This window comes from Coturnix japonica, chromosome 11 (assembly GCF_001577835.2).
Source record: "Coturnix japonica isolate 7356 chromosome 11, Coturnix japonica 2.1, whole genome shotgun sequence".
NCBI lineage: Eukaryota > Metazoa > Chordata > Aves > Galliformes > Phasianidae > Coturnix > Coturnix japonica.
Window position 1 is genome coordinate 3226533 of NC_029526.1, and position 70748 is coordinate 3297280.

Here is a 70748-nt window from a genome sequence, read left to right on the forward strand (position 1 = left end):
TTCCTTCCCTGCCATTCCTGCTCACAGTTTCTGCAGCTGTTTGGGAGCTGCTGAGCAGCAGCATAGAAGTGAACACATTTTAATGGTGCTCCAAGCAGTTCCTGTCTAGGTAAAGTTCATTTAAAAAGAAATTGCCTGGGCTAAGAAGAGATGGGTGGACACAAGAAACTTTATTTTACTGGGCATCTGATTCATATCTCACTTGCACAGTTTTCTCACTGGATTGACCTTACTGCCCTCATTGCAGTTTACACAGATCCAAATCAGTCCATATAATTATAGATCACAATTATCAGCTGCTTTAAATTGGTGTTGGTCCACTGAAGTCTAATTACACCACCTAAAGAGCTGACTCATTTGTTGACACTGTTATACAATAGGCTGTGGCTAATTACCCTGTATGTAGATGCGTGTGCTGGTGTGTGTTTTTCACCTCTCTTTATCCTCTCGCATTCCCCATTGCTTCTCCAGTGTTTCCAATTACAGCAGTTATTTTGCTCCCCGTGGAAACAGTTTCCAAGAGACACTTTGGGGAGCCTGGAATTAACCGACATTCTGGAGGCTCCATTTTGTGGCCTCGCGTTTGCTGTGATCCAGAGGTGTCAAATTGCTTACATTTTTACAAATCTAACCTTTCAACACATGTCAGAGTCAAATTTATGGCTGGATATGTGCTTACCGTTGATTCACTCTCACATCCCAAGTCAAGATTCTTTCTCCCCTCCTGTTGGAAAATGAGCCTTTGCTGAAAAAAACAAACAAGGAAGCTCTATTTTTATTAGAGCTGATGCAGCGGTGAGAAGTGGAAGCTTGGGGTAACACTTTTTGCAGTGGGCAGTCAGCCATGGGCCATGGCTCCTTGTGTCTCTGGAGGCAATATGGTGTGAGGGACATGGACAAGGCCCTGCAGGCTTAGGCGGTGCTGTGATGTTCTTTGTGTGCTGCCATGCGATTCAGACCCACTCGTCTGGTGAATGGTAGCAAGTTTCAACTGTTACTAAATCAATTGGGGAAAGCTTCCAGGGATGGTGTTGGGTATATGAGATGGAAGCACCCAGATAAAAAGTGCGTGCCGTGGGTACATCCAGAGCTGTCAGAAGTTTCCAGGAAACAGCTGGCACAGGACTTGCTTGAGTTTCCAGAGCATGGGAAATTGAAGCAGAACATATTTAAATGTAACTAACATTCGTCTTTCACTCAAGTGTGCTGCGATCAGATTGCCATTTTCTTCAGCTTGCTCTGCCTTTATGCTAGGCAGTCGTTTCATTCCCTGATTTGTTCTGTGTTAATTGCAGTGGTGTGGCTTGCTGAGCAACTGGTCCATGGCACTCTCATTGCTCTGGGGCTGAGCTGACCCGATAGCTTGGCAGAAACAGCAGCTCAGTTCAGCATCCTTACCAGGTGAGACAGCAGCATGACCGCAGCGCAGGCTGGAGCACGCTGTGCTGCTCACGTGTGTGCTGATGTTTGCTCTGCCAAAGGAGGTGGCCAGGCGGCAGGAGCAGTCAGTGGGAGTGTGATGGAGGGCTGGCCAGGAGCAGGGCATGGGTTAGTGAGGCTGCAGGGGGTGCAACCTCTGCCTGCCTTGGGAGGTGCGAGCAGAATAAGAGGTAACCTTGTGCTTAATGGGGCTCTGTATGGCACTTTGTGTTTATAGTGTTCGAAGCTGTGGTCATCCCTTTTGCCATTCCAGTCCAGGCAGGTGTCAGACAACAGCTATTAAGGCCTGGAGGAGTAGGCGTTAGGAGTGCCAACTTAACTCGCTTACTGTGTCTGACGGCTGTAGGACAGGGCATGCTTTGAGCACTGCTCTCACACTGGCTACCTGCAGGACAGGGCAGAAAAGATCCCTTGCCACTTGCCATAGCTGCTCCTCATTTCCAATTTCCAGAAGCTTTGTGAGCTCCAAGGTGGGGAGAAAACCTCAAGTCCCTGAGAAGAAAAGCTAACTTCATAACTCTCTTTTCTCGGTCTGTGCTACGCCTTTCTAGTAAGTCACTGTGCTTGGGATCAGAACATCTCTGTTTCCTCCAGGAAAGTTTCTCTGTGACTTACTGTGTTCAAGCTCCAGCTCCACGCTGTGCAATTATGGTATTAAAAGGAGGGATCTTCTGTCATACACTTCTATTTAGGTGAGCAACTGATAAACAGATTAAAGGCGAAACTGTAGACTAGCAATTAAGCCATCAAAGGGAGCCTGCAGCAGATTTTGTTAAAGGCCAGATCCCATGGTTCTTACCCAGGTTAAACCAATCAGTTCAACAGAGCCAGTGCGGCTGTGGTTTTATCAGTGCAGCAACTGCAAGATGTTGTTCTCTGTGCAGCTTGCTTACACTCATTATCTCTGGTTCGTCTCCAGTTTCAGCTGCTTATACTGTGTGAATTTATTAGTCACTTGTAATTTCTTCATTGATTTTTGTTAAACTGTTTCCTGGCTCACGGTCTTGGCAACCTATTTCTGTTGTTTAAACAAGCCTGCTTGTCAAGCAGGTTTTCCCGATGTCACAGTTCTAGTATTAACTCCCTTTATTGAGTAATGCTGCTTCTTATCCAGGATGAGATCAGACTTCGTAACAAGTGGATCAAAGCCATGAAGCTTAGATCCAGAATCAGAGCTGAATCTGAGCACTCCTGAAATTCGAGGATGTTCAAATTGAGCTCTGGTTTGACTCTGCCATGGAGAAAGGTTGAGGCAGCGAAGTTCAGAGATGTATTCGTATTCTCTCATTAATGAAAACAGGTTTTAATCCTATGTTTTGATGCTGGGTCCATCTTTGATAACTAATGGCCAAACATGATGAGCTTCTAAACTGCTCGACAAAGAGGCTTAACACCTGTTGGGATGTGGCTGGAGATTTCCCCAGAAATGCTCTGCTGTGTTTAAGGAACGTAACTAGTGCTGGCAGCTGCAGAAACCTGGTCAGTTAATAGATGGAAACCTAAGAAGCAGCAAAGGGCCAAATTTTTATCAGAGCACTTTGATTCATATTAAATGCTACACATTTCTGAACACTCTACTCAGATTTCCACTCAAATACCAAAGGTCTGTTCTGGCTGTATCCATAACAAAGGCAGGATGACTGAAACCTCATGTGAGAAATGCTGTTGAGCTTTGCAAATGAAGTAATGCTGATTTGTTCAGATACAGCCCAAATGGTCACGTTAATTCTGTAGGGTGTACACTCTGCCATCTGAACCGTGGCAAAGGTTTGACCCATCGCCCCCTGACACCTCGACCAATATGTTATGGTGTGCAGAGATGCGGATCGTGTTGCATTTCCCAGAAGCTTTTAACTCTGCAGCACGATGAGGACACATCTTGATGCATGAGTTTCAAATCCAGTCTCTAAAGTATGTCATCTCCATATCAGTATTTCTAAAGGAACTCCTCAGAATGCATTTTAATAAATTGCACCTTATATTTAGTTACATGCGAGGAATTATACCATTATAAGTAAGTCATTAGTTTCTTTTTTTCCCCCTTTTAATAACAGGAACAACTGTTTTCCTGTAGAAACACACTTCTGCTGTATTTGATTTTGGCCAAACCCAAACACAAATATAATAACTGTGTAACTGGAATCATTCTGGAAAGAGCCCCGAGTTGTGCAGTTGTGCCTTGGTAGTTTACATAACCTAGGAGAACTGACTTAAACCTTTGAAACTCTGTGCAGTTTGTGTCACGCCAGTTGAAATGAACTCTCTTTAGAAGTAATTATAGATGTTAATCCCTCCCTAGTATAGAGTTACTGTAGGATGTTATGATCCTGTTTAGGCCCATACTGTGATAACCTCCTGCAGACATCACCTCCTCTTCTTAAGTGTTCTTAATTATGAAGTATTTCATATTGAAAAACTTTGGCAGTGCTGACTGAACAGACAGGGATTTTTAAGGAGGTAAATATGGATTTCTAATGATGCAGACAATATTGGCAGAGGTCTCTGGCTTTCACAGTGACTCACATGGTGGTCGTAGTTTGACTTCTATATTTGTGAGGTCATGACCAGCAGAAGAAAAGAGTTTATGCTTATGCATTTACCAGTTATCTCTGTAACCTGGCACTGCACTGTACCTCTGCTGTGTACCTTGTCCATGTCACTCAAACTTTTTCTCGTCTCTAACTTGATTTCGTGACACTTATGTATTGCAAAGAGACCTCATGAAGATCTATTTCATGTTGTAAAGGTGCTCTGTTGAAAGATAATTTCCAGGGCACAACACCATCAATACCTCCTATTGATTTCAGTGGGTTTGCAGTGAAAGTAACACTGCCACCAAGAATAAAGTGAGGAGCAAAAATCGTATTTAGATGAAATTTGACTTTTTTTTTTTCCAACTTAAATGGGTTAGTTTCTCCTTCATCAGCCTGTAAGGATTGGTTATTTGACTTTACTCACAGCTATGCCAAATGCACTTGAGCCTCCATGTGACATACCTGGCACTCTTCTGTGCTGATGGGAGTACCTGCCTCTGTTCTCCCAGTGCACTGTGACAGCTTCCCCTTCTGCCTACTCACATCTAGGCCACATCACCTTGCTAACTGTAGTACAGTGTCTTAAACAAAATCTTTAAATAAAATGTGTGTTTATGGGCAGTGCTAGACTTCAAGTACAGGAGAGAATCCCAGTGCCAAATCACTCCTAATTGTCCCTCCTGGCTGTATCTGCCAGCTTCTTGGAAGAGCCAGTCCCACAGATCACTGTAAATACTAATCTTCTTATACTTAAGGTATCAGGTTTTCTTTGATGTTACCAAACCTGTTGACTCTTATCTTAGTTGAATGCACAATCCAGACACAGTTATCGTTAATAATGTTGTGTCTGCTGCTTCTTTATGGGAGAAGTAGCAAGATCTTTCCTTTCGAAACTGCAGCTTCTCTGCATTTTCATAATGATCAAACCTATTTGATTTACACCATTTTTAAGTTTCAAAATGACACATTTACTTTCTTGAACCTAGAAAGCGAGCAAAGGCAGTGATCGCAATAATGTGTATGTATGTGCCTACCTTGACACTCATGAGCCTCTTCCAGCAAGTAATGTATATAATATGTGATGTAATGAACACGTGCAGGACTGAGCCCCCACGCTCCCTTTGCTTGCGCTGCTGTCCTGAAGGCAACAATTTTTCTAGCAACTATAGTAAGCTTTCAACTCACAAAGGATCTGAGTCTTTAGCTTTAACTGGCACGGACAGATCCACTTAATTTGAAAGCTCTATTCATGTGATATTTTGCCAAGTCATTAGCTTTAGTAGAGCAATTCATGCAAGGTTTTTAGGCAGAATCCAAAGAGTTTAAAAAAAAAGAAAAAAAACAAAAACAAAAAAGCACGTACTAAATTTCATTACGTAGAAGACTGAAAGTCATTCAGTAAATTCCATACTCTTGTAAACATTAGGCCTGATCCTCATCTGAAGTAAACTGGCACAGAGCTACTGACTGCACTGGTGCCACAGCAATTACTCTCAGCTGAGCAGAAGTCCATTTTCTATACAGTGGCATTTTAGTCTCTTCATGACTCATTAACTTGACCACATACTCTGTGTGAACCCGATCTGAAACCTGTATCTCAATTACTTGATCATCCTGAAGAATTGCTAATTAACAGCTGAACGCTTAAAAAGAGACAGAAGAAGAGATATATTTTGCTATTTTCCATTTGGCAGAGTATTGTCTTATGAATAACATAATATGCATTTCAAGATCTTGTTAATTTTGATGTGATAATGAATGGGAATTCCTAGTGGAATTCTTTCTGTCCAGAAATATGAATGGTATTAGCTCAACAGTTATATGATTAAGCAATAAGACCTGCTGAGGCAGGCACTACTCGGGGATGATTGACTGCTTTAATTGATTGACATCCAGAGGTAAAGCCAAGGGCACCAATTTACAGATCAGGTCAATTATCTCCTGGTAATGCCCACTTGGTATGTCTTACTGCTATGCTAATATTAACTGTTATTGAAACATTTAATGAGTTTTTAATTTAAAAGTGGTAAATTTAAAAAGGGTGAACATTAAATTATTCAACTTGAAATAATGGGAACAGAAATATTCTGCTTTGCTAATGACGTTGTATAAGTTTTGTTTTGCATACCAATATTCCTAGAAATCGTTTTTGTGCACCTTTGAGGGATGGAAAATACCTCCTGGCATTGAATAGGAACTCACAGTGGAGCAGCACCAAATAGTGGTGCTCAGAGCCTGGGAAACTCTGTTTGTATAGGGGATGGAAAAGAACAATTACACGGGTTGTGTCCAGTGGGCAGGAGCTGCTCTTCACTCATACTAACCTCAGAGTTTTAGGAAGGATTTTAGGAATGCAAATGCCAACGTGTTCAGTCTGTAAGCCTTCTCCAAGGAAAGTGCTGTTAGATCTAGTGGGTGCTTCAAGAAAGAATGTGAAGAGCATAGCTGCAAAGTGTTCCTTAAAAGAAAAGAGAGAAGGGATAACAAGAAACTAGTTTGGTTAAATCACAGTGTCTTCACTTCATGTCCTGGGGAGACTATGCCAGCAGGGGAGAGTAACCTTTGTCTCATGGACTCCTGACTATGGTGGGATGCAGTTAGAAAGACCAGTGTACAAAATGCTGCGTAACTGGGAGACTGGTGGCATGCTGAATTTCCTTGTGGTTTCTGAAAGAAATACAGCAATGACAGGGCTTCTGGGCATGAAGGCAGTGTCACAGGGCTTGGCAAATACAGGGTCTGTCTGAGAAGAAAATGAGGAGGTTGAGGAACGGCAACTTAGGAAATTAGACTGTAGTTGGTGTGCATTTTCACATTACTAACTGTAGGTACCAAATCAAAGTTGAGAAATGTATTGCAGACAATGTGCGTGTGTCGAGAAGGGCTGGTTCCAATGCAGCCTGATGGCCATCTGAGACAAACCTGTGGTCAGGGGGGGAGGAGCAGGTAAGACAGTGTGTTAGTAAGGCTTTTAACTTCATCCCACATAATATTTGCATATGGAATCTGGGAAATGGGTTGGAAAACCATAGATAGTTACTAGTAAGAGGAAGAGGGGGCTAAAACTGATGTAGGGTTTCATGGGAGTCTGCCGCAGGCCCTGTACTCTGCTGTATTTTCACTTGCCCCTTGGATCTCGTAGGCGGTGGTATCTCCAGCACCGGGGTGTTGAGGAGATGTCAGACAAGCACTGTCAGGTGTGACACAGAGCAGCCCAGCCAGCCTGCAGGCAGGAGCACGAACCGGGTGACCTCCATCGTCCTTCCAGCCCCGCTGTTCTGTGCCTCACATCAAAATATTGAAGCTAATATGCCTGAATTTAAACCGGAATGGCCGAGACACGGGAAAATATTCTTTTCTGCCAGTTGTGTTGTGAGGGCTGTAACCTCTAGCAGCAGGGTGGGGGAGAGAGGATGCAGGAACATCTTAAATCACCACTGTAAGACTCAGCAGAGCTCGTCTGTCAGCAAGTCTTGACAGGAGAGTTCTAAAAAAAAAAAGGCAAAACAGGACTAGCAGGTCTGCAAACTGGAGTGGTTTTTTTCTTGTACTTTTTCTCCCTCTTTTCCCTCCATTTACTCTCCTTATCAGCCCTTATTCAAACGAAGACAAACTCAGTTGTGCTTGAGTTCAAATGAAACTTTCCAACTTGGGAAGTTTCATTGAGTACCAAATGATGCCAAGCCATTGCCTGTCCCTAGCTGACACAACACCACACGACTGCCATCCCTGAGCCCTGTGCAAACACAGCTATTGGTCTCAGATGGAAGGGCAAGTTAAATGAAGGATGGGAGGAAATGGGCATGATGACAAGGCAGCTCTGCACAACTCTGATCAGTGGTGCAGGCTGCTCACTGGTACTAAAGGTGTAACTATAGCGTGAGATGGAAATAGCTGTACATTAGTGGGGTTTGGGGTCAGCACCTCACGCTGTCTGTAAGAAAGGACTGGCTGATGTGGTATGGGAGCTGGGAGACCTGGCCTCCTAATGGCCTTCCTGCTCTTGGCTTCCTCTTGCTGCAAGTGGTGTGGTGAGCACCGAGCTGCTGATGGAACAACTGCTGAGAGCTGGAGATTTACTCCTGCTACAAGGGTTACAGAACTGACCGAGCCTCTTATCCAGAGCTTGAAATACGTGTCAGTACCATGTACAGTAAGGACCCAGGGTCACAGAAGAGCTAAATTATGCTTCTAGTACTATGCTGAGTGTGAACTGCATAAGTAAAAGCTCTACATAGTTTCAATTCCTTATGTATGTTTTCAAAATACCTTTTGTTAATGCTCTTGAGTTTGGAATAACTTTTATGGGCAAGGAATCAACACTGATGTGAGGATGAATTTCACGCCCCTCTTAATCCATGCCATGAAGTTATTCAAAAGTCAGTGAAAGATCAGTTCCAGTTCAACCCACACTGATGCCCTAATCTGCGTGCTGTCATCAGGCAATAGTGAGTTTGGAACATGCCATATGGGAGCCTGGCAGATGTTGCACAAACTGCCTTTTCCTTCCTACTTTCTAGGCTTTCGTCAGCTGTATGCTCTGTAATAGTAGGGTGTAGGAATGGGATCAGATCAACAGCTCAACCAGCCACTGCTTTAGGGTTGCTTCACTTTGCCTATTGCATACTCATGGGCCTCTGCAGTGCTTTGTTATTTTCCATACATCAGCCACATCTCAAACATGATATTGCAGTTGTGTTTGTAACAGCAGGACTTCACAAGCTACAACTGGCCATAGGGATAGGTAATTTTCCAGAGACTACAAGACCCCAGCTAATGTTGCTGCTTCCTTTGGGGGGGGGTGGTTATGACAGGACCCATCAAACCATACAGCATTTACCTTTTCTGGCTGCTGATCGGCTGGGAATTGCTATGCTGGGGCTTGCAGGACAGCACTGGGTGCACAGCTTACCCCTGCCAGGTGCACCCAGTGCTGTGCAGAAAGCACGGTCAGCACAGAGCTGGCCTTGAGCTGTTAAGCCCTCCTAAGATTATTCCGCATTAACATGACTGTGCCGCTTTGCACTGGACGTGGTAGCATGAGGAGGAGAAGAGACCCACAAATCAGTCTTTTCTTCTTGTTTCTAGCTGTCAAGGCTTACTAGAGGTAACAGTTATTTCCTCAGTGAATATTTAACACAGTAAGTTACAGGTCTGAACAGAAATAGACTTTCCATTCTGCAGTGCCTCTGCATAAAAGTGTCATCCTTGTGGTTGCTTTTTGTTTATATATAAAGAGCTCCAAATAGCTAAATATTCTTATGCATGCAGCTGCAAAGCAAGGCTGCCTCTAAATGTACACTGCTGCTCTGGTCTGTAATGGGTTCCCAAAATACAGCATATTCTGAGAGCCAGCAAAGAGCCAGCAGGTTGTTAAATGAGGCGTCAGTGCCCACAGTCACTACACTCAGTTTTGCAAATAGACAACTCATTAGTAGGTGCAAATCTGTACTGAAACACATTTCAATATTGTAGATACCAGGCTGGGCATCTCTTGTCTTACTAGAAAAAATAAATCTAACAGTTAAACAGTGCTTTTGATAAACCTTGTGAGGTTCTCAGATGTGAGTATTTGGGGCTGTCTGGGGCCTTGACCCTGCTGGCTGGTCCAAGAGAGCTGCTTCCATGATGTCAGGCAAAGTTCTTTCAGGATGGGGTTCAGCATCAATATAACTGACACACGTGTAAAAAGGAGTACAATGAATCCCTGTAAGGAACAGAAGGTAATGTCGCTTGCTTTTAAAGGTGGAAGGACAGTGTGTCCTACAAAAGCCCAGGCAGCGCTGCTTTGTGCCAAATCTCATAGCGTTGTAATAGCCTGATTTATTTATTTTATTTAGCTCAATCACAGAGGCGTTTACCTTTCAAATCACTCGAGCTGTAAGAAAAGGAGAATATACACATCACGCACGTATAGGCAATTTGTGCCAAACTATTCCAAAGCAATATGGGTTGTCAGCAAACAGGGCTATTTGCTGTGTGCCGGTATCTGCTGTATGTCGCATATTATCTGTAACAACTCTGCAATTCGTTCCTTCACTCTTGTTCTCTCTCTTTCATCACATTAGATTATGTAGAGGCACTTCAAGGTAAATTTTTAAAACTGTGTGGGAGATGCATGTTGGAGAAAAACTAAGAAGCAAATACCTTGAATGTTTTTTAGCACAACTCCATCTGTCACCTATTTTGACAACTTACCTGCTCAAGTCACCTCTGTCTCACGCTGCTGTGTTGAGTCATATTGTGTTATCTCAGAATAACATATTTTGGAGCCGGGGCTGCCTTAATAATGCCACATACTTGGTGATTACAAGATAGGCTTCTCCACATCAGGAATACATGGGCTGGGTTATTTCTGTGCAGCCACCTCCCTGCCCTCCTGCCTGCACTGTAATGACTCCACTGGCTGACACCGCACACTGGGGAAGCTCAAGGTCAAGAGGCTCATTTGCATTGGATGCAACACCTCGTATGGAAGCATTGCTCCCTGTTCCCTTCACTGGTATTTCTTATTACCACACTGCTCCTTCCAGGTCGTGCAGGATAACAAGTCAGCAAGGAAGGCTCAGAGATGACAGTGAGATAAAATATTTATGTGGCCTTATGGGAAGTGATCTATGGGCTCTTATGGCAGCTGTGATTTTGTTTTGTAGTTTACTGTATTAAAAAGAAACGTCCAACCTGCAATCCAGCCCATTTCAAATGAGTGCTACCCGTGGGCTTCCTGATAATTCACAGTCTCAAATTATTATTTCTTTATACCATTTCTGTCTTTCCTGTCACTGTGTGTAAGAGGAGAGTGGGGAGAGAGAAGTGCTGAGAACGGAGCAAAGCTGCCGAGTGCACAGAATAAACCTATGGGAGGAAATGAAAGGAAACCTTCCCTTCCAACTCTGTTTTCCTAATGGCTTCTACTTAGCATCTGTGCCTGCACCTAGAGGTACTTAACTCATGACAAAGTGTGGGGCAGAGTGTGGCCTTCCGGGAACCCCACAGAGGAGGGACAGCACAAGGGCTGGCTGTGCCCTTAGCTCTGGCCTCTTTAGGTACACACATAGTGGCATTTTTCAGACTTGATCATTAGTGACTGAGGGGATGTGGAGTGATTCAGGTAGAGGTGATAAAGGCAATGTGAAGTCTCTGGTTCTGTGTCTTGACCCAACCAACAAAGTGGTCTCAGTGCCTCCATTCAGCTGTCCATCACACCGTGCCTGTGTCCAAATGCCAGAGCTGGCTGGCCAACTTGCCCACTCACATTCTTGAGGGAAGTGTGATGCATGCAGTTCCTCATGGAGTTTGGAGCCAGATACCCACTCAGTATCACAGTGCTGGTCCCACTGCCCACCTTCATGTTCAGGGCATCAAGTACTCCCACATCAGGATGTTCTGAAGCTGTGCAGGGAGAAAACTCGTATCTTATGTAACGTGACAATAGGAAAAGTTTTGCCTAGCAATCATCCCTGTTTTAAAATGCATCAGGGCTACTCCCAGAGGCAATAAACAGAGCTGCTCTGAGTAGGTGCACAGTATAGATGGCAAGGAGAAGGGAGTGCACAAAGCCTTAGCTTTCCTGACAGCTTGTCCAGGGGCTGCTGCAGAGCAAGGCAGCCTGCATTGCCCTGGCACACAGCTGGGGCTGGGTGGTGTCCACAGTCCTTTTGCAAAACAAGGTGTCAGAGCGCACCGCTGCTGCCAGCAGCACCTGTCCTGCCTGGCTCCTGGGAGCAGCACTCTCTGCCAATAGGTTTGGGGACACCAAGTGGCAATGGAAATGTATTGACTTATTATTCATTGATGATCTGTGCAGAGACGAAGCAGGCTTGTCTCAAGCCAGTTCTGGATGTCAGGAAGATCATGTTAGAAGGTGAATGTAGACATGTTTCTGGGATGGTTCCTACCATGTTACACTTACAGAGGATTTTCCCAGACTGAGTCTTGTGTAAAGCAGTAGGAGACTGCAGCTCCTGAGCTGAAGAGCAGCTGGGAGTGCTGCAGCGTGCAGGCCTTGAGCAGTGAGCCGGGGAAGTGAGTGATGCATCTGCTGTGTGCAGGAGGGAACGGAGGTTGCAGTGCAGGAGTTGCAAGGGCAGCAAATGGGGGCTTCCCTCCAGCTTCTCTAGCATTTCTCAATGTGCTTAAAGGGGTAGTGACAACACTGCATGGTGGGACTGGGGTTGCCAGTAAGGACATACACCCACCTGAGGATCTGAGCTGTGTAGCACAGCAGCCACACGAACACCAGTCTAGCTCCAGTACCCAGGGGCAAACACTGGGTGGCACCTGGGTTTTAGGCCCCCCCCCAAAGGCTCACTAGCCTTTCTGTGCACCTAAAGATCTTGTTTCCATGCCTCGCTTGGTGGACCGTGTAAAATGTGGTCTTTAAAGTGGAATTGCGTGAAATATGACAGCTTCAGGCAAGAATGAAACACAGCCATTTCCTTCCTGGCACTCAGACTGTGCCAGGTCACGCACCGCTGAATGCACAGCGCAGCCCCACCAGCCCCAGCTCGCACAGCCCAGCAGCAGCTTGCTGAGCTGGAGCAGGGCAGCTCTGATCCTCCTGGCACACTGGGACTGCCTGGCATCCCCAGAGAAACCCTCCCAGCCACACCCGCCTCCTGGCAGCGCTCACAGGCTGCAGGATGGATGCTGTTGGAAGTTTGTCTTGGGATCAAGCACCAGGTGTTATAAAGGTCACTCATGTTTTCCAAGTAATGTTCTGTTTGCTTCTCAAAGCCCCTGCCAAGTTTCTCTGAGGTGTGTACCTCAGATGCTCTGGGTATCTTGGGCAGCAAAGGACGGAGCTGGTTTCTAAACCAATTTGTGCTACTTGAGCAGCATCTCAGCAGATGTTCTTATTACTTGGAGCTGCTCAGGTTGGCTTCCTCACCAGCTGTAGTCTTACACTCGGAGTGAAACAATCACATTGTTTATGTTGTAGGAGTTTTGCACATTTGGGAGTGTTAGATTAACTGAAACATGTCTCAGATGTTCATTTGGTTTCACGGTTTATCCCCACTGAATGTCATTTTTATGACATTGAGCTCATGATGTGCATCACTCCTGGCTTTTATTCAAGAGATCAGTTCAAGTACTTCAGGTGCCCAGAGTGGGAAGCAGGGTTACTTGCAGAGCAAACATGTCAGAAGGTCTTGTTTGAATAACTGGCTTTAACTAAAACAGGTCAGTTAGGAGTGGGGAAGGTAGTGATTTGTTCCATCCTAAGGAGCATACCTTGGGTCTATCCATGTTCCAAATTATCCTATATAGCATTTGGTGAAATGTATATTCACTCTTCTTCATTTCTGGCAGGCCAAGGCCAATGGGTGCCAACCTACGTGCCCCCTCCTCAGAGTGCCCATCCCCTGTAACTTTCAGTCCCTGTGACTTTCTGTCCCTGCCCTGATCCCTTCCAATTAGAACAAGGCAAGTTTCTTCAGCAGTACCAATACTGCATCCCGTCAGTTCCTTATTGATGAATGGTTCGTTGTGGCTGAAATGAGTCAGGGAGGAGTTATACAAGTGACCAAGCAAAACAGATAAGAGGGGATAACCCTTTGCAGGAGAGGGAAGTGGTGAGGAGATGGAGAGGCACCTTTTGACTATGGCAGCTGGAACCAGGCAAGGTTTGTCATGGAATCATAGATTGTCCTGAGCTGGAAGGGATGCAAAAGGATCATTGAGTCTCACAGTCTTGCTTGTTACTTCATACCAACCAAGGGCAGAGGGCTGTGAGTTAGGTGTTCATAGCATGTCATCTGTCATCTACATGCAAGATGTGGAGGTGAATACTAAACCTCTGAGGAAAGTCCCTGCCAGTGGACAGGGAGGACTTGGGTGTGCTCAGCACACTGACATGGTTTTCTTCAAATAGGGTTCCGGGTTATACTAGGCTTCCATCATCCCATATTTGGTTGCAATCTGTTCTAATTTATAAGTCACTACCATATTATCTGAAATATATTCTACCTACTAATTTCCAGGCACTAGTTATCTCTTCCTTCATGCTTTGTAAGGAGACGAGGCCCTGTTCTACAGCAGCAGCCTTAGAGACCTTATGTGTCCATTTCAGTCATCTTGGTAAAATTTCTGAGTCAGAGGGTCTGTCTTCAGAGTAAGTGGTAGGATCCCAGCCTTGATAATCAAGACCAGAGCATTAGCTAGTGCGAACAGGAGTATTGAAATAGAGGGATACATTGCAGATGTTACCAGCTCAACATCAGCTTTTTTCTGTTACAGCTATGATAAAAACACTGGCTTTGTGTTAATGAGTGACAGTCAGACTTCGCATGCTGTTGTTGTTTTACTCTTTTTGCCTCTTTCTTTGTCTTTCCTTTTCTTTTTCTCATTTTCTCTTCTCCTCATCTCTCTCACTCTCTCCTTTTCTCCTCTCTGTTGAGTGATTCGATTTGAGCACAAGATCTGGACAAGTCAGGCATTCCTGATAAACCTGTGTTACCAGCAGAGCATTTAAGCATAAACTTCAGAAGAAAGGGTTTGAAAAGCATATTTCACAATATTTATTTCCTGCAGATCTTGGAATAGATCAGTATCCTTCCTAAACTTCTTTGCAAACATCCAGTTGTAATTTGGCTAAGTGCAGAGATAGGAGGGCCAGTTTCAAATGCACAAAAGAGGTAGATACTGTCATCGAGACTGTCATTTTAGAGTGGAGAATAGTGTGTGCATGAAAATATGTCTTGCAATTTAATGAGCAATGCTAAAGGCTCCTGTTGCTGGGCTGCTCCAAGCATTGGCTGGCAGAGAAGAAGGGAGGTGCCTTCAGCAAACACCATCTGTCTTACATGATATTTAAAACGAAATATAATAGGCACCTTTCAGTACATTGTAAGTCTCTCAGATTAAATGCCTGCTCCATTTCTGTTCAACATCTCAGGCCAGTCAAGGAAAAGGAAGGTTTGAATAGTTAAGGTGCCTTAGCCTTGACTTAGAAGTTTTGTCCTGAGGTGGGAGGCTGCATGTAGAGTGGGGCTGGAGAGGTCAGTGGGCTGCCAGAGCACAGCTGGGGTTCACCCATAGCTGCCAATGGCCGTTCACCAGGGGATGGCACACCCTGCCAGCATGGTCCCCATTCACATTGGACCTGCTGCAGAGCACAGCCTCTGGACAGGGCGATTTCAGTATGCAGAGGGAAAGAGGAACGACAGATAAAGGGGAACCTGCCAATCTAGATGAGAGATGAGATTGAACTGGAGCAGTGAAAGAAAAAAGCCACTTTTTCAGACACTGGAATGAACAGTTAAAGTTTAAGATTGGACTCTGCAGTTGGCTTGAGCTCAGTAAGGAAAACAGATTTAGTAAGTTAATGAGGAATAGAGCCACTGGATGCTCAGAAGAAATAGATCAAGTTTTCTGACATGAGGCCTATTTACTATTCAGTTCCCTCCGCACAGAGGTGAGCTTGCCCTTGCTCATGATGGAGCTGCCTGAGCAGTTTAGTTACTCTGCAGGGGCAAAGATGTGAGAGAAAGCAGCAAACGTCAGCTAGGGCAAGTCAGTCTTCTGCTGCAGCTCTGAGAGGTACTCTGGTTACCCTGTAGGAAAAGAGACTGGCTCAGAATGGCAGGATGCTGTGTGTGCATTTTGAGCCTGAAGTCGAAGTTCTTTGCTCTGACTGTCAGTGGCACAGCTTGGGGGATGCTGCAGCAGATATGAGGTGACCATTCTGAAGTGTGTAGACCTGTTTTACCAGCATTGCGTGGCCATATTTGCAGAGACTATGGGAGGAACTGTGCAGTGCCCTAACCCACGTTATCCAGCTGAAAGCAACACAGCTGCAAGTGCCCTCTGAGCACTTGGGTTCTCCCTTATGAACCTAAAACTGGAAGCCTTGCTGCATAATCTCTGCTGGGTTTTGTTTGCATTCATGGAGATCTACCATTTAAATATGTATATGTGCACAGAAGTTTGTGTGTGATTAAGAAGTACCGCTAATTGTATCACACAGATTGTGTCTGTTTCCTACCTGACGCAGCCAGAAAATAAACCAGCTCTACAATCAGCCATGCAGATTCTCTGAAATCCTGCGCTTAGTTGGCTACATGTGGGCGCTGGAAGTTACAGTATTTCATTAAGGGTAATTTCCTTAATGCACAGTTAGAATCGGCTGCTTTTATAGTCTGTCTTCATCTGTGTGAATCTGACTTGGCACAATTAGTTGTGAAGTCGTAAGAGCCATAGAATAGCTGCCTATGAGCTACAGATTCTTTTCCCCTAACTCATAACAGTGGGGGCTGTGGGAGGCCTCGTGTGCCACTGCCACTTGGCAGCTGCCACTCAGTGGGAGTTTAAAGTGAATTCATCAGCTTCATCAATACTCTCTAACAAGGAAAACAGATAAAAGAATAAATCTTTGCTTGGCAACCAACATTCATTGTCCTTAGGTCTTATTGACCTAAGGATGGCATCTTTACTGAAGCTCGGGGATGTCAGAGAGAACCTCTCTGCTTCAGCTGGTCCTTCAGCTGCAGAACTAGCTGCTTTTCCCTCTGCAAGCACCAAGAGGTGCAGGCATCATTCTGTTCCCATTGATGCATCCCTGAGAGATGCTCTGTTTTCAGCTGGGGAGCCCTGCCGCACTGCACACTGTGCTGGAGATACCAGGGCCTCGGAGCCTCTGGTCCCCATCCCATTCATTCATCCAATTTCATAACTGTGTGTTGGCTGGGAGGCTGGGATCACACCCAGCTTGGCAAAATTATCAGCTTCTAAAGGAGAAAAAAAGTTGAAAATGATGCTGCGTCACACGCACATAACCCGGAGGTAGTGCTCCTGAGAGGTATCATTGTACAGTAGCATCCTAGCAACCATGTCAGATAGACGAGAAACCACGAGAACAAAGAGCACGTGTTAGAACTGCCCTGGAGCATGTCTGAATTAATTATGCCTCTTAATTTTTTGGATAAAAATCAGGTGCTTATTTCATTATTTATAACTCCAAATCAAAACATTACTCTTTTATTTATGATGATGCTGTTTCTGCCCAGAGTGTGTTGGTTTTCTGGCTCTCAGATGCAGCGCCGAACAACTTGACATCTTTCCATGCCTTCAGAGAACCCAGGAGCAAATGGCTTTTCCCTAAACTGAAAGCAGAGTTTCGAAATTGTTTCAAAGTTTGTATTATAGGGCAAAGGAGTATTTAAAACTTGTACCGACTGCGAAATAAATCATGATTACTATGTGGGCTGCACATGTAAAGCAGTACACACTACTCACCAATGAATTCTGAAAGCCCATTGGTAGGCAGGCAGGTTGGCTGCTGAGCTAACCAAGTTATGAGTTCGTATCCCACAACCAAAGGAGACAAAAAGTACGGTCAGACCTCCTGAGATGGTAAATACGGGTTTAAAGACAGGGTTTGCTAAACAAGAATTGTCTGCAGAATATGTTTGGTGGAGGAAGGTGGTGTATTCTCCAAGTATTTCAACAGGAGCCTGTGCACATCATTAACTTAAAAAATAGCTCATTTATTTCCACAGTTCAGCTCCCCTTAGCAAATAAAACACATTTTGGCCAACAGCGTAGCATAAAACGTGTTGTAATCTGTATGTTACATGCAACCAACAAATGTAAGAAGCGGACAGTCTGGCCCACAGCTCTGTCCCTCAGGCTTTGCTATCAGCAGAGCGTCCTGCAATCAAAGCTGTGCTGCTTTACAACTGTAGAAATGTGGTGATGGATGAGTCAGGCCCACAGAGGGGTGATATGCGCCAGTCGGAGCTGTGAGGAGTTGGTCCTTTCCACATTCGGCTCAGCGTTGCACAGCGTTTAATCAGAATGTTTGCATTTATTATTATTTTCCCCTTTCTCCTGTCCCCGTGACGATTAATCCCTGTCCCTGCACCAACGAGAGCTGTAGGAACTGCAGCAGTGGCACTGCACAGTAATTGTGTTTATAACTGTAAGCACAATTGATTGCCATTTCACCGTATGAGCATGAGCCTACACATATAGAATATATTACATTGAGAAGAAATGTTTTAAGTGAATTCCAGTGTCAGCTAAATTGATAGTTAAAGGTATGAAATGCAGCATTGACAAATGGAAAAGCTTTTTTACGCAACACAGGATTTAAGCAGGGCCTGTCTGCCACAGCAAACTGCTCCAACCGAGATGTAGGAGGATTCCCATTTACATGCTTATGTGGAAATCAGAAACACACAATGCTTTAATTAATACAACAAATAACGCAAAGGGTTTTGATCCACATATTCCAGGATGTAAGTCAGCCTCTGACTACCACGGAGCAGGATAGGATGCAGGTTGTCCACATCTGGCCCATACGGTGCTTCTGCATTTCTCCTGTCCCCTCGTACTGCTCGGTGTCAGACAGAGGTGAGCTGACAGAACCTGGTTCTGACACAGCACTGGTCACCTCCAAGGGTGTTCACTTGTCTCCTCCTAAAGGGAAGGCATTGCTCCCATGTGATAGCACCCACTTCTTTGCTCCAGGCTCAGAACAGTAAAGCAGGATTTATATTGAGATAATTAGAAATGTAATTATCTTGACGTTCTTCCACTTACCATTATCCAAATGCTCTGTATCTCTGGGGCCGCCAGTGGCCCCAGTGTGATGGTGAGATGTTACCTCTTTGTTTTGTGCAAGCCACAGAGCAAATAATTATAGCTGCTTTTCTTGTTCTTCTGCTAAGGACTAGCTGTAAGAATGCCACACGAGGAGGATCAGGGACAGGTCTATGCTGATCCCACTGGTTCCAGCTGTTCTCATTCACATCCCACTAAGATAGATAGATTTCTAAAGGGTGGCTGAGCCTCAGTCTTACCGCAGCCTCTGCTGAAGGGAGGGCACTGCCTTTACCCTGCAGGCACAATGCAGTGTGAAGCTTTACAGCCCTGGCATTGTCAAAATCACTGTCATCCCCATGTCACAGTACCTTGAGGAGCACAGATGCTGCAGGTCCCAGAGGACAGGCATCCTGAGCAGCTGGTGCAGTTGGAAGGAGCTATACAAAGTGCAGAGAGTGCATTCCAAAGCTGGGATGCTGCAGCAATTTGCAAAGCATTATCAGCACAGCAATATCCAGCAGTGGAGGGATAGAAGCCGAACAGTCAGAAAGCCCAGCTATATCCTCTAATAACAAATACAGAGCTAAAGGAAAAGGGAAGGAGCAATATGGTTACTATCTGATAATATGTCTACCCTTTAGCCACTGCTGAAAGACATTCTAGCCCACAGTAGATTTAAGATGGATGAGAAGTTTGCTGTCAAACAGGCAAGGCTTAAAAGAGGAGAGGAACTGAAGGTTTGATCTTTAACACCAGATGGAAAAGAGAAAGATGAAAGAAAAGTTAATCAGAGACTTTTCTTAAGCTCTACTGATTACTGGAAAGCTTTTGACATGGTCTGTAGTATGCAGAAGTGAGTGGTGAGCCTTGATATTAACCAGCTCACCTAACAGGTTTTTTTCCCCCCAGAGTTTAACAACTCAGTCAATAGCCTGCTGGTGAGTTATTACATTTTCCATTGCAAAACTGACAAGGTATTTCTTCCTCACAACCCTCCCAAGTGGCCCTAGCAAGCATTTCCTTTAAAAGTCAGTCTCATCCCCAGTGACACCAGCAGTGGAAGAAGGTGGAGAGAAGCGGTGATGGTCTTCTCTTGGACTGCCCAGGGAGCAGGTGCTGCAGGCCAGTTATTTCAGGAATGGGTTCTTCAAATTGGACTTGAGGACTCCAGTTGGCTGTGGCTGGGACAAAATATCCCTGTGAAGACTCATCAGTATCAGCTCCTTATGAGCAACTCCTGCTCCTGTCTCTTCACGCCAGGTGGCACACTGTCTTTGTTTACCGGAGTGGAGCAGCCCTCAGAAATGGGTTTGTCCTTTTTCCTCTTCACCTTGAGCAGCCAGGAAGGCTGTTGTCAGGTCTTTCAGTAGGAACTGTCAGCAGAGCTTCAGTTTTTGGTGTGGCGGAGTCTCCAAATCACCTTTGGAGCCAGCTGCCCAAAAGCTGCAGGCAGGGATGTTCACACCCACCAGCTCAGCAGCTTGCATCACTGCCTTTATGAGATTTCAGCTGGTAGCCCCCAGCTCATCTCTTCATCCGTATGGCTTAGAGTATCGTGGAGCTGCTGCTCATCTTTGCAGGGAGGTGATGGGAACAGCATTATCAGCAGTCTGCATACAGGCAGCGGATACATGGAAGGCTGGGATGGGCTTCAAGGTCACACTGTCTGTGGCTTACAGTTGAACCCCCTTAAGCACAGACCTTTCTACCTCATTCCGATATCCAACATGTATGAATGTATTTTTCCCTTATGGATTTAGCTGTTCTGTTGGTTCCCAACTTTGAAGCAGTTTCCTGCATGAATTTTTAACTCGTCCATTGAAAGCATATGGGCCTTTCCTAGTGAGCAAGTGAATCGACAGGCTTGGAAAGGGATGTGAACCAGAGCTTGAATCTCAGCCAAACAATTTGTTCTGGCTTTAATCAAGATGTCTTCTTTTAACTTCAAATATCATTTTTTAAAATCCCATATCAAAACTTTTAGTGTCACACTATGAAATCAATAAATGCTACCAGTCACTCTGCTCAGAGATACTTCAAAGCAGCCTGACTGACTGATAGCCATTATTTTATTTTTAAAAATACTCATCAAAGTGGTGCAGTTAATAAAAAGGCAAAACAAAATTAACAGCAACAAAGCAATGTGTCTGTTACATTTCCAACTTGCAGAACCACACAAATCCTCCTACCGGTTTTGCATGCAAAGTGCCTCTTTTCCTATTCCTATATTGACACCTTATCCTATTTTGTTGGGTTTTTTTTGTCCTCACCATAACCAGGAACTCAGTTTTGCAGATGCTGGTTTCCATGTAGTCACTCCATTACATCTGTGGGCTGGATTCTGCCATGAGCAGCCCCACATGAGGAACATGTCCTATCCCACGTTACTGAAGTTTCATCAACTTCCATGGCTCCATGTTTAAAGCCAGGCAGGTGGTTATGGACTCTCCTCAGTGGGGGTCATGGAGTTTTGTGTTATTCCATGAGTGTTTCAGTAGAAAGCCAATGGCAGTTTGTGAGTGTAGTTCCAGCATAAATAAGAGCTTTGACCACTTGTCCATTTATACAACAACTGCTATCCCATTCTCTTGGGTACTGCCGTGATACTTTGGCTGAGGTATTAGAGCTACTGGGGCTGTTCAGATTTTGACAAACCTTTATTTCTAAATACTCCTTAACACCATTTCTCGAATCAGTAAAAAGAAGTCATTTGATACAGATTTTACAGTGGGTGGGTCTGTTTTTTGCGTGAGATTGCTGAGGTTATTATGGTAACTCTAAAAGCAGGCACCTTGCAGGGAGGGGCCATCTGCCTGCAGTGGAACCATCTCCCCTGGCTCCAGATGCCCGCACAGCAGACACCCGGTGTGTAGTCCCTGCAGGCTCTCCCCATAGTCAGCAGAGCACATGCAGTGTGTCTGTCCTCAGCCCTGGTTTAGGCATTGGTTTTAGGATGGGCTGGTTCATGCTGCATTGTGCCTTTCCTTGCTGTTGGCTGTTGCAGTGCTTAGGGCTGTTGTTCATTGCCCTGCCTTGGGTGTTCCTGCTATCAGAGGAGCCCTGCAGTATTTCCCTAGCCTCCACCTTCTGCCCAGTGTGGGGCTCTCAAAGGCCCATGGTCACATCCAGGTGCCCTGGGGCTCTCAGATGCCATTGGAGACCTCTCTGAGGTGACTGCATCCCTTTCAGAGGCCAGCTCAGGGAGCCTGAGTGCATGTCCCAGGAGAACATGGGGTGTTCACAGAGCCTGGGAGCTGGGGCTGAGCAGGACCTGGGGATGTGCCCTCCTGGAAGAAGATTCAGAGAAAATAGTGGCAGCAGCTCTTATCTTTGAAATTGAAAAGCTTGCCATCAGATCTCGGCAGCTGGAGAGCTTAAGCAAAGGATATCCAACAGCTCGATTCCCAGTTCAAGGTCAGGACTCGTATTGCTGAGTGTATTAAGAAAAAAAGAAATTTGGTGAGAGCTGTGCTACTAACACAGATGATGTTCAGATCTGCCAGGGAGGTGAGATGACTTAACTGACCTCCTGATGGCTCCCTGTGCAGGGCAGTGCCAACACATGAACATTTCCCCATCCAGCTCTCAGCCCTGCACTCCCAGCAGCAGGGGTTTGGTGGCAGGGACTGAGCTCTCCCTGGCTGAGCCACCAGGTTCAGAACTGCTTTCCCCTGCTGTGTGCCCATGTGCCTGCAGTGAGTGGGAGCTGCTGCAGATGTGTGCAGCGGTGCAAGCTGCTGGTGGGTGGGGGCACCAAGGGCCTGGCCAGAGCCCCCTTGTAAGCACTGCACCTCCATTTGATCCCCTTTGCTACCTGCCTGCTCAGGCACTCCTACCAGGTGGAAGCGTCTCACCAGAACAAAGTCGCTGCTCGCCAGCTCACACGGTTTCATGGACTCTTTGTTGTTTTCCTTTTCATACCTGCTAATGTGATACAGCGAGGGCTATTCTGCGCCATGTGCGCAGCAAGGCGCAGGCTGGCAGGCAGCCCGGGAAGCCCTGCCACGTGTCCCAGCTCTCGCACGGTGCTCCGCTTCCCCTGCTCTGCTGCTGCCCCAGCAGCTTGTAAACAGCACAGACCTTGTGGTCAGAGCTTCCTGGTGGTTTGGCATCAAGGTGTAAACAGATCGAGTTCATTCAGGAGACTTTCTTGCAGAGATGGGCTGAGCGTGCAGTCCGGTCTTTTCCCCCATTAATTTCCAGGAGGGATGTGCCAGGCTCCTCCCTGCACAGGTGAAGTCAGCAAGTGGGCAGGGACATTGCGGAGACCTTCAGGGGAAGGGGAGGAAAGTTTCTTTTCTCTTTCTTTCTTCTTTTTTCTTTCTTCCTTCTTATTATGTTTTTTTAATCCTGAGCACCCATTACCCCTCACCTCTGAACCAAGAAAGACTTTACGTGGTGTCATAATTTAGCAAATTACTTCCTCAAAGGAAGGTCAAACATTTTACCATTGGATCAATAGGAAGCGACTTACAAATCATGTGTATTGATCATTGTAATCATTCAGAGGAATGTAGGGCAGACACTAAAATCACATGCACTTAGTCTTAATTGCCCACATTAAAGCAATTATGCCCCAAAACTGTCATTGTCTAATGCTACGCACACTACCCAGCATGGCAACTTTTAGCCATACATATTTAATCATAAATCAGCCTCTTAGGTCCGTTGCACTAACGACCTACAATATTGCTGTAATTATGCAAATATAACTATGTCTTTTTTCATCGACGTGTAAGATCATGTTGCTTTTGGGAGCCAAGTGGAGGAAAATAAGCCCCTGTATTAATGCAGCTGGTACTTAATACGTGTATTTTACAGCTGTGCTATGCACTCATGACACAAGTACTCAAAGTGACCTGAAATTGCTAATGAACAGAGAGCCTTTGTAAAAGCAGTCACAGGTCAAGGACTTGCAGATAAAACTTGCTGAGCAGCGCCTTGGTGGTAGGCTGGTGTCAGGAGAGGGCTGTTTGCTTGGGGATGTTTATAAACATTGTTTTCCAGGGGATCATTTTGCCCAGAAGGGTCCCGGACAAACACCCATTCGCTAACGTTAACATAAATGTTTTCTGCTTGTCTGGACGTGAGGTGGGTGCTGCATTCCTGTAGTCACAGAAGGCAACATGTAGGCTCAGGATGGCTTTGTGATTTGTTCACACAGCCTCCGCAATGGGAAGATGGGTCAGGAATTTCCTCCTCCAATAATTTCTTAACAGATCTGGAAAATTAACCATTCTGATTCATTATACACCTTACGTTTTGCGAGCAAGAGCATTTGAAAGGACAGCGTTACCTAGCGTGGGACAGCCAGATTTGCTCTTCACAGAGAATATGTGTTCTTGAAGTAGATTATTTTCTTCTTGTGCTGGGACTGAGTGGGAGAAGCTGCCTCCTTGGCAGCAGGTCCTGCCGAGACACACACACACCTTCACTGGAGATGTGAAGCTGCAGCCCTCCCAGGCCCAGCCCTCATGTCAGAGCAGCAAGGGAGGGGTCCGTGAAGCTGAGAGCTAAATTGGTTCCGTCCCGGGAAGATCTCTGTCTCCAAACCTCAGGCAAATGCATTTTAACAAGATTTTGAGAATGTCTGCAATGTTTTTGATCTTCTGGGGGTCTTACCCTGCTCAGAGCAGCAATGTGCAGAGCATAAGGTATCGTGTCGGTCCTGTGTGTACAGGTGGGCACTGCGGCACACGTGATTTAGAAAGGGCTTTTAAAGGGGGAAAAGAAGTTGTTTGTCTCCAAGCCGCAGCCCCAGAATTGCGATTTGAATGTTAACCACTGCTCAGAGAAGGATCCAAGCTGTTCCAGCAGAGGAGAAAGGACATTCATGGGCTCACGGTGCCCGACATGAGCTGGGCTGGGCACGATGGCTCAGAGCCACAGCACTGCCCACACTTCTGCTCCACCTTGGGAGCAGCAAAGTTGTCGGCTGGCTCCTTTCTGAAAGTTCAGATTGGTTTGTCATTTTCTTTTCTCTTCTCGCACCTTATCTAGTTTCTGCATTCTTCCCACTTCAGTAGTCAAAGTGATTGAAAGCCGAAAACTGAGCGGATCTGTCCCCGCAGCCACTTTCCTCGCGTTTCTCATTTGCCGTCGTATCAAACGGGCTCTTTGTCTGTGTGCTCCCCTGATGCTGCCTCTGTTACATGGAGATATTCTTCAGGTCACGGGGGTTAAAAGGGGGCTAAAAAGGAGATCATATTGGACTTGCTTTACACAGCCATGTAGCATTAGCCCCAACGCCCAATAGAGGAAAGATATACTACTCCTATTTGATGAGCAGCAGGCCAATAAATTCATTAATCATCATTTTATGCCTCATCAAACACTTCCCAAGTTCCTCCATGGGAGTTATACAAATTAGCCACTGAAAAGGCAGTAATTTTAGTTTAGCTAGGTAAGTGCTTTTTGATTGCCTTCCTGAACAATGCTTCCCTTGACAAGCTAATAAATCAGCCCTTTCTGAATCAGAAGTGCAGCAAGTGCGAACAATAACTCCACATAGTTTCTCCGCTGATTTCAGCTGGAAGGCCTAAGAGGATGATCTGGGATCAAAGTCTCTCACTTTATTGCGGAGCAAAAGCTTTCTTTATGAAGAAGAGCTGCAGAGAAATGAGGGAAAGGTTTTGTGTTTTTTTTTTAATCAATTAATGAGCAGGAAAAAAAAGTCTCAAAACAAAAAGGCAGCCTAAGGCTGCAGTGCAGGGCTGCAGGTGATGCCGTGGGCAGGCAGTGAAGGGACAGGGCCAGGCTGTGCTCTGTGCGGTGCGGCCCGCTGGGGCCCAGAGGGCTGCAGGTGCTCATGGCGTGGGGTGGGCTGGGCTGCGCTGCGGTGGAAGCCCTGAAGGCTGAGCTGCCTTCTCTCTCTCTCTTATTTTATTTATTTTTATTTTTTTTCTTGTCAAATTGCAGCCTTTGACAGTATCAATTTTTTTGTAACTTGGCCGTAAATCATTGCACTAATCAGCTGTCACCGGCCGACACGCACGCGTTGGCATTCAGCCGGAGAATTTGTTTTGGAAGGCCTTTAGCGACAAACCCCATGTTGGTATCAATACCGGCTGAGTTGCTCCCGCACGCGGGGTCGGACGGGGCGAGGGGAGCGGGGCTCCGCAGGGCGAGGCCGGCCCCGAGGGCCCCCCCGCGGCCGGAGGGAGCCGTTTCGACGCGGGGCGGCCGCTCCTCTTCATTAACTTTCCCTCTGCGCGGCTCCGCGTGCCTCTGAAAATAACTTGGCAAACCGGGAGCCGTTTATCTCTTTTATCTTGGGACCCGATCCAATTAAATAAGTGCACATTTACATTTGCATCCATCAGGCGTGAGCGAGGAGAGGGCCGTGGTTTGCTTTAAGCAAATAGAAGCCGATGGCGGCGGCAAGGAGAGGTGCGGGGACGGACCCCCGCAGGGACGGGACGCGGCGCCTCGCTGGGGCAGCGCAGCGCCGGGCTGTGAGCTGCGGGCCCGCACCGCCGACGGCCGCGGAGCCCGTCGGTCTGGGGCCTGAACCCGCCGGCTCACGGGGCTCCGGGCGGCGCCGGCCGCGGGCACCGCGGGGTTCTGCCGCTCCTTCCGACGGCGAACGGGAGCCGCTCCCGCGGCCGCGCCGTCGGACAGGGCCGGGCCGGGCCGTCGCTCCCGCACCGCCGCGGTGCGGTGGAGGAATGCGGGCGGCGCGGGGCCGAGGCGCCATCTGTCCCCGCGGGCCGGGAGCGCTGATTTATGCGGAGCGCCTCGGAGGAGCTCGCCGCAGACTTTGTCTTTCTCTGTCAGAGGCGAGTAAAAAGAAGCAGCTGGCCTGAATTTTTAGCACCCATAATTAATTAAGAGCTTCGTTCCTGGGATTTGATGATTCAATAAAGCGAGACCCTTATTCCCCTACGTGCTTGCAGTGAATGTCTCCTCCGCTCCGATCCTCGGGCCCCGAGATGGGGCAGATTAACGCTCTTTTTCTGTGGAAGAGAGGGGAAAAAATGCCTTAAGATTGCATCTGAGGCGCACACAAAAGGTAAATTCAGAACTGCCACTTGTTCTCCGCCAAAGCTCCTTCTTCGGGGCCATTGATGTGTTTGTGTCAGATCTTAAAGGAACCGGCGGGGGGACGGGGAATTAGTACCGTAGCTCTCGGTTGGAAGGCGGCAGGTTCTGGGTTCGGGACACTCATTCCCGGCCGGCCTCGGTGCCCCCGCTAATAACCGTGCGGGGACGGGGGAGCTCCCAGGGCTCGGGCCCCGCACCGGGCTCTGCCTGCGGCCAAACCGGCGCTCGGGCAGCTCTGCACTGCACGCAGCGCTCCATCGCACCTTCCCTGGGCAGCCCCCCGCTACCCCGCCGCCCCTTCCCTCGTGCCGCGGCTCCGGGCCTGCCCAGGCACTGCCTCTCTCCGGCCCGAGGGGAGGCCCGTGGAGCAGATAAACGGGAAAGGCCGCAGCCGGGGTGAGGGAGGCTGAGAACACGGTCTGAGGTGTGGGTGTCCGAATTCGGATTTGTTTTGGTTTCAAGAGTGAAAGAGGAAGCAGCGGGGCTGCGCCGGGCTCCCCTCCTCGTCTCCCTGCGCCACCGAGAAAGGGCCCGGGGACAAGGGGGGGCTCCTCTGCCCCAGGCTGGCCCCGGTCCCTCGACCTGGGGAGTGCTTCTGGGGAACCTGCGGGGCTCCCCCGGGGCAGCCCCTACTCCAGTGCTGGAGGCTCTCGGAGCGGCCGCAGGTGGGAACTCCGCTCGTTCTGCGAGGGGCCCCGAGCGGCTCCGCGGCCCCTCGGCCCCACGCGAGGATGTCGGGGGCCCGGAGGGAGCGGGCGGCCCTGCGGGGCTGCGCCTCCGCCGCCTGCGGCCGGGCCGGGCACCTGCTGCTGCTCTTAGTGCTGCTGCTCTTAGTGCTGCTGTTCCTGCTGCTGCCGGCCCGGCCCCACTCGCGGCCCGGCGGACGCTGCTCCCGGGAACCCTCACTGGCTCCCGTCAGTTGTATTTTAAGTGTCCTCAAAGTGTTTTGTTTTGTATTCGAACGACAAATTGACAGAGCAGAGCAGAAAGGGCGGGCTGCCCCCTCCCCCCCTTGCTGTTAAAAAGGAGAAAGCGGCAACGGCAGCGCCGGCCCCCCCACCCCGCCTCCCTTTTGCAGAGGGACGGGGAAAAGGCAAAACTGGGGGGAACACAGCGGTGGGGCCGCAGAAATGGTTATGGTTTAAATGGGCGACGGGCCGCGACCTGAGGGAAACGGGAAATTCCCGGCGGAATTTATGTATCAAACGAAAATCGTACTGGTACCGCGTATAGAGCAGCCGAAAGCAGCCAAGGTTTTAGGGAACGAGGCTACCGAACGAGCGGGGCTCCGGAGCTGCCGTGCGGAGCGGCTTTCTCAGAGACAGAGAGGTGAGATGGTCGAAGGTAGAGAGACATTAAACTAAATCCGTCCCCGCTCGCTGAGAAACGAAACCCCGTTGGGTCGGACCCGTTGGGGACCTGTTGGTTCCGCACTGCCGGCCCCGACCATGGGAAATTCCACCCGGGCCGACCCGCACCGCCCCATCCCCGCGGCCGCTGCGCTGCGCTGCGCTCCTCATGTGCGGAATGAGGCCGCGCTGTGAGTGCGGGACACGAGCGCGGCTCGGAGCGGGCGGTATAAAATCTTGTATAATTTATAAAGGGACAAAAGAACGTAGTATTGTCCCTGGACAATTCCAGTCTTCAGACATTCAGGTCGGAACAGTTTTGATTTGAAATGAGATCGCACGCACCGTTTGGGTACCCAGGTGTTCAGACGTGACACACGAAGGACCCTTTAAACCCCCGTAACACGCACACACGCGTGAATAAACGCGTTTCGGACACCGAACGGCTCTGCTAAAGTTGAAGGGCTCACGGAATAATTATCCGGATCGGGAAAAAAAAGAATAAATTAATTAATTTAAAAAGGAAAACAAACAAACAAACAAACAAACCAAAAGACGAACCCGAACCGAACCCCACGCGAACAGAACGGAAGGAGCTGCCCAATGCTGGGAACGCTCCCTCCGTGCCCGCCTGCACCCGACACCCCCAGCTCCGGCCGGGCGGCACAAAGCAGAGTCCACCCGGCCCGGGGCCGCCCCCCTCCCGACGCTGCGTTCCGCAGGACCGGACCGCTCGGCTCCCGCGGGCACCGGGCGCCGTTCCCCGCCTCGGCTCCCGGAGAGCTCCGGGACGGCGGGCTGCGGCGCGGAGCTCCCGCGGCGGCGGGCGGACGCCAAAGCCGGGCCGAGTGTGACCCCTACCTGCCGCCGCCCGCAAGCACCGCGGGCCCGGGAGGGGGCCCCGAGCGCTGCTCCCCCTCACCCCCCCCCCGTGCCCCCCCCCCCCCCCCGGCCGCGGCCCCGGGCACCGGCAGCGAGGGGAAATCTGGCAGAAAATCGAACTCATTAGCGAAGTTGAGCAGCGGATCGCTTCGCGTGAAACGCGGCACTGATTGCGGGTAATGAGGTTACGTGCGGGATCGGCCCCGCAACCGCTGCGGGAACAGAGCGGGGCTGCGGCTGCAGGAGCGGGGCTGCGTTCTGCCGCCCGCCCCTTTCCCGACGAGCTCCGTACCCCACAAGTGGGACCCGTTCCTCTTTGCCCTTTTTTTCCCCTCTTTTCGTTCTAGTTTAGCGCACTCCCAACGGGGGGAAAAAAACCACTAGCCATAAAAAATTAAATTAAACTTGTATATATATATTTTTTAAAACTATGAAACAATTCGGAAAAAGACACAGAAATGTATATATTTATATTACGAAAACAACATTAATGCCTGTACAGGTGTCTCGATTTCATAATTTACTTCAAAGATACCGTATTATCAATTTAAATACAAAAGCTACATTAAATATACAGAGGGGTCCGTACAAACGTCCGTGGGGGCCGCGGGGAGCGCTGCGGGCGCGGGGGGGGGGGGAACAGCTCGGCGCCGTTTGTTTCGTTTTTGCGTTTCTTTTGGTAGTGGAAAAATAACTGCGGCGGCGAGCTCTGATTTCTTTCAATAAATTAAAAGAAAGAAAGGGAAAAAAAAAAAAAAAAAAAAAAAAGGAAAAAAAAAAACCGAAAGAAAGAAAGAAAGAAAGAAAAGAAAAGAACCGAAGCACAGTCCCAGCGGGGGAAGGAGGGAAGCCGACATTAAATGCTGGACATACCTTTCTTCAGTTCGTAAGGCGAGTCCTTGCCGAGCTCCGCCTGGGGCTGGCTCCTGGCCGCCTTGGGCTCCTTCCCCAGCCCCTCGGCCCGGCTCAGCACAGTCTGGTTTAATCCATTGAAGGCGGCGCCGGGCGCGGCGGGCCCGCCGGCGGGGTGCCCGTGCAGGGCCCCGAAGGAGCCGTAGTTCGTGTAGCCGGGGTAGAAGGGCGCCGTGTAGTAGAGCGGCCGCGGCAGGACCGCCCCGTTGGGGAACGGGCACTGCGAAGGCGGCGAGCGGGGCCGCGGCGGAGAGGGGCGCGGGGGGCCGCCGCCTCCCAGCACGGCGGGGCCGGGGGTCGCCGTTTCGCCGCCCGCTTCCCTCGCCCTGTCCGCCGAGGTGGCGATCTCGGCCAGCGACCAGAGCTTGGGCTTGGCGAGGGCCGCCTGCTGCGGCGAGTGGATGACGGAGGCGGCGGCGGGCGGCAGCGGGTGCGACTCGGCGACGTGCGGCGGCCCCGCGGCGGCGGAGGGAGGACGGAACGGCGGGGGCTCCTCGGGGCCCGGACCGCGGCCCCCCGGGCACGGCCCCAGCGGGGAAGCGCCGGGCGCTTTCGGCAGCGCGGGCGGCCCGTCGAGCCGCTCCTCCGGCGGCTCCTTGCAATCCGAATCGCTGAGACCGGCCTCGGCCTCCCGCGGGCTGGGGGGCTCCTGCAGGCGCTCGCAGCCCGGCGCGGCCCTGGGCTCCGCCGCTCCTGCGGGGGAAAGGACCGGGGTGGGGGGAGGCTCGGCGGGCGGCCCGAGGGCCTCGCAGCCGCCCCCAACCCCGCGCGACGCCGCCCGCTCCCCCCGCCCGGGCGCACCGGGCAGCCCCGAGGGCGCGTCCCCCCCCCTCCGCTCCCCGGCCCGCAGCCTACCTGCGTCTGGGGAGCCGGGGTCCCCCTTCTCCTCCAGCTTCTGCGGCTCGTCCTCGTCGTTCTTTTCCAGGTCGATGTTCTCCTCTTCTTCCTCGTCCTCGCTGCGGTTCCGCGGGGTCCAGGTCATCTTGTTCTCCTTCTTAAGCCGCCGCCGCGCGTTGGCGAACCAGGTGGAGACCTGGGTGAGGGTCATCTTGGTGATGATGGCCAGCATGATCTTCTCGCCCTTAGTGGGGTACGGGTTCTTGCGGTGCTCGTTGAGCCAGGCCTTGAGCGTGGCCGTGGCGTCCCGCGTCGCGTTCTTGCGGTACGCGGGATCCCCGTAGGGGTATGAGCCGAGCGGCGCCGCGTACGGGTGGTAGCCCAGGGAACCCGCCATGGCCGGGGGGTGCTCGTAGGGAGAACCCTGCGGAGAGAACGAGAAGCGGCCGTGAGCGCGGGGAGAAGCGGCGGCGGGCGGCAATGACACGGCAAGGGCAGCCGGGCCTGCCCGAGCCCCGCAGCGCCCCGCAGCGCCGCTCCGGCCGGGGGGCAGCATTGGGGGGGGGGAGCCAGGAACGGCCCGAAAGCTACGGCCCCGAGGGAACCCCGCTTTTCTGCCCCACGGCTGGGAGCACGGCGCTGCCTTCCCGCTGCTTTCCTTCCCCGCTGCTTTCTCAGTGCCTCCCCGCTGCCCCCCGTTTCCCCAGGGCTGCCGCCGCGGCGGACAACCTGCCGGGCCGGGAATAAAGGGAAAAGGAAAGAGCAAATGAGAGGGGGGGGGAGGAGGGGGGGAAGAAAAGAGGCTGGAAAAATAAAAATGGAAAATAAACGAGAAAAAGGGAAAGAACTCGAGGAAACTCCGCCTGGAGCGCGAACGGAGCGGAGGAGCCGAGCGCGACCCCCGGCTTTATTTCGGGTGTGGCGGCGGAGCGCCCGGGGCCCATCGGAGCGCAATTAGAGGGGAAAGTTGCCGGGCTCACCGGCCTCACTTCTCCCACCTCCGGCCGCTGTCGGTTCGTTCCCCTTCACACCGCAACGAGAAAACGGTTGCGGGATTCAGACGCTCGGTCTGTTCTTCGGTATATTCAAAAATAGATATATATATTTTTTCTCTTGTTGGGGAAACGGGAGCGGTCCCTCCTGCTCTGCCGCTGACCCACGCGATACCGCCCGGCCCGGTCCCGGCCGCTCTCCCCGGGCCGTGTCCGCAGCGCTGTGCGGTGCGGGAGGAACGCGCCGGGGCCGGGGCCGCGCCGCCTTTTGTCCCCGCGAGCCCCGAAATCGAACGGGAACAAAAAGCGGGGCCGAGGGAAGGGGTGCCGTGCCCGGCGCGGCGTCGCTGCCCGGGGCTGCTCTTACCACGTAGGAAGTGAAGGCGGCGGCGGCGGCGGCGGCCGGGTCCGTGCCGTACTGGAGGTGCGAGTTGTAACCCGGGGACGGGGCGGTGAAGGCGGTAGATCCGGCATAAGGGGAAAAAGCGGAGCCCGAAGAAGATCTCCCAAGTTCATCGGTCCTGGGTCCGGAAATCACGCTGGTGCTGTACGCCGGGCACGAGTAAAGAGCCAAGGAGGCAGACGGCTGGTACAAGTAGCCCTGAGGATACGACATGGCCCCGCGCACACATACACCCGCGGGCCCGGGGGAGCCGCCGCGACGGGCTGGGCTGGGGCCGGGGCTGGGGCCGGGGCTGGCCGCCCTCGCCAGCCGGGCAGCGGCACCGCTCCGCGCCCCGCGCTGGGCACCGCTTCCCTCTCGCTCTGCCCCCGCTCTGTGCTGCGTTCCCCGCTCTGTCTCTGCCCCTCGCACGGACGGGGGGGGGGTGATGTCGGGGGGGGTCCCTTCTTTTTTTTTTTCCCTTCCCCTCCCTCCCCCTTCCTCCCCGCTCTCGCTTTCCGCAGGGTCCTGCCAAGATGCTAAGTTGGAAATCGCAGCTCCTGACGCCTTCTGCGCGGCCCGGCGAGGCTCCTCCTTCGCGGGGTGTTGTCAGGAGGCCGGGCCGGGCCCGGGCCAGCGGCGGGGCCCAACCAGCGCCGGGGCTCCGCGCTCCCGCCCTCCCCGCAACGAGCGCGAGCTCGCGGGTAATGCGGGGCCGTGCGGGAGCGGCCGCAACTTTCGGCGTGTGCCGAGCTGCGGGGAGAGCGGAGCGGAGCAGAGCGGAGCGGAGCGGCAATAGATGGATCGCGCTCCCGCTTCCCTCCCCTCCCCTCCCGCCCCTCCCTCCGCCGAAGGTGGGACGGCCGTGCTGCGCCGTGCACACGGAGATACAACCGCGGAGCCGCGCCGTCGGGTGCTGCCGGACCGGGCCGGGGCTGGGCGGGGCGGATGGGGGGGTGAGGAGGGGGCGCAGCCCTCGTGGGGAACCGGGGCGGGTCGGGCCGTACGGACAGTGTCCGCCGATCGGCGGCCGCGATCCTCTGCGACCGCTTGGATCTGTTTTCACACCGGGAACAGCCCGGGTCACCCCCGCTGGTCGCTCTCCCGGTCCCCGGCCCGGGGAATCTCGTTACACCGGTGCTTGATCCGAGTCCCCCGGCCCCGCTGCCGGCTCAGGGCGGTGTTTAACAGGGCTGGGCAGGGACAGGGGCTCCGTCCGCCTCCCCGCAGCCGAACAGCAGCACCTTCCCGGGAGGGCTTCGAGCCCCGGACCGTCGGGATCGGCACCGGGCGCGGCTGCGGGCGGGGCGGGCGCGGCCCACACTACACTTCCCGTCGGGCCGTGCTGCCGCGGGACCCGCCCCCGCCCCTCCCGGCATCCGGTTGGCCGCCTCCCCGCTGCCGGCCGTCCCCCTCCTCCTCCCGTTGGCTGCCGGAGCCGTCGCTCCGCGGGGGGTTGAAGGAGGGTGGGGGAGCGGCGGGGCGCTGGCGGCACGCGGAGCTCGGCGCTGCGGGACGGGATGGAACGGAACGGAACAGAACAGGACGGGATGGAACAGAACAGGACGGGCAGCTCCTGCACGAGGCAGGTGAGGAGCGGGACGGGACGGGACGCGGCGCTGCCTCCGCTGCCCACAGCCCCGCTGCCCCGGTTCTCGGGGCGCCCTCTGCTGGCGAGGCGGCTTCTCGGGACCCCCGCCCCGGGGCCTCTCGTCCGGCTGCTGCCCCGCCGGGCGCTGACCGGAGTGAGGCCGCTGCTGGCGGAGCCTCGTGCCGGCGGCGTCGGGCGGAATCCGGAGCGCTCGGTTCTGCGACCGTTCTGCCGCTGTTCTGCCGCTGTCGTCTCCGTTCCGAGTCGCTCGGACAGACGTTTCTGTTTCCCGATGTATTTACGCGGCCCTTCCCTCCCTCCGACGGGAGCTGCGCCCCGAGCACGGGCTGCGTCCCGCCCTGTTTGCCGGTTGTTTGTTTGTTAACGTCATTTCTCGCCTGCTCAACTTTCTGGCCCGGCCGGCACCGAGAGCGGGGACGAAGCGGCGCGGAGCCGGAGCTGATCCTTTGCTTTGGGCGTGATCCATTTTAGGACCCGCGGCCGGTTACCGGGAGCGGCTTTCCCTGCCGGCGGCACCGAGCGCTGGGACGGACACGGGCAGCCCCGGCAGCCCGCTCCTATGGCGGCCCTCGCAGGTGCATCTGTCTCAGATCCGCAACGCAGCGAAGGAGAAGCACCGAGATTTTTCTTTTCTTTTCTTTTTTTTTTTCTTCTTTTTTTTTTTTTCTTTTTTCTTTTTTTCTTGATGCGTGTGCGTTTATTCGGTTTTGAACGCGCTTCAAAGATGCTGACGGATAACGCCGTCTTGGCACAGAGTGGCGGCACAGGTGTGCATCGTTATCTTAATTAAGAGCCGGAGAAAACGTCACCTTTCAGCGTGAGTTATGAAGGGAGATGCACCAGGAGATCATTTCAGCGTGTTTTTTTTGTGTTGTTTTTTTTTTCCCCTTCTTCCATAGGCGGAGATGGAGGCGATTTGCAGCCCCTTTCTGCTGTTTCTGTATCACAGTTCCTGACCTACCGTACTGGTGCTGAATGATGCTTCCCCCTTAGTTTGGGAACGCATTGCCTGGAGGCCCTGGGAAAAGCCGTTCTGTGTGAGGCTGCCCCTGTGAGCCACATAGGAGGAAGACTTTGGGCTGCAGGAGAAATTGGCAGCTGGGAGTGTTTTATGTCATACATCTAAAGGTACAACTTGCATCAGTAAGGACAAAACTTACATATGTGTGTGTTTGTGTATATTTATTTATATTTATATATTTAATTGTAAAGAAAACAATATTTTGGTTTTCTCACCTTCACAGCACTGTGGAACAAACTTTACTATGTGAAAACTAAAGAGCTGCATGGAGTGGTGAGGAGCTCATGTTGCTCTGTTAAACCAACACAGAACTCACTGAGCAGGAGCTAAAAGCACCTGCACAATGCTCTGGCACTGAGCTGTGTGCTGCCCTCCTGCAGGCACTGCTGTGCATGAGGCTGCTGCCCCGGGTGGGACACCAGGAGGTGCAGGGCTGTGCATGCAGGGTGAGTCCTGCGTGGCTCTCAGCATGGCATGGATTTGGGGAGCTCTCCCCTCATCCCTGCAGTTCATCTCCCTGCACTCTGCTCGCACTCAGAGGCACAGCCCTGTGGGCAGCTGGCACTCGGGTACGGTGCAACACAGGCAGACCTCCACCTTGATTTCTTCAGCAAACCTTTGCAGGCAAAATCACTTTTTGTTTGTTTGCTACAAGTCTGATTATCGCTCTTTATCCTTTCTTAATTGCACCAAAGAAACCTCTTGGGTGTGTGCAATAAAAACGTGCATGAGTGCAGCTGGCAGCACGGCGAGCCCAACACGGCCATATAGAGCACCCAGCTCCAGCAATCCCAGCAGTGCCGTGGGACAACCTGAGCCATGTTTCTGTTCCATTGAAGTTTCCTGTAATTGACTCAATCGGTGAGGTTTGCTTGAATTTGCTGCCACAATACAGACTTAAGTTAAATGTGTCGTTAAGGTTAATTTTGCTTACCTATGCCTATGTGCCTTGGGCATATGCAGTAAGTATGACTGGCTATAGTGAAGGGGAGGGGGGGTAGAAAGAAAGCCTGTTTCTTTATGTCTCACCCAGTTTTCCCTTCCAGCAGCCACCTCTGCTGGCAGCTGCCTCCCGGTGCCGAAGGAGCTGCAGGTGAGGGGCCGCTGTTTCAAAGCACAGAGCCAGTCTGAGCTTCCAGGCTGATCCAGGGAACAGGAATTGCGCTGTGCTAATGAACTCGTGATGGATTGATCTCCTGCTCCTCCTGAAGGAGGCATTTCACAGCTTTTTCATTCTGTAAGCACAGCTTTCTTGGTGTTTCTCAGCATTTCTGTCACATACCAGCATTTACCTCTCAAACGTTCTCTGCTGGCATCCATGAAACTTTCCGTGCCCTTCATGTTTAATTTTGTACAGAATAACGTGTGGCGTGGCGTTTAGTTCTTCTGTTTTCAATTAAGCTGCATTAGGTAACTAAGCTCTTCTTTCATATCCCATAACAAAGTATCAATATCCAGATGGTGGTGTGCTGGGGCAGCATGGCTACGGCTGCTACTGTAAAGCTGGGAGCTAACGCTGCAGCCAGCACGATAAATAACGCCAAGGTTGTGACTCTTGGCGTATTGGAGTTGCACTAAATAACGCTACAGTGCTGTTTATTACTGGTTTCATTGGATAATATGCAGCTATAAAACCTGCTTGAAGCTTTTATTAAGAATACTCTGTCATTATAAAAAGATGCCTACAACTTCTTTATGATATTAACAGCGTCGGAATTGCTCTGTGCTGGCTGCCTGACTGGGCAGGAGCGCAGCCTCTCCATGCTCCTGTGTGGATGCCTCTTGGGATGGAGGCAGTTCTGTACAGCCTGGGTTGGAAAAGACACTTTTAAGACACTTTTGTTCAGCTTGCTCTTTGCTTTTTCTTAAGGTTACTTCTGTATTTAATTTCTTGCTCCAGTTAAACATCAGCTGATATCCTCCACACTATGAACTATGCTTTAGAGTCGTCTGGTAGAACTAACACCAAGACAACCTGTGTGGTTATTTGAGAGGCTGCAGGATGGCTGAGGATCTTTAGATGGACCGAGAAGATGATGGGGAAGACTTGGTAGCAGCAAAGGAGCAAGGAGTCTGCAATCCCAGCTTGTTTCCTCGTTCAGCTTGTGGCACGTCATGTGGCCGGTGTGTGTGTATGTGTAACCTCAGTGCCTCTGATTGCCAGCCTGGAACCCTTTGCACTTCCTGGAAATACTCATATTTTAAGTTGTTGTCTGTACACATATCACATATTAGACTGTTGTGTTTTCAAACAAAAGCAAGTTATTTGTGCCATTACTGATTTATCAATCAAATTCCATTAAGTTTCCATATTTCCCAGGCCTTTGGTTGCCATTTGGCTTTAGTTATGTTGCAGCTCTTAGGTAACACAGAACCAACATCATCCAGTGGGGTGTGGTAATAACATGGTGTGTGTGGGATTTAACACGTGTATTAGATCAGTGGATGAAGTGACCGTTGTGTTGCTCTGTCCTTTATCCTTGGTTGTGAGGGGTATTAGAGATAATTTGATATAATATAGATAATTAGAGATAATGTTATTATTCCCTTTCCCTGGTCTCCCCATGCCTGTGTTTTGCCTTGGCAGAGCATAGACAAGGAGAAGCAGAGAGGTCTGTGATGAAGGAATGAATCCAGCCCTCCACTCAAGCAAGCACACCTGAATGCAGGAGACTTGTCTGAAGCCAGGATGCACTTGGGCTTGCAGCAGTTTTTAGCCATGTCCTATTCAGAGCTAATCTGTAGTGATTTGATTTGTGTACAGGATGATTCATTAAGTAAAGCTTTGCAGTAGTGCCACTGTCCTTTGTGCTGCTGGGTTCTGTCTGTAACCAAAAGCAGAAATAATGTTTCCAGTGTTAGTTCTGCTTCTATTAAAGCTGTCATGTGGTGCAGATGGCAAACATTGTAATAGTTACGTTTTCCTTTCTTTTCTTTTTGTCTCTCTCTAGATGAGCCCAGTGAGACCAGTTTAAGCAGCGCAGCAGTTCATGGATGGAAGAAGAGTCCTCGTTTCAGAACACCTAAACACGAAGATCTTACAAATGCTGTTAGGTAGAGTGTTGCTGATAGTTTTGTTTTATCAGTAAGGCTGTAACTGATTATGCACTACATTATTGGTCACTGGTCATATGGAATTGCTTTTAATAGTTCTTAGCTGCTACAATAACTTAATGCTTTGTCCAGCAGAAAATAACCACTGACATAAGAAATATCTGTGCTGACCTAAGAAATACCTGTTTATCTGTGGTGCTGCAGCGTGTGCTGCTCTTCCTTCCCAGGGATCCTTTGCTGGGAGCTGTTGTGCTCTGCTCACCGCAGCGCAGCCCTCTGGGACCCCTTGCCTCCAAAGGTGGAATCCATGAGCCTTTTCCATTCTGAACTTGGGAGTTCTCCCTCCTGAGCCCAATGAGTCTCAAATATTGCATGAAAAGATTTGACAGTGTTGTCTAGGAGATGTGACTTAGTTATTATTAATATTTAAGTGCCTTACGGTGCTGAGAAAGAGTCATTGCTTTTTTTTTTTTTTTTTTTTTTTTTTGCAAATAGGAGAGCTGGCGTGCAGGAGGAATGAATCTGGTCTGTCTTCTGTGATTCTTGACCCACCTAATTGGCTAATGGCCACAAGCAATAACAGCACGGCTCAGGGGAGCAGCGCTGGGGAGAGCTGCAGCCGCTCGGGGCAGAGGAGCACTGCGCCGTACCAAAGGCATTGCATGTGGTAAGTGGGGTCTCTCTCTGGTCTGGTGGCCAGTGAGGACATTGAAAAGGGCTGATGGTGCTGAGGCTGTCGCTGTTGGACAGCTTCATTTGAGATTTTATCCAGGGAAGCAATGCCCTCCGTAGTGTGGTGTTGCAGTTCATTTCTAGGAGCTGCTCTTTCTTTCTTTCTTTCTCTTTTTTTTTTTTCCCCCCACCCCCTGCTTTCCTTTCACAATAGAGGGGCCTTTCCTCAGGAGAAGCTGATTGACTTCTCAGCTGGTACATGCAGTTTTCTTGCACTTGGTTACCCTCAAAGGCAGTAATGGTTTCTTTTGGCCTGAGACTTTAGTTTCTTTTTTAATAGTTTATTTTGCTCAGAAGAGTCTCTCTACCTTGCTACAAGCAACATTGATTTTGATGCGTATCAATAAAGAGTTAGTTTTAGAGATGTGTGTTTTCTGTGTAGAAGATAAAGACTTAAAACCTACATGAAAGGAATGCCTATCTTGGAGAGGCTCACTTAGTTGTACAATACACCCTATTCTTTCGTATTTTGAAAAGACTATAAAGAAGAAAAAAAAAATATATATATATATATATATATATATATTCTTTGCAAAGAAGAGGAAATAATTCCATCTTTTGATTGCGTTTTTTTCCCTTAGTCTTACCACTGCAAGATAAATACTCGGAAATACGAGTTGGTAAGGTTAATGTGATTAAAATGAATGTGTGATAACGAGTTCTGCACATTAAAGATTAAGAGCTCAAATTATAGGCTCTAAAGTGAAGCACTCCATGAGTGTTTGGGAGTTGTTTGTGCAAGGAGCACAAGGCTTTGGCCTATGGTTGCAGTTGCACAACAACAATTGCATCCTGTCTGCTGCCTTTTTATCGTAGCCGATCTGCAGAGATGTGTCTGGTGCACAACAGTGTCAAGGTGGAAATGCAGGCTGGGCTGAGGTGGGGAGTGAATAAGGAAATGATTTCAGCCCGAGTATTAGCAGTATTCTATCCAAATAGAATGATTCACATTTACAAAGAGCAGTTTATAGCATTTTGACCGCACGGTGATTAATTCTTTATGTATAAATTGATCCTTTATACAAATGTAATTCCATGCACAACAGTTAATCTCTTTGAGTGCGAGTTGAAAATATACTGTCAATTAATTTATGTAGGTTATGACTCTCTCCCCTCTGGCCCGTATTCTGCAGTGGTTACCTATGCTAAAGTTGAGTTGGTGTGTGCTTAATGAAAATTAGATGTGAAATGTGATCTGAAGAGGACAAAGAAGCATTGAAATCCTTGTTGGTCTTTAAAAGACAAAGGTACTCCAGACAATTTTCCTTTCTGGATCTCTGGAGAATTTGATGTGTAATTCTGTTAGGAGCAATTTGGAGTGAAGGAGATGGAAATATTTTTAGAAGCAGGAGTGGTACCAGATATAATTGCGTTCCCTTTGTGAAGCCTACTTTTGTTTTAGAACACTTTGCATTCCGAGGGGCTTATTTATAGAGATTCTTCCATTGAGAAAGAAAAGCATTTTAGAGCTTTTGTGGAGAGACAAACCAAACTGTTACCTCTGTGCTATTTGCTAACGGGTCAACCATTTAAATACAGTGTTTGTTTGCATAACAGCAATGGCGTTTTCCCTCCTCTTCCTTGGGGTTCTGCCCAACTGGATGTAATGAGTGGCAGTTGCAGTGACTGCTAAGTGTTTAAATGATGACACCATTATGTGAAGTGATTTTGTAATTCTTGGCTAGAATCCCTCATTTCATCTGCTCTCATCTCCTTGGAATCATACTCTCTGGCTGCGGAGATTATGATTGATTTGTTTGTGACAGATTGCAGGAAACAGTCATTGATTTTTCAATATTTTACCTTAAAATTATTTACAGTTGTAACCAAGGGGAGGTATTTCCATGGGCTGTCAGCCCCTGAAAGACTGGGATAATATTCCCTGCTCCCTGACAAGACAAATTACCCGTAATGAGTGCAGTAGCTGAAGGGTATACTTTTATTTTAAAATATGTCAATAACCCCAGTGACTAAACGAATATTGATTCAGCATAATGAAGCCTGAGTAATGTGAAAATGAGCTCTTCAAGGAGCATGGTAAAGACTTTCTTTTTAGCTTGTAGCAAGAAGCTTTTCATTCTTTACTGTTAGGTAGTGCAATTGTGCAGCTTTAAACAAGTCGTACTTAAACAGTAGCAACGCGCAGCGTGAAGAACGGAGCTGCTGGGTTTTTTTGGTGCTTGTTTGATTGCTTATTTTCTTCAAGTTCCTTCCTCTGTTTAGTTCAGCAGATCAGATGATTAAAGAGAAAAATGCAAGTTATCCAGGACAGAGATAGAATTACTGCTGGTGTTAATGTCTCTAGCAGTAATATTCTTCAGCTATAGCCTAATGGCATTTTTAAAGTGGATTCCGCATATATGAGCATGGAAATGTATCTAAATAAACTGCAGATTTAATTTCATATTATTGACTTCTCGGACATATTGATGTTTGTTCTATACGATCAGTCTAATATTCTCATCCTTTAACAATTTAGAATAGCTGGTTTATGAGAAGCTGGATATACTGTGTTATAAAACTTAGTTACCGTAGTGCACATTTTTCTTTCTGGTGCCTTGTAACACCACATGTTCCTTACAGAATGAGAATTTTCAAGCAGTAATTCATTTATATTACAGTAATTTATGCAGTGCCATAGGTGTGGTGTGGGAAAGCATCTAATAGATTAATATGGATGTACTTCAATTGTTCAGGGTAAGGATTAGATTAAGGACCATGTTGGGGTGCAATTTTCTTAACGTTAAAAATATCGAATGCTAGAAAAGCTATCGTAGGAGAGGATCCATTTGTCACTTGTATTTGGGAGCACCATGCAATGCTGGGAAGGAAGGCACTGCAAAATACTGGGTAGAAGTGGCTGTGTAATGCAGACTTGCGCCAAACGACATTTGGGTGGTGTTTGTGTATAATGCGTCTATTATGAAATAAGATTGTAGCCGGGAGCGTTTAGTTGAGGGAGTTTGGGCACAGAGATGACATTCCTTATTTTCTGAGGGGCAGCTTCAGTTGCATCCAAGCAGCTTGTGGAAAATCTTGGGAAGGATGTCTTCCTAGAAATGTGATTTTTGCAAATGTCATCCTCTAGCACAGCTAGAAAGTGATTTCACTTGAGAACCTGTGGCATTGTGAATGAAATGCCAACCCTGCAATCTGAGAGATGATCCTGTTTTTCATAATCTGTTAATTTGCAGAAGGATGTTTAGTTTGAGTGGCTTTATGTGTATCACCAGGGGTTTGCAGAACACTGGTGAGCTGTTAATGATGAGAGTAATAACCTCACTGAGGGTTTTTGCAGACTGGGGTTCGACTGGAGACAGTAAACTCATCAGTAGTGGTTCAGCCTTCCCAAACTGTCTGACTGTCCTTTGTATTCCTGTTCCTTTTGTTTTTTCTGGCTAGCAGCAGGAGGTGGGAAGGGGAGGCCTTCTTTGCGTAGTTTTCCCACAGTAGCGAGGAAGAGGGAGACAGATTGGGGCTGGGTGCCAGATCTATTGCAGTCCGAAGGGCAAATAAATGTTTGTTTTAACCACATCTGCTTTTCCTGGATAACACTGCATGAGCTCAGCGATGCCAAACTGAACAAAAGCAGATACTGCTGGAGAGGTCCTGCTGAACCAAAGTGGGCTTTTCTTGAACGTCACTGGCTTGTTTCAGTTGCAAGCCAGGTAGCTTGTTCTGCTGCCTTTCCCCAAGACGTGTTTGCTTGTCAAATACCTGCCTGCGTGGCATTCCAGTTCAGGCCTGAACGACATACTTGGCACTAAGGCCAAACGGTGCGTTCTTGGCTGCAGGAAGCTGACAAATGGCTTGTGAGCTCAGTGGGTGATACCGGAGATTTCTGGTGATGGGAACCTGGAAGCTCTTGCATTTCTTAGTGTCTCCATTTAGCATTAGAACTGCTGCAATTGCTGGGCTGCTTTCAGGTGATTAATAAAGAGAAAACAAACTGAAACCCCCAAATCTCAAATGCTAGTTGCTGACATTTGGAATCTCCTACCAGCAGAACATAAACTCAGTTCAGTTAGGTAAAAGTAAATGAGATAACTCTGTGAAATAAAACTAATGGGTAAAAATGAAGTAATCTAATTTGTGGTAGAGAAGAGCCGATAGTTAAGCCATACAGAACTGAATATAGGTTAGAGTTGATAATTAGGGGTCGCACGTCCCTAAACGGTGCAGGATGTGGGGAGGACATGGAAATGTAGGTGACAGAAATCAAACTCCCTGACACCTCCCAGCTCCACACACTTAGTTTGAAATCTAAGGACTGATGTGTCATGGCACCTGAATAAAGGTGGGCTGTAAGTGGTCAACACCATCCAGAATTTGCTAATCTAAAAGGCACAGCTAATTGAAATCTATTCGTTGTGCCCTGAACTTCTCATGTTAAAATTGCTGTTTTTTTCTTTCTGTAATTAATCCACAAATAATTCTTCATTACAGAAGACTTGCATGTGGGATATGAACATTTTTTTAGAAAGAACACATTATGTACTAGAAGCTTTCACTCCATATGGTGGTACGTGATATATGGTGGGTTGATAGAAAGAGTGAGCCATACCAATCAGCGAGGAGGGCCCAAGGTGCTTTGAGGGATCTAACCTAACTACTGTGGTTAAAAACAAACAGCTGGGTGAGTGCATGAGTATTGAAATCTGCATTTAGCCTTATGGAAACAAGTTGAGAAACAAGAGCTTAACTGATCGTTGGTGTTTTCAGTGCTGGGGAAAGAGGTGTTATGCTTTCCTTTTTTTTTTTTTTTTTTTTTTTTNTTTTTTTTTTTTTTTTTTTTTTGTTGGTTTTTACTTTTAAGGAAGCTCCAATGTCTTTAGTTGTTGTTGTTTTAACTTATCTTTTAGTATGAAATGTCATTCCCAGGATGAGGCAATGTCCTTGGGTTGGTGGCAACAGCTGGAGTAGCAGAATTCATAAATAATTCAAGGAGGGATAAAGGGTAGGGGGCTGTCTCGTTTGAATCTTTATTGCATGCACATACTTCATTTTAGATACGGCATCATTTGAATTCACTCAATGCAATGATTGCACTGACCTGTCATATTTATTTGATGTCCCTTCGAAGGACCATATGCTCTGTCCTTACAGTGCTCAGCATGAAAAAGGAGGCAAGTTGCTGTCCAAAAGGCAGCGAGATTGCTGTAGGGATGAAGACTCCTCTTCCTATCTTCACATCAGCAGATGTGCTGCTGCAGGGCAGTAGGAGAAAGTGCAGTTGTTGCGTCAATGCAGTGACTGCGTGGTAGTGTGGACTGGAGAAAGAAAGGTGGAAAAAGGCAGAAGCTGTTTGCGTGAAGGTGTTCTTGGTGTGAAGAACTCAGCTGCCTCTTAAGGCCAGTTGATGTGAGGTGTCATGTGCAGGAGGCAGAAAACCAGAAGCCAGCTAGAGATCTGCTGTGAGCTGCACAAAGCTGGAGCTGCACTGTGATGGCTTCAGTGTGGGAATCCAATTACTTTGGTGGAAGCTTGGTTGTCCTGCAGTCTTCTGGGGATACAAGGCTCATGTCTTTTACTTGACCAGTCCACGAAGCTCCTTGCTTAGCTAAACAGAATCTCAGGTAATGGTTTTGTGAAAACATGCTGTGGGAGCTCTTGAATTCTGACAGCCATTGCATCTGTTTCTGGTCTTTTTCCCATGATGTGGTGTTTTTTCAGGAGTTACATAGCAGTGTAACAGCTTCACGTTCAGCCATGCGCCCTAAGTAATGAACTGTGTGATAATGAGGGATGTGTGGTTCCTACTGGCGGATGTTAACAATTCTTAGTCGGTAGATAACAGGGCCGTGTAAATGTTACCCCTGAATACACTATTAAGAGGCAATATTTTTATGGAGTAAGGTGTAATTGCAGCCGAGAACAGTGATTTGTATGAAATAGTTTGTCCATTGTGTTCATGTCACCGGCAGAAGGAAACTAATTAAGCGCAAGGTAGTGAAATGCAGTAACTAGAAGCTGTGAATAAGATTGCTAACTGTATGTAGAACTGTTTCCCTTCTAGATCCTGCCGTCAATGACCAAACCTCCCTGAAATCTTCTTATCAGTTGCTGCCAAGATGAGAAGGATAGCAGGAAAGAGGAGTGCGTAAGTGGTTCTCATGACAGTTAATTTCATCATTTTATCAAATGACAGGTTGTTGGGGTTTTTTTACCTCAAAACTCGATCGTCGTGACAAGATGCTTTTGGAGGTTATCTTTGTAAAATGAAACTGACAATTTTTAGGATACAAAGAGTTATTGTATCTTTCTATACAATGTTGTCATTATGGTAAACCGCTGGAAGGTCTTTATTTCTGGACTAATTGAACTTGCATACCTCACCCATTTATTTGAAAGTCTGTTGAATGCCATGTGAGAAGTTTTCTTGCCAGAGTTCTTTTTTTTTCCCCCAATGAAACAGTTATTCTTACAGCACTCAATTTGTTATTGTCTAAATTACTGTTGCCGTAGCCTCCTGCAAAGTGTTTCTTTATAGTAATTCCTGAACAAATAGGAATGAACCAGGTTTTGTCCTTTCATGTGCTGATCAGCATATTTTACCGCTCTGTAAAACCTTCTTTAGTTTTCAGAGTGACAGCATTATAAAGAAAGGTGCTTTACTTTCTTTGCTTTTCCTCAACCCCCCAACCCCCCCTGCCCCCCTCCCCCCCCTCCCGACCCAGTTATAAGTGACTTGTGCAGTGATTTTGTGAATAGGTGCATTGCCAAAACACAACTCTTGGGAGGAGAGACAAACTGTTGGGAATGTCCTGTTCCAAATTAGGAATTCCAAACTAGGAATTATTAACTCTTACTTTCTCTGTGCAGTCTTTTCAACTATAACTCAACCTATTGCATCTGGCTTATACTTTGACTCTAGTTGAAATTTCAGATCCATATGTGTTGTCGTTGGTTTTGTGTTGTTTTTGTTTTTCTCCACTAGTCTGCTTTAAACCATAGGGATTAACTTCAGAGAAGGCAAGAGATACAGCCTCCTTTGTCAGCTGTTGTGCTGGTTAAAAAGGAGGCTTCGTGTACACTTGCTTCCTGTCTTGCAGGTTATTGCTCCCGTTATGCAAGGAAGTTGAACTGTTTTCCTGAGCACACCCAGAATTAATGCAGCCCAAGCTGATCAGGTTATCACATGCTGGTTACTGCTGGTCTGGGTCGTTCTGATGGAAGAGCAGGAAGCACACAGACCAGCTGCATCGATGGCTTGTCTGGAAAGGGGTGTCACCAACACGGGAGTTGTGGAGCTGGTGGCAATAGTTTGGTGTGTTCAGCAGGAGCAGCTGCATCTCTAAGGTAAAACATTTGACCTGCTGGAAAGCAGTGGAGCTGTGTTGAGTGTAATATTTGTATTTCAGAGATGTACCGGATCATGTGAAGTAAACCTTTGCTCTGTGACTTGTACTCTTCAATGTGAATGGAGAGAGGTGGTGTGAGTGTGTGTAGCTTACAGGGGATGGTGATTTCAGGGAAATCCTCTGTGGTAAAGGTCCTCGAATGGTACAGATGATTCCACATATAGCAAACACGCTGTTGTGTGAACACGCTCATCAGAGAGCTGGTTTAACCACTCCATGCCTTGGAAGATGGCTTTTGACCTTTGGTGTCCTGACCTGCTTTAAGCAAAAAGGGAAGAGCTCTTCCTTCTGCAGCAGAGCCTGTCTGCCTACTGACTGCTGCTGGTCTGATTACTGCAATAAGGGCAGGATTCCAGGAAGACATGTAAGCTCTGGATGTTCCCTGTGCCAGTGTGGGTGATCATTGTACTGGAGGCATTCTGGGTAAAACCACACGTTTCTTCGAACCTGTCCCTTTTTTGCATGAAGACTGTGGATTGTAGGTGCTGTCCCATTAACAGGATTTGGGCAGACAAAGAACAAGAGGCTTTCTGAGCAGTCAGAAACCTGAGAGCAGCAACTTTGCTCGTGTCTCCTCTTGGGGCACTGCTAGATGAAAAGAATTCAGTTCAGTCACAGAAAGGACTGAGCTTCCACCTCAGCTGGTGCTGCATTTGATACCTTTTAATTGGTTCTGAGCAAAAGAATGAGGAAGTATGCGCTGGTCTCTCTCATGTGCCGTGTGTAAGGGAGGAAAATAACATGATCTCTGGAGAAGAACTTAGTGCACATCAGCGATAGCACCACGGCACTGCTTTGCAGGAGAGAACAACTTCCCCTGACTGGTGTATCCTCAGCAGCACTGCTGTGCCACGGTACCTTCAGACAAAAGCTGTTCCCCAGCCTCATGCTGGCCTCAAAAGTATGAGGAGATGAGACTTGGGCATACTTAGGACTAAGGCAGGTAATCCCAGGCTGGGGACTGTGCATAAACTTAGAGTGGGTAGTATTTAACAATTGCGGATGGAAAGAAATGATAGGTGTGATGTGACTGTGTGAGTTACATCAAAAAAAGTGTGGCTTTCCTGCCAAGTTTTCAGTTAATTTGGCTATGCACTGCTGTACACCGGGGAAAAAAATCGAGCTTATCTACCAAACTGTTTTTTAATCATGTTAGCCTCTCCTTGCAGTGCAGTGCTCAGTGCACGTGTAGCTCAAGGAGGCAAACCACATGATTTCCAAAATCCTCAGTTTGCCACTAATGCAGCCTCTGAGGTGAAGGTGAAGGTGGCTCCAGGCACGGGGCTGAGTGCTGTGACAGCAGCCTGAGGTCAGGCCCCTGCTGAGCTCTCTGTGTTCAGAAATGAAGCACCATGTCCCAAGGACTGCTGACACATCTGTGGCTGCTGAGGGCTGAGCCTACAGAGCTCCTTCAGACAGCCTGGAATCCTCACATCCTAATGTGGGCCATTGTCATACCCGTGTTAAAATACTTAATGAAATACTTGTGGCTTTCTAACCACCCTTTTTGTCTACTCAAGTGTTAATACCATATAGTTATACATAATTAAACCAGTACTGTAAAATAACATCTGTCTTATGTAGAGCATTGTCATGGCTACGTTATGCCAGTGAGTAAAATTTTATGTCTGAGCACTTAAAATGATCAAGTATTATAGTTAAGACTGTCATATTGTTTATGTAGCACTAAAAAGAAAACAAAAATTCAGAGCAGATATATGTGTGTATGTAATAATATATATATATATAATACATATATATATATATAATTTTTTTCTTATAAATACACCAAATAATAGGTTGGTTTCAACTAGACTTTCTGGCTCTTCAGTGGTTGCTGCATTCTGTATGAATATATCAGGATCCCAGACATATAATGATTTATTTTCATTATTACAAACACTTGGTTTCTCTGTACATTCGCCACAGATTTGTTGGACAAAACACAGTTTCCCTTCCTGAATAGGATTCTACTCTTACTTTCAAACTCCTCTAACTTGAGTTCAATCTTGGTTGAATAAGAAGTGTTCCTGACAAAAATCTGCTTAGAAGAGAGGAAGGTACCTCAGTAACAAAGAGCCGGGGCATGGCAGCTCCCACTGAACTGCAGGGCACGTTTCTTTAAGTCCTTCCTTTAAAAACGACAACAAAAACAGTTGGGACAAGTGGAACAAAACCAACTAATTTGGCAAGTCTCCTCTCTTCTACAATCAAGCAAAACTGCTGTTTAACATCGCCGCACTCGGTTCCAAGGAGTGTGCTGTTCCATTGGCTTTAGGTGGGTTTATTTCCTCCCTCCATCCAGCCCTGTGCCAATTAATCAAAGCAGCACGAGGTGTTTTGTTTTTTCCAGAGCGACTGTCTTTTGTGTAGTGCTGCAAAGTGTAACGTCGCCTCATTGCTAGAAATAATTATTAGGTCTAAAATAATCTGACAGCGTCCTGCTGTGTGTAAATGAGGTTTGTCCTCTGCTAAGATCAGTTTGCTGGCACCCATTCGCCAACACATCACAAAAAAGCGGTGGCGAGTTGATCGCATCCGGTTATCTGCCTTTTTTTTTTCTTCTTAATGGGCTTTTTGTTGCTGTGCTGTCACCCAGGTTGAAATAAATGCATGCAAGTCGTGCGATTCAAAGTTCTGTGCAGCCTGGGGAGATGGTAGTGGCTCTTCAGCAGCAGGTTCAGGGGCACAGGCACTGCAAAAGGGAAGCGGCTGTTTGCACTTCAACTTCTGAATCTTGTGCAACTTTGGTTTTGGCCAGCTTGGGGATCTTCTGCTCTCAGGCAAGCAATATGTTATCGGGGAGGTCCCAAATGCCGGGTATAATTAGCTCGTGTGTTCAGAGGGGTGTTGTTATGGTTTGACGTGTACATGCAAGCCTGCTTTCATGCAGGAGAATATATTTGACATGGGAAGAATGCGGTGTGATTCAGAAGAAGTTAGAAACGTTGTTTCAAGTTGTGCAGCAGTGTTTCACATTTCACAAAAGGCCACGAAGTTTTTATTCCTACGTTTATGATTGATTAGGGTTAGAGTTTTAAAAGCTTAACTCAGGCTATAAGTACTTTGTAGTCAGTCACTGCGAATTACAGGCTTGGCATAACTGACATTTCTATTCTTCAGTATATCCATTATTGTTAGATGCTGAGCAGTCATTGCACACAGATGACTGATTATTTTATTTTATTTTACAGTTTTACACGTGTGGAAAAATACTTTGTTAAAGCAGCTCCTGGGCGAATGGGGTAATTAAAGAGCTGCGCCGCTTTTATTGGAGCTGACACACGCTGCATGTTCTTTAAAACCCAGTATGTGAGCAGAATGCTTCCAGGATTTATTGCCCATCAGACAAGTCGAGATACTTTTAACAGGAGTAAAGGTAACTTCAGTTTTTACACTGTTAAATAAAACTGTCTTTAGGAAGGGAACTGTTGCTGTGATACATTGCTCATGCCCTTGGTTTTTTTCTGTATACATTCCATAGGCACACCTGCACACAAATGCTGAAGACCCGAGACTTTGATTTGATGGTAATTGTATGTTCTGTTTCTATTTATCTGGAGAAAAAATAGCTTTCTAATGCTGACTGAGGATCCTAGTTTGCTCGGTGCCAGAGGAATCCTGCAGTTGGTTTCTTTATTTAAACTGAAATGCAATCCTGCTTAGTTTGACTTGCAGCTCTTAGTGCCTGAGAGCTTGGTGTAGCAAGCGAGGAATCTCATGTAACATAAATTGGAGACCTGGTTTTGCTTTAAATGATGAGTGCAATGTTCTTCATACATAACACCTTCCAAGGAGTGACAAAAAAATAGACTCATAACTGCAGCACACAGTGATTAAGTGCGCTGTACACAAAATCCCTCAGACTGGCTGTAGAACAGATACAGTCACTGACAGTGTCATTTTTAGTGATGTGATCCATTTCCTTTGCTTTGATTTCTTTTTCCAGAATATGGGAACAATCTGAAGTCCATTTGAGAACACTCAGTCTGCCTAGTCTACCTTTCCTATTAACAGTTCATGTCTTAGAAGCATCTTTAACATTCCTTTTTTAAAGCTATGAATATTTGTTTAGATCAGAGTTCACAAACACATAGCTCTCAATATCAAGCCATTTCTTTGCTCACTTTGCATGCGTTTTGTTCACACACACAGCTCGTGGTATGGAGCACCCTGCCAAGCACACTTCTGGGCTGCAGTGAGAAGCGGATGACCAATGCTGCACACAGCTAAGCATGCAGCCTTATCAGCAAGCATGCTTTAGGTAGGTATGGGTGCAAAGTGCTTTCTTGGAGGAGCAGGCAGGTGTGGACAATATCAGAAGGCCACGTTCTTCTGCTGTGACTCCTTGGAGCAAGCCCAGCACCGGGCTGACACCAGCAGCAGCAGCCACACCTCTGCCAGCCCCAGACAGTGCCAGGTGTGTGGAAGCTGTGTGCCTGGGATCAGTGGGAAGGGACACAGCAGGGGAGGCAGGTGCTGCTGTAAATGTGCTGTTTGTTGTTTTCTGAATGCTTCCAGGTGAAAGCACAGCTGTCTCCATGCTGACAGCAAGTCACAGAGTCACAGCGCTGACCAGCTTTTTTTTTTTTTTTTTTTCCCCAAAGTCTTCTTTTAAAATAGTTACAATTAAATCACAGACAGCTTTTGCATGGCAAGCCGGGTATGGCGAGTATGGTGGTGTTATTTAATGAGAGATAAGAAATGATTTGGCAACATGAAATTCTTAGTAGCATCATGTATCATCTGTGTTGTGTGTGGTTGCAAAAGTGTTGCTCTTGCTGTTACTTGCCTTAAGGCCATCCTGCTTTCACTTCCCTATTTGGGGACATTTAAGCTGTAAAGCTCTGAACACTTTTTATGTTTGTCTTGCTATTATTGCTTGCCATAAAGTATAATAATAAAACACGATATTAAAGCTGAAGCTGAAGAAATATGATTTGGTGGCTATGAATAAAAAACATGGACAAGTTTTTAAAATCTGTTTGTTTGGGTTTGTTTGTTTGGGGTTTTTTTGCTAATTCTTTACAGAAAGTGTTAAAAATATTTGCACTATCTTTAATACCAAACAGCCCTGCTCCTTACTGGGATGCATAGGATGCAGTTGTATATGGGTGTTTGATTTTCTAGGGCTGTATCATATCCACTGAAAATATACACTTGTTAATGTTTGCATCTTGTTAGCACGTGCAGTAGGAACCAGCTTGATATCTGAACGTGCCAAGGAGGAGCTGTGTGTTTTTAGCTGTTTCTGTATGCCAACAAATCCACCCGCCGGCCCGGGCTCTGCAAGTTGAAGATGAAAAATCAGTTTCTGAGCTCCTGTGTGTGCTGCTTTAACACTGCAAGTCCGTTCCCATGTGCTAAAGTGTAAACTACCAACTAATCCATGGGAGTTGTACAGGAGAGAGTCATTTAATTAACAGTTTTAATTTCAGATGTGAAAGCGAGGTCTGGAAAGTGGAGAGAGGCTTCGTGCTTCATAGCTGCTGTGCTCTAAGTCTGCTGTTGCTGGCACCCATAGAACACCTCCTTCCTGCTTAATTAGGCCTCGTGAACACAGCCTCTGGAAACGGCTTGAGCGCTGTCGGGTGGGTGGGTTTATTCCAACCAAGCACTGCACCATCATATAAATAAGGAAGCTGTGCCGTATGCAGCTTGTTCCGCCAGGCTGGTATGGCAGGCCGTAATTTAATAGAACAACAACCATCAGGCTGGGGATATCAGTTAATTTTCCAAACATTTTATTCCACACAAATTAGCACAGGTCCTGGAGGGCACGATGACAAGAGGTTACTCGTACGCTATGTATTTAATTAATTGAGAAATGCTCGCATTGCTTTTACAGTTGTTATTAGAAAGTAGAATCAGTGTTGCCAGTGCTCAACCATAATTAGAGCCCTGGGGAATTAAATATTTAGCATTAGTAATGTAACAGCACTTAGGACACAAATTTCTATTTTGGTAAATGAAAGCGATGCAACACGAGTGCAAATGGCTGGAACGACAGCTGTGACACATGGAGCAGCCTGGGGTGCTCCAACAGGACACCGCTTGGACAGCAAGGCTTAGCGTTATGTGTTTGTATAGGAGCTGCACGTTGAACTCCCTGCAGCCATTGGTGGCCCTGTGGGGCTCTCAGGTAAGTGGCGGGTGGTGCTGCACGAGGCTGGGCCACAGATGGACGCCTGTCGGCCACAGGGTGCTGAGGTATCGCCGGGGTCACAGGGACGAGGAGCTTTGAGTTGGAGCATTTACTGGGTCCTTGCATCTTTCTGTCTCTGCTCCCAGTGCTGTACAAAACAGAGCCCTGCCGTGGCCATTCCTGGTCCCTCACCTGTCCTGCTGAGGACACTTTGCAGGTTGTGTCAGGTCCTCACCTTGATGTCATGCCACAACCTGCTCTGCACCAACCTCTGCCTTGGAACAAAAGCTGAAAGAGCAGCTTCAGCCCATGGTTGCTCAGTGTTCCTTCCGATGCTGTCCCTGAAACCAGCCAAACACACACTGAAATCCCCAAGCTTGCTCTGTGGTAGATCTCCCCTGAGTTTCTGCTAAGGTTTGTGTGCTGTGTGTTTCCTTTTTTTGTTTTCTTCTGCTCAACTGAAGCCAGATCCTCAGTCCGTGGGTATCTGCTAATGTCATTAAACCCACTGTGCCATTGAAGGGCAAAGTGAAGGTTCAAGTCCTCCTCGAGCTCTCTATGGTCTTTAGGGCCTGATTCTGCAGCAGGGCACGATGTTACAGCAATGAGTCTGTCAATACAATAAGGATGACAACTCATCTAACTGCGGTTACAGAATTGGACCCATGGAGAGAGGGGCTTCCTACTGCTCCTTGTTTTATTATAAATAGGGAAGCCGGACCACAAAAATACATTCAAAAAGCGCATCCCACTGTTCTGAAAACTCTGAAATTGGGTTCATGCTGTGCTGTGTTGCTGATCTGCATGTTTCCAGACAGTTGGAAAACTTAAACTTGCATTACAAACCTAGGCCATATTGAACAAATGAAGGGCAGATTTTCAGTCTGGGCTCTCCATTTTGGGGGTGGGGAGGAAGGCTGGTTAGGCTCTTAATGTTACACTGGCGTAGCGTGTGTGACGATGAAATGAATTGGTTAATGAGTGCCTAAGCATCTGTTCAGACTCTGATAGATACTTTGCCAAGGTTCAAGTTCCCTAAGGAGGATTAGCCACCTGGTACAGTTTTCATGATAGGCTGACAAAGGGGGTCACCCACCTTCAGATTTACTGCAAGTAAAGAATGAAGGCTAGAATATAGTTCAGACAAATGGCCGGGGTCCTCAGGAATGAGGCTGAATGATATACTTTTGTAACCTAGTGACTACTTCTGTAATTGCTACGATTACAGCAGAGCCTGCAACTGGTGTGTATTTTTCTAGCGAGGTTGCCATGCGTTCTCTCAGCTTGTCTCCTGCTATGACCAAATAGATTTATTTATTTTCCCTTTTCCTAAATGACACACAGCTCTTTGTGCACAATTATCTCTCTTGCTGTATAATATATAAAATCAATATACACCATAGGGCAACAAGAAATTGTGATCCAAAGAGTTTTGAAGAGAAAAATGAGCATTTCATAGCCTGAACTTACAATTAGGCTTTCTGAAGCATCCAGAATTCACGGCATGGACAGCATTATGAGTTGATGAAAGGCCTGCACTAAAAGGCTTAAATTTATGTGATGGCAGTATCGCTTTACGATGAGCGTGATTTAGGAGGACTCTGACCCATCAGATGCATTACAGCAAAGCGACTTGGTACGCTTGGAAGACAGAAGCATTACACGTTTGTTGCTAGACTTGGACACAGCTGAAATCGTGCAGCCAACCTGAATTAAGAAAATGAAATGGATCTGATGCCTCTGAACTGAAAGAGGGCTGTGTGTGCAAGTAGGCTTTCGTCACTGGGCTGCCCGAGCTCTGAAGCCATGCAGGTTTGCTTTTTGATGTCAGTTTGATTAGGGGGGAAGGAAGGAAGGACTGTTGGTAGGTGTTTGTGGGCCAGTCTGCTGCTCTGGGCCCATGGCAGCCTCCAGGTGCGCTAGAGTGGGTGGAGATGTTCCCAGCTGGTCTGCCTTTGTGTTCCAGTCCCTGCCCTGTGCCTCAGGTGTGGCTGTTCTGCAGGTGATGAGCAGGGCTGAGATGGAGCTGCAGCTCCAAGGAGATGTGTGAGGATGCAGAGGGATTTCAGGGCTGTGTCTGCAGGGCTTGGCAGTGTGCAGAGGAGGAGAGGACACAGCAGGACCCTTTGTAGAGCTGCTTGCATGGCAAAGCAGTGCTGAGTGCAGTGTCCCACAGCTGGGTGCTAAGGCTGAGGTGGGACAACCCTGCAGAGCATGCCTGTCTGAGGCAATCAAGAGCAGGTGTGTGGTGCCCTTGGTCTGCATTTCTGCAAGGTGCTGGAAGTGCAGGGAAAGAGCCAGTGTGCTCACACAGCACTGAGCAGGGCACTGCCAGTGCAAGGTGCTCCATGTTCTTAGACTTTGAGAACCCTGTTGTGGGTGTCCTTCCTTTCTCTCTGCATGGAGGGCTGTGTCCCACTCCCACATGGGAGCCTTGTGGGGCCATGGGATGCTGGCAGCAGCCCTGCCTTCCCCGGGCTGCACCTGCCCAGTCATGTCTGAGAGCACAGAGGGAAGAACTGCTCTTGCTAAAGAGGAGCTTGTCTGCTGGAAGAGCGCCCGCTCGCAGGTGAGAAATTGTCTGTCTCAGTTTGGACAAGGGAACTAATTGTTCGGTCCTGTCTGGCTTTAAGTGCTCTGAGCAATGTGGGTTCCACCGCTTCCTTTGGGAGATTACATTGCTTAATACATCTGAATATCAGGAAGTTGGTTTCTTGCCCTGGGTATTCAATCTAAAATTTTCTTTAATTAATTTAATCTCATCACAAGAGCTGGCGAGAGGAACAAAATCTTTGTCAGTGTCAGGGTTTGCTTCTTCCTGGGATCTGCTGGGCAGCGAGTGCTGCTGGCTCATCCCCACACACAGGTCCTGCAGGTGCATATGGGTTAGCTGACCGGGGGCTTTCTCCAGTTGTTGGGGGGTCCTCACAGACCTGGCCTTCAGGAACTCCATCCAGGCTCTGCAGGGTGATTACTTGGACCTTGCTGCAAATTCTCAGTCTAATAACACTTCATTGTGGAAGAAAGTGTGTGAAAATGTGAGAGTTTCTGAAGTATGAGCAATTAGAAGGAGGTGGAGGCTGTGTGTGTGAGAGCTGCAGTGTCTCAGTTATCTGGTGATCCTGGCATCAGCCCCTGCGTGACCGAGGTGGATGAAGAATGGGCTCACACTAAAGCTCACGACTTGGAGACAGAATACATGAGTTTTGCTCCAACTTACACAGATTTATTTTGTGACCCCGTACAAATCACTTAACCTCTTTCTGCCGAGATTTCCAGCCTGTACAAGAAGGATAGTGTTTCTCTCTAGCAGAAGCTCTGGACACTTAATTCATTAATGCTTACAAAGTATACTCAGGTCTCTTAACGGAGCTGCCACACACTGGTGATGCCCTGGTGTTGATTCATGCCCAGACCTGTGGCTGGGGCATGGCCTCTCCGGGGCTGCCATGCTCCTTCGTGCTGCAGGCCTGGAGCTGCTGTGCTATCCAACAGCAAGGCCTCCTCTGCTGCAGTGTTATGGTTGCTGTGACAGCGATATAGGGAGAACAGATGAAAAATGTGTACAAAGTAGGAACGTTCCAGCACTTAACTAATGGTTTGTTTTTACTTTGCAAAGATAGGCAAAAACTTCTTTGCATTTGGAAGCACCCTGGCACTACCTGCTGAGCTCTGGGCTGGTATTGAAGGGCGCTGAGGAAGGTGCTGAGAGAGGATAATAACAATCTGCGTTTATTCTTGCTGTGTTTGCTGGACAAATGTGTAACCGTTAGGAGATATCGGTCCTGCAGAGAAATGTTCTCATATTCAGCATGGTGGGGCATGTCATTTTCCATTGGCATCATGTCATAGGCCACTGTAATATGTCAGAAGCATTTTATCCTAACGGCTTCATCACGCAAATGAGACGTGATGGGTTGCAAATCAAATTTATTGTACCTACCTTTAACATATACTAAATAAGCTCCCAGCATAGATCAGGAGCTGGCAAATGCAGGCTGCTGTTGCAGTTGGGAGGCCTGGGATCAAATTGGAGGCCAGATGGGTGGGAAAGGCAGTTTGATGGTTACCTCTTGGCAGATATATCTTAGCTTCTCTGCTTAACTTTGGTCAGGATTCAGGTTCAGCATAGAGGAGATGAATGCTGTGGTGGGCAATCCCCTACAAGATGCAAGCAGGGCAGGGCAGTGGCAGAAGGCCCTTTGGTGTCTCCGTGCCCTCTGCTTGGAGCTCGGTGCTGCTTGTGCTTGCTGCACAGTGCACCTGGGTGGATGTACGTGAGGGTGTTGTTCAGTCATGCTTGTCTGGAAGCCTTGCTCTTGAAGAATGGTGAGGAAGCCAAGGTAATTCATCCCACAATTAAATATATTAGCATTTATTTCAGCAGCCCGGTTTAATCTTAATTTACAGTAAAGCTTTATATATAATTAGAACAATTATGTTATTTGGTAATTGCAGAATGAAATAAGTTTGTAGTAGAAATGTTATAAACTTCTTTGGGTGCCGGAGATGGCTGTTAAATCTGTGCTGTGGGTAAGAAAGGAGAGCTGAGCTTTGTGCAGGAAGGGCAGATGCACAGGTGAGCAGGCTGTTGCGTATGGCAGTTCCAAGTTTAACTCAAAGGAGGCTTCAACGCTGTTGTAAATTGAGAACGCTCATATCTAAGCATTAGGGCGTTTCTCTAAAATGAACAGAAAAAATAAATGTGTGTGCTGGAAAATATGAGGCTGTTGTAAGTGCTGGTAGAGTTCAGAGGAGAAGAAGGTTCATGGCAATCCTGAGAGAGCTTCCTTAGGTCACAGTGAGCAGAGGGCTGCAGGGCAGGGGGTCCCATGGCACAGCCACAGTGCAGGGCCTGGGCCAATGGGCAGTGCTCAGATCCTTCAGAAAGGTTTATATTTTTTTAATGGTTGTGTGGGGTGAGTCAGGTCGTGTGTGCTGGTGCTCAGCTCTGGAGAGCTCATGTGTCTGTGTTGGTCTTGGAAACCTCGGGGCTGTATGAGAGGCAAGGTGGGAAGACCCTCTTTGTGGTTTCTTGTGGATGAGGTCCCAGGAATTTTCTGACCTGGTGTTTGAGAAAATGCTTTACATAAGCTTCCCCCAGCCTTGATGGGCTGGTTCCATGTGCTAACAGGGCAAGATTGGCCCTTGTAGAGCTGTGTTTGTGCTTTAGGTAGGTAGAGAGTAAGCAAAAAGGAGGACATTGACAGCTTGGCTTCACATTGAATGTTTTGTACAATTTGTTTTTGAGTAACTTGAGTGCTTGGAAGCTTAGGGTGGGTAGGCAGAGGGAGACTACAGCTGGTAATAATAGCAGAGCCTTTCATACCGTCAGTTTAACAGTTGTAAAACAATTAGGGGGAATTATGTTAATAGAAGGCTTTGTTCACACTTCTTGCCCCATTTTCCTTTTCTTATAACTGGCCTTTCCTCCGTGCTCTGAAAGCACATGAACAGTAGGGCTCTGTCTGTGCTGCGTATGGGCAGTGTTAGCCATTAAACTGCTGCTGGATGCATTTCTTCCCCAATTCTCATTAATCAGTTTTCCAGTGCTTTGGCTGTTGCATTTTAAAATGACTCTTCCTAAACAAACAAACCCATGTTTTGGGAAGCTAAGATGGGATAAGAAGTGATTTGTATGGGAAAGGGCAGCCGCAGCTGTTCCCTCTGGGGCACGAACCAGAGCCCTTCACCATCCGGTCCTGGAGGACAGAACAGCTCTGAGAACCCACCAGCTCACTTCCAGCTCCTGAAACTGATGGTGCTGCAAGGAGGGGTGCGGGATGGGGTGGATGCAGCAGCTGCCTGTGTGCAGGCCATCCAGCCGCTGGAGGTTTGGTTACTTTGCTAAATAACATGTAGACATTCCGCTCTGAAGCCTTGTGTATGATAGTTAATTAGACAACATTTAATTTGGCTTAACATTTGTGTCAGTTTTGTGGAAGTGAGCCTCCATAATTAGGGAACACAGATCAGGTTTCTGTCAGACTTATAACCTCTCACTCTCATTTAATGCTTCCTTCTCCAGCGCCGTGTCACACTCCCTGCGCTGAATTTCCCCCCACTGTCGTTTCCGCTTGGCTGGTAACAAAGTTGCCCGCGTTACACAACTGACAGCAAATGGAGTCGTCGTGGGGATGTAAGGGCATATGATCCGCTGCTATCAGTGGGAGCTTGCCCGTCGGAGCAGGTTACGTGGTGGGAGTCACTGTACGTAACGCAGCACCGTGTGCTCACACCAGCCTGGGATGTGGCTGATGGCAGCCCATGTGAAGGTGCTGGGTGTAGGGTGTGCGGTGCTTCCCAGGAGGAGCTCGGACAGAATGGAGTTACCGGCTGGTGGGTAGGAAGGTTCTGAGTGGGTGCTTAGCAGGAAATAGGGCTTTCTGTTTGGAGATGCTTCTGTCTGCAGTGGTGACCAGTAAGGTGCGTGTTGCTGGCTATTAGGAGTGACATCAGGCCCAGGAGCACTTTGCATTCGGTGTGTTTAGGCTCTAGAACTACAAAAAGAGTTGGTCTGGGCTTCTGGCAGCGAAAATTAACACGTTATCCACTGAAGTATCCCTGATGCTGCCCTTACCACTTCGTTCTGTAGTTACAGCCAAGTGTAAAGCCGTAGCTCTTACCTAATTTTCTGTGGTGAGGCCAGGATGTTTCTTCAAAGATGAAAAAGCCAAGCATAGCACAGTTCTAATCGATATTTCTTTCCTTATCCACCTTTTAAATGCTTGAGAATGAGGAGAGGTGGAAACCTCTTAGCAGCAACCCACACCGGTTTGTCCCCAGTTCCTTGGAAGGCTTTGCCTTCAGAGCAGCCCTTCTTCACTGTTGCAGCTCAACACTGTGACCACAGAGCTGAAGGAAGCCCTCCATGGCCAGCAGCTTGCCAATTGAGAGCTTGCTGCAACAGCAAAGTAGCCAAAGCCAGTTGTTCACATACAGCTTATCTCACTGTGCTGAGCTGCATTGCTGCTGTGCATCCTCCTGTGAGGAGGCTCCTGGTGTCTGCTCAGCATTGCTCAGTGAGCAGCTGCAGCATTGTGAGGAGGCACCCAATGGGCACCCTGCAAGTGTGCAATGACTCAAGACATGTTTCATTGCCAGCCATGCCATGAAAGCACACAGCAGATCAGCACCCGGTGTTCAAGTTGTGATCGGCACAGCTGCCTTCTGACCTGTAAGCATTACTGCTGGGCCTGGGATCCAGCACGCATACAGGAGTAAACGTGCTGTTCTTTTGCTGTTGAGTGTTGAGGAGGGAACTCATTGCACTGTGGTGAAGCTCCCTTAGCATATGGTTTGGGTGTATTTGAGGTAGGTCTGCTGATCCCAAAGGTCTGAACTTCTCATGCATACAGATGTGTATTTTGGTCTTTGCACAGTGATCACCATGGCTTTACTGGGGTATATAACTGACCAGTGTAAATTTGCTGCACAGCTTTATTTAGTGAAATTTGAGCCTTTTACTTGGTCATTCTTGTCTTTTTTGTAAATCCTGAAAGCTGTACTTTGCATGGGATCCAGCATTACACCACTGGGATCACAGGCTGTTTCCCTTTCCTGCTGCATTACAGCTCTTCCTGGGAAGTCATACTCTGCCAATTTTTTTTAAACAAAATAATGTTGAGATATTTTAATTGAAGGCCAGAAGTAGGAAGGCTTATAGTGACTACTGTAATGAGATAATTTCTGTTTATTACAAACGTTAGATTGCGGGACTGCATGGCATGAGCCTTTGTATTGCATTAAGAGAAGGGCAACAATAAATGGTTCCAGGATGCAGAGTTGTATGGCACGTGTTTGGGATGGGAGTTCACCCATGCTGAAGCCTGGAATTTAGTGGGAGACCAATATTTGGGAAGGGAAGGAGTTGAGCAGTGCAGTCACCTGGATGCACAATGCGTTGCATTGTGTGGATAAGCACAGTGCTGATAAGGTGGGCTGGGTGGTTGTGCCAGCACCCCCCAGCAGCCAAGCTAAGCAGCTCGGCTCAGTTCCCTGCATGGCTGGCCTGGGAGTAGCATCACACCAGACATGCTGGGAGAGATGCTGGAGCATGGTTTGGGAGCTCGTCCTGCTCTTGTGGTTGTAAACACATTCAAAGACCGCTTCCTCTTGCTGAGACTTGCTTGTTTATTTGATACGGAGTGCGTGCAGGTTTCTTTTTTTCCTTCCTTTAAAAGATTTCTCTGCGGAAATAGATGAATGTCGCTGTAGTAATTTTGGTTTGCAGCATCCTTTCCCCGAGAAAGACACTGTAAAAGCTTTGAAACTTGATAGTCTCCAGCATCATACATGCTTAGGATCCCTTACGTATCAAATAGAGTTCACGGCGAAGCTAAAAAAGTCAGTGTCCTATTGAAAGGCCCTTCATGTCTTGTCTCTTCTTTGTTCAGCAGGGAACAAAGTTTGTCATCCTGAGACACCAGGCCTTTGACGAAGCGCAGGTAACCTATGACAGTGCATGTGGCACTAACAAAGAGCCCCTGTCAGCCTTTGTGGAAGACTTTGAGACTTCAGTCGGCGCTGACTTTCCAGAAGATGAGGAGTGTGGTGGTGCAGTGCTGGGCTGTGATTCCTCGGATCCCTCAGTTGGTGGAGGAACAGAAGAAGCTCCGCATGGAGATGAAAAGATGACAGAAGCAGCAGAATCCCAGAAGTTGCGATCGCACAGGCAGATGAGGTGGGTGATAGACAATACTTGATATGAAATTCCTTTTTATCTTATCTGATTTGTATTCTTGGCTGTGATGAGGAATACATCTTGTTGTTTCTAATTAATTCTTTAATTTTCTTTTATTTATATTTTGAATTCAGCAAAATTCAGTTTCGTCTTAGAAGTGTTCTCCATCTAACCCAAAACGCATTAAAAAAGGCTATTCGCTTTAATCAGTGGGTTTTTAATCTTATTACATGCTCCTCAAAAATGAATATTTCTTTGTGTTGCAGAGTATGTATTTACATAAATTAGTGTTATCCCTGGTTATTTTGCCAACCGTAATTTACACGCTTTTTAGTTTTATCATAAAATGAAATCTCGCCTCTGATATTCTGGGGCCATTTTTAGCATCGTAGCAAATTACCTTGGGAGGAACTGCTATGGAGGCACTGAACTCTTTTTCTTGAGGTTTTTATATTAAGAAGCCAACCCTCAAACATGTACCAATCCACTGATGGGCCCAGCCACTCTGCTTTACTATCATGTGTAAGTCAGCTTTTGCAGTGTTCTGGAAAGTACAGATCTGCAAGTTGTGTGGACAGCTCACCTGAGAAGGGCAGTGTTTGTTCCTTGAACAAGTCCGTAAGATCTTGGCCGGACTCAATTGTTTTATAACTGTTAAGGTTATTTTCTTATCTTCCTGCCTTTGTTTGTTTGTTTTTATGCAATTTCAAATGTGGCTTCCAGAGCTGTTGACAAAACATTTGCAGAGAGTTTCTTTGAAGTAATTCTGAAAGTAACTGAACTTGCATGGTACTGGCAGATGGAGCTCTGGTCTATGGCAGATGAAAGCCCTGTGTCAAAGTGAGTCGTGCAAGCTCTGTGTTTCTCTGCCATGAACATGAAATATGAAAACATAAGGAAAAACTACACTACACTTTCTTGCAGTGGTTGCTCTTCCTGTTCCCTGTGTACCTGTGATTGACTCACATTCCCGAAGTGCCTCTCTCTGAGTTCCATGTCACGTGCAAGTCTGCCGATCCTTATCTGGAGACTCATTTAAGTTTATGGGGCCCCTGAGACAATTAGCAACAGTATCTCCAGTGATAAAGTTATTGACTTCTGGGCAGTTACCTTGTTTGAGCAAGGCAGTGAAAGTTCTTGCTTTCCTTGGTGTGAGGTACGGCTGAGTCATGAATCAAGGCTTGGCTGGAGTGGGATGGAGTTGGTGAAGGGAGGTTATGGGAATGCCTGTTACCTGACCAAGTCCTTGACACACTGAATTTGGTGTCTTGCTGGTGTCTGGATGCACTTGTCTTGGAGGTCAGCGTGAGTCTTTGTGTATTGGTGAAGTGATGAAAGCAGAACTGAACCCAAGGACCATCCTGAAGAGGACGTGGTGGCTTGTACTGCCTCGTGTTGTCACCTGCAGTTCTTCTGGGCTCCTGGTTACTGCTGGGTGCAGAGTGTAAGAACAAGAACGAAGTTTATAAAGTGTAAGGCAGCAAAGTGACAGTGAGAAGTGCTCTGTGTGTGGGTGTGCCACGTGCCCAGGGGGTGCTGAATGGCTTTTTTGCTGCCCATTTAATTCAGGCTGCATATCCAAGACTTACTGCTGAACTACATTTCCTATCTTCAAAACAACATTTATACAGATGTGTGTTTTATCCAAGTTCTTACATAGTCATTAAGGCTGGCATTTGTAGTTAACAGGAACAGATATTTACTGTAGTATGCATTTTCTTTTAGAGGAGCATACCTGCCTCCAGCTGTCTGGCTCCATCGTTTCAGAGAATAGCAGTATTTTGATGGGCTGCCCTTCTATTGATTGATAAGTATTCGTGCAGTTGGTGCATGTTCTGTGTTGCTGGTGTAGTGCGTGTGTCATGGATTATGCACGTAAGCCGCCCTAAACAATGAGCAGCTCGGTGTGGGTGGCTGGGATGGAACATGTGGGCACCAGAAGTGGTGTCTGAGCCAGGAAATGGTTACGTGGTGCACGTAGCTCAGGAGTAGTGAAGCCTTCTGGGGTCGCTTGCTTAAACTGTGTTTTACGTTACACGGGATTATCTATGCAGTTCTGTCTGAGCAGTTCGGCCGTGTTGTGGGTGGGTTTTTTCTTTGGGGGAGGGGTGGAATTAGTGCAGTGATGGCATTCATGTTCTTTCTAAACCAGCCTACCAAAAAAGTAAGTTTGGTATTGGTGCTGGGTTTTAATAGAGGTTGGAAATCATGCTTTTATCTGGAGGAAAAAAAGGTTTACCTACTTGTGTTGCAGTATGAATACTATGCTGGAACAGACCTCGAGAGCTAGATGATTTTTTTTTCTGCCTTTAAAGGCTGTTTTCTGCACCCTTTGAATTAAACTTCCACTTAAGGTGAGTGGTTTCTGATTTCTGCCTTCAGCATCCTCCTTTGCCCAGCTTTTCTTGTGGCTCTTCCATTTGGTGTGGGACAGAAAAGCATCATTCCAAACAAGAGGCTGCAGAGTACCTCAAAGGGAAAGGGGTCTGTAAGTGCTGATCTGACCCGTGGTGTGGATACACCCATGCAGGGTTCTGCTCGTGTTGTCTGTGCACACTGCAGAGATGACTGAGCAGTGGGTGCTGTGTAGGCTCAGCCTTACTGCTGCAGCTGCAGGCTTTGGGGCTCTGAGTTTGGTGGTTCAGACCTCCTTGTCTGCTGAATTTGGTGGTGTGAATGTGCTCTAAGGAAAGAGGCTAAAACCTGCAATTGATTCTTTTCTATTTGTAGTATTTTGTTCTTTCAGTAACCAGTCTCGGAGCATTAGCTCTGGGTGAGAGGCCTGGCATGTGGAGCAGCGTGCATCCAAAGCAGATGATCCTGGCCCTGTAAAGCACGCAGTCTGAATGCGAGTCAATGTACTGATACAGTTGAGAGAAAAGTAACTTTTTTTTTTTTTTTTTAATGTGGCCTCCAGCAGTATTTAATGACTGCGAAGATCCTCGATATCTTATCTTTTTGACTGCTATTATTCTGGAACTCGGTGGTTACATATATTCCAGCAGCATCTTTTCATGTCTCTGTACATCTTTATAAGCGTTGGACAAGTTAGTGCATGAGATGCCTCCTTTTATGTGTGCTAGATTTTGTATATTTTCAAGGGAAGAGTAATTAAATTACTGTCTCAAAGGAGTTATCTACCTCACTAATAACTTATGTGTAAGCTTACTAAAGTAGTCGTTTGTACTATGAAATGACTAAATAACTGTTGTATAATCTCAAAATTACCGTAAACCATTATTCCTCCTTGGTAGGGGCAGCTGTGACTTGTGAATGTGTCCAGGTCTGACGGGTTAAATGCCATAGTTGCATGTACTGGGAGGAGGACAGAGGAGTAATTACAACTCTTGCTTTTGTGCAGGACACTTAGATACGTAACTGAGAACTAAGCCAAACTGCACAGGAGGCACCCAGACAACTGCCCGCAGGTCTCTCCAGGATCTCACTAACTCTGTGCTGATGGCTCAGTCTATTTGAAGAAAATTCAGCTTGGCTTAACACCAAATCCTCCGCACCATCTCACTTTCCTTACTACTGTAAGGATCTGCGTGGTTGTGCTGAGCTGTGCTTCCCATTCCTATCCTGTCAGCCACTGCCAGTAGGAGCAGCAGAGGAAGGGATCAGGTAAAAGGAAACAGCAGCAATAGATAGCTGAAAGATTTTATTAGCTTTTTGAAGCCAGAGGTAAAGTCACGGTTGTCATCCATACTGCAGAGGAAAAGTGACAGCGCTTAGGACCTCTGCAGGGAGGTCTTTGGCTTTCCTCATGTGTGTGTGCAGGCAGTGAATGCCTGCAGCCCCAGTCCTTGCTGCCTGCAGGGGCCTGTGTCCAGGTCTGTGGATGCAGAGTCACTATTGTAAAGGCTTTGTGTGATGGTGCAGTGCTGCACGTGTGTTGGACAGAAAGCAAGAGTTCCACTCCTGCTGCACAAACGTGTGCGTGCCTGCTACAATTTTCTGTTTTAATGGTGCTCAGCCTTTCTTTTTCATACTGTTGTATTAATGAAATGCTTCTAAAATAAGCTCCAGTGGTTGGCTGTTATTACAGCTTTAAGGAATAATTTTACCTTGGCAGTGTATCTGATGGGGTCATTTGCTCCTGGGATCATGAGTAAGAGTTCCACCTTCCCTTCTGCAAATGACTCCTCCTGATCCTTGGTGACTGCAACTGTATGTGTGTTATGTGCACGAACTGGGGAGGCTGGAAGTAGGACAGCTGACCCATGTAGAATTAAGTATTTCTAGCAAAATAACAGGCTTGATGATATATTATTATTATAATTGTAGTGTATGTTTAAGCCTACGTTTTGGGAGCTTGTTGGAAAAAAAGATCTCCACGTTACAGGGAACAGCTGCTTTGGGAAATAATTGATTGACAGCAATGATCAATTCAGATTGTATCAGAGGTGTAGGAAATTGAGCAAAATGTACCTCCACTGATCTCACCTGCTTCAGTGTTGATTTTGGAAGCGGGCTTCCATGTGTAATAGAGAACCAGGGTTGCCACTCCATTCTTCATTACTTCTCACAGAAAGCACAGGCCCACAGCATTTCTTCTGGAGTTGGCTTTTTCTAAAGGGTCAGAGAAGCCTTAGTGCTTACTGGCTGCCTTAAGTTGCCTTGCAGATGCTGGTGTTGCAGGTTGTCTTGCTCCTCAGAGGAAGACCGAGAGGCTATGAAATCATCCCAGCCCCTCCACTTGCAGGCAGACGGTGTGACGTTTCCATTTGGGGTAATAGCTTTTCATTACTCATTGTATCGCTCCCAGTTTGCGTTCCCAGGAGACTTAACTTTTTGTGGGTATAAGATTTCACTATCAGCGTAGACTTGGCTTTATTAAAATTAGCCATTTTCCATTGAATTAAGATGCTGTAATGAATTAAAACGTAATAGTACTTGAAAAAAAACACCCATAATCTTCTACATTTCAGTTAGTTGCAACTGAGCCCCATTAACTTGATTTCTGATTCTACTTCAGTTGAATATATTTATCTTGCTTACGGATGTGGTATGGATTACCATACCATATTTTAACATGAACTAACAGCATATCAGCAGATATGTAAAAAAGTGAGTTAATAACATAAATGTCTGCTATCATGCTGCTTTGTAAAACCATTCTTAATTTAATCCATATACTAAGTGTGCTTTCCAGTTACAAAAATTTATGATAAGTATCAGGCAGAAGTGAAACCGTGATAGAGGATTGTGACTGATGTAAAACAGACGTACCGAATGAGTAGCATTAGGACACTTACTTTGAAGTTTGCTAAAACCAGTAAAGCGATATCCACTTTAAGTGAAACCTGCTGTTACAGATACCTACTGGATTTTGGGAACATTTCACTTTTGAACTTGGTCTTTGCACTCCATTTTACCATTTATAAGGTACACAACTTTTTTTTTTTTATCCTCCATGTAGCAGGAAAGCCTAGAATAGCTGACGGACTGAGATACCTGCTTATCTTTGCTCCCAGATAGATAGTTGAGCATATTCAGTATCTGGGAAAATAACATCTCTTCAAACATCTAAGAGAAATTATCTTGATATAGCTGTGTAAAGTTGAAACAAATAGTAGTTTGCTTTCATTCAGGGTGGTTCCGTTGCCAAATATGAATAACAGAAGAAATGCTGAGTAATTTAAGAAGAGATCTGAGAATCACAAAACAAATGAGAGCAGGCATTTGGTCAGTTTCAGTCAACTTTTTAGTGTCTTGCTGGCATTGCTGGCAATGATTTTGAAGTGCAGGGATCAGTTGCAGGCTTTGTGAACGTGACTGGTTGAATGGGCTGCTGGAGGAGGTGGGTGTCCCATTCATGCCCATGTAGTTATGGATAGAAGGCCAAGTCCTGGCTTCCTGCATGCAGCCGAGATCTTGCCCAGTGCAGTGTTCCAGTGTCTCAAATATAAATACATACATCCAAGTAGGTGCTGCGGCTCAAATCTCACTGTGTGTAGCAGTGTTTGTTTTTTGAGGCCGGTTTGTTGGAAGGAGATGCGCAAATCGCAGCTGACAGGCTGGGCGCTAGTGTGCTGAGCTCTGACTGACGGGGGACTTGATACCTCTCTGGTGAGAACAGCACCCCATTCAGTTTGCCTCAGATCACACGTTGCTCTTCAGAGCCCCTTGTCAGAAAGCTGCTGAATAACTTTTCCATTGTGAGTGTATGACACGGAGCGTGATAGCGAGGGTGAATGCAGCCATCCATTTTGCTCAGGCTTTGGTGAAATACCTGCCATAAAATCCTATGTCATTTCCCATAGAAGAATGGGGATTTAGTGGTAAGTGTGCAATAACTGCTTTGTTTAGTGGAAGTCAGGAGCAGGCAGTGAATTTGGCCTCACCTCCTCCCTGGCAGAATCCTTCTGTAGAAGTGAAATCTCCCATTGGCATAGAGTTGACCTGAAATCCAGACTTTCTGAACCTCCGTAACCCAACTGGTGACTGGTCTGGCAAAGGATGTTTAGATCATGGGATGTTTCCTGTCATCTGTATGCTGCTGGTCAGCCAGACTCCTTGAGACAAGAGTCCTTGTGCTCTCCCAGTGTAGTATCAGGTACCTCATGGTGTTTGCTCTTTCTGAAGGTGTGTGGATGGGTCACAGAGAAAGAATTATATAATGACTTAGGTTGGAAGGAGCCTTAAAGGTCATCCATTTCCAACCCTGTGCCATGGGCAGGGTTGGCAGTCACTAGATGAGGCTGCCCAGGGCCCCATCCAACCTGGCCTTGAATACTTGCAGGGATGGGGCATCCACACTGCTCTGAACACCTCACCTAAATTTCCTCTTTTAGTTTAAAGGCATTTCATCATCCTATCATTTTTGCCATTTGGTTGCTATTTTTGTCACATTTTTGGAGAGTTTTGTAATACACTGAAGAATTAAGTTCATTGCTTTTGGTCAGTACTGTCAACAGCATCAGACAGCAGGGACACTACATGTGTCTGGGTGAAACTGCCCATTTTTGGATGATTGTGTCTCTTTAGTCTGTAGTCACCTTGTCCAGCCTGTTTTGCCTCTCTCCTTTCAGGGAACAAACCCCTACAGCACAAGTGTATATACATATATATTGTTATATATTTTATACTTGGGGATTCTGCGTATCCAAGATGTGAAATCACTGTGATTAGGCAACTGCAGAAAAACCGAAGTCTGGCTGTGATGAAGTGCCTTATGGGTGTGAGGACAGCTTGGAATTGTCCCTGGGGGAGCTGCTTTGCTCCAGGGTGGCCAGCTGAGGTGAAGTGCACATTTCTTTTAAGCCTTGGGATTTATTACTCGGCTGGAATGGCTTTTTCTTTCTTTCTTTCTCTCATCCAGCTCTCCCCCCACCTTTCTTTTTGTTTTATTTTTATCAGAAGCCAAAAGCTTGCAAGTCTTTGGAAGTATAAATTAAAAATCACCCTCTTTCTGCTGGGCTTTTGTCCTGAAAACGCAGCTCTCGTTTCTTCTTTCCTCTGCTGTCCAGATCTCACTCTTAGTTTTGGGGCAGTAGATTGATCTGGCAGCATGATACATTCTGACTAATTTTTCTGGCATCTCTGTGATCCTGATTTCCTAATGTTATCATTGACTTGTCGTCAGTGACAGAAATTTGAAGGCAACTTGTTCTTCAAAGTGTTCTACATGCGAGAAGTATATTTTTTTATTGTTTTAATCTCTAAAGCTCTCATAATGGTTCAACTCTTAAAGTGGATTTAAGCGTGTGCAAGGCTTTGTAGAATAGACCTTCCCTTGTGCTTGTGCGTTCCTTTGCCTTTCTCATGTGTTGTTTGGGGTTTTATTCTCAAAATATTGGATTGGATTAATATTTTGTTTTCCTCTCAGCCATGCAAATAATCGAGTGGCAAAAAATGAAACAAAACCCTCATTCCTATTAAAATACAGGAGAACTTAACAGAGTCTTAGAAAACAACTTTACGATTTATTTTTCCACAAAAGGTTAACTAAATATGGCCCCAGTTCTGCAAAGGATTACTCATGTTTAATTTTGCATCCCGTGCACTGACTCCCAATGGCATGCTGCATGAAACCTTCTCGCTGAGCCTTTTGAGATTGTGGTCTGAGTGACCATACAGCGTGATGCTCCTTGATTCCACTAACAGCACCTTTGTCAAAGGTTCTCTCTTGTGCCCCTGTCTCTTTTCCTAAGGTTGGCTGCTGGCTTTGCTTTGTTTCACTTGGCACTTTCTCCATTCTGTCTCACTGAATTCAGACCAGGTTGCTCTCCATTCAAGTAACAGCAAAAATACCCCTGCATCTGCCTTTACACTATGCTTTCACATCATTCTCTGATAAAGATAAATCTTACAGGTTAGTAGTTTACCAGCAAGATATGATTTGATAATGAGGTAATTACAGTTATAGCATGCAGTCCAATATTAGGACTTAGGTAGGAAAAAAAAAATAGGAAGAAATATCAATGCTGTAGCTTTTTATTCCCTAAATTAGAAAGGAAAATGTAATTGTAGGAAAGCACTGAAGACCAGCTCTTTAATGTTGCTTTGCTGGTTTTTGATAGATGTGAGTAACTCTAAGAAAACTGCAGTTCTGGATTGTAAAGGTCAAACTGTCACCGTATCAAATGCAAATAGATCCAAAGAAAAAAGCCATCTTGGCAGGGACAACTGAATTAACTGGGCACAAATAAGTTCATTGCATATTTACATTCACCCCAAGTTGTTGTGTAACAATTTACTTCCAAATAGCAATAAAACTTTCTTTCAGGAAGAACTTATTTGCCAAAACGTAATGCCAAAGCAGTGAATAGCAGATCAGGCAGATTGCTTAAATGTGTCCAGGACCCAAGAAAGGAGGAGCAGCATCATTGGGAATAATGGAGGTCTGAATTGATCATGTGAATCCTACCTTTGTAGGAAATGACTTTTGAGGACTTTTTAAGTGCTGCCCTCTCTGCTTAAGCTGATCCGTGAAGGCTGTTTCTCTGTTGGTTTGGTTTGTGTGGCTTTCTCCAGCACACAGGCCAGACAGTGCTGCTCTTAACTGGGTTGGGGTCTTCTAAAACTGCTTGGCGTGGTTCCATGGAGCAGGGATGCAGACATAGCCCAGCACTGCTACATTTGCTTTTGCCTTCCACTGTTTGTTGTTAAGAAATGATCATACTTCCAGGATCTTTTCAGTAAGGAGCCAGGTTCATAGTGGCGTGTGAGTGGGTGAGAACATGCTTTAAGGATGTTGCACTGAGTAATATGGACTGCTTTTCCTTCACCTTTTTTTCTGTTGGTGCTCCCCTCTACCCCAAATGGCACTTGGTTCCAGTGGTTGTCTGTGTTTTGCAAAAATATGTGAAAGTTATTAACTTCTTCCATGCTCTGCATGCTGTCTGTGTAAGCCAAGGTACTTTTCATTAAGGAAAATACGTGTATGAAGAGCACCTGAGGGCTTATTGCAAAGAGAGCAACTTTACAAAAACATGCTGTGCTATAAATTCACATTTCTATCGTGATCCGAGTTAATTTTCAAGTATAGACAAGCCTTTAGAATTACTTACTAAACTCATGCTTTCTAAACCTCAGAGGTGATGTTTTCCAAAACAGCCTGGCTTTTTTATTTGCTTTTTATAAATTTAAAAAAAAAAAAGGGGGGTGTGGGGGTGAAGAAAAAGCCACCTCTTTACATGGGGCAGCATCTCCACAATGAAAGGTTTTCCATTTGAATGGCAGCAGTGAAGAATTTCCACCACCTCTGAAATATTCCAAGTTTATAGAGCCGTGTTTTAGACTCAAAATAAGTCCATTTAATTCCAGCCCAGCGGTGCCCGTTTGAACCTTGGTTTATGGAATCAGTCGGACGAAGTAGGCATACCTGATGGCAGTGACAAAGCTGCTTTGAACAGCTGACAGAGATCATTAGGAAATAAAGCACAGGAGGAACAGAGATTCAAAGATTCCAAGTCATGTACCGTGTGAGTGTGAGTTTGCTTTCCCCTCAGTGCAACTCAGAATAAATTTGATTAGAGGCAGAATGGTAGAAGAGGACTTCTACACCAGTTTGTAATACCAGGCACAATTGGGTTTCTAATAGCCTAAGGGATGGCTGTACTTGAAAGCTAATTTGGATTAATGTGAGGCTTGAATTTAAAATAGGGATAGGTATTTCTGAATAACTGCATTCTTATTCCAGAATAAAAGTGTCCACATGTGAAGTTGTTCAGGAACAGCTATTTTGGCATCACCTGTTTGTCTCTGAGCCCTAAAT

The 70748-nt window shown here is 47.3% G+C and overlaps 1 protein-coding gene and 1 long non-coding RNA gene across 14 annotated transcripts; one reads left to right on the forward strand and one right to left on the reverse strand.

Moving 5' to 3' along the window:
* Positions 1 to 29189: 29189 nt before the first annotated feature.
* On the reverse strand, positions 29190 to 32327 carry IRX5 (iroquois homeobox 5). The gene is made up of 3 exons (XM_015873872.2): positions 31904 to 32327; positions 30563 to 30968; positions 29190 to 30400 (listed from the first exon to the last, which is right to left on the reverse strand). The coding sequence occupies exons 1-3, from the start codon at positions 32150 to 32152 to the stop codon at positions 29652 to 29654; spliced, it is 1404 nt and encodes a 467-aa protein (XP_015729358.1). The 5' UTR covers positions 32153 to 32327; the 3' UTR covers positions 29190 to 29651.
* A 584-nt stretch (positions 32328 to 32911) lies between these two features.
* LOC107319198 lies at positions 32912 to 50672 on the forward strand. Of its 13 annotated transcripts, XR_001557667.2 has the most exons (10): positions 32916 to 33507; positions 34430 to 34658; positions 34775 to 35788; positions 36452 to 36675; positions 37503 to 37605; positions 38101 to 38272; positions 44354 to 44437; positions 45390 to 49077; positions 49183 to 49228; positions 49854 to 50672. It is a non-coding gene; the product is annotated as an uncharacterized LOC107319198 (long non-coding RNA). The 13 variants fall into 13 exon arrangements; XR_001557669.2 differs by having other exon boundaries at positions 32915 to 33507; positions 45390 to 47976; positions 48893 to 50672; XR_001557665.2 differs by having other exon boundaries at positions 49183 to 50672.
* The last annotated feature ends 20076 nt before the right edge of the window (positions 50673 to 70748 follow it).

Bases quoted from the DNA above. Each gene is read 5' to 3' on its own strand.
- IRX5 (XM_015873872.2), bottom strand. From the start codon at position 32,152: ATGTCGTATCCTCAGGGCTACTTGTACCAGCCGTCTGCCTCCTTGGCT. The intron at 30,969-31,903 runs GTAAGAGCAGCC...TTCTCTCCGCAG, and splicing joins CCGCCTTCACTTCCTACGTG to GGTTCTCCCTACGAGCACCC. The intron at 30,401-30,562 runs GTAGGCTGCGGG...TTTCCCCCGCAG, and splicing joins CCCCGGCTCCCCAGACGCAG to GAGCGGCGGAGCCCAGGGCC.